General features: G+C 35.4%; 8 protein-coding genes, 1 non-coding gene and 1 pseudogene across 10 annotated transcripts; 3 read left to right on the plus strand and 7 right to left on the minus strand.

Annotated features, from left to right (window-relative positions):
- Window positions 1-221: 221 nt before the first annotated feature.
- Window positions 222-5,421, minus strand: LOC118040417 (serine/threonine-protein kinase STY46). 2 transcript variants are annotated; one of them, XM_035047342.2, is made up of 16 exons: window positions 4,792-5,421; window positions 4,476-4,590; window positions 3,863-3,945; window positions 3,618-3,737; window positions 3,234-3,288; window positions 2,771-2,881; window positions 2,614-2,664; window positions 2,345-2,478; window positions 2,156-2,263; window positions 1,983-2,056; window positions 1,673-1,848; window positions 1,369-1,464; window positions 990-1,070; window positions 846-899; window positions 612-746; window positions 222-512 (listed from the first exon to the last, which is right to left on the minus strand). In XM_035047342.2, the coding sequence occupies exons 1-16, from the start codon at window positions 5,040-5,042 to the stop codon at window positions 438-440; spliced, it is 1,719 nt and encodes a 572-aa protein (XP_034903233.1). In that variant the 5' UTR covers window positions 5,043-5,421; the 3' UTR covers window positions 222-437. The 2 variants fall into 2 exon arrangements, with proteins under 2 accessions (XP_034903233.1, XP_034903234.1); XM_035047343.2 differs by having other exon boundaries at window positions 222-509; window positions 4,792-5,412.
- A 9,004-nt stretch (window positions 5,422-14,425) lies between these two features.
- Window positions 14,426-18,341, minus strand: LOC118040416 (F-box/LRR-repeat protein 10). Its single transcript, XM_035047341.2, has 4 exons — window positions 18,074-18,341; window positions 17,763-17,968; window positions 17,279-17,372; window positions 14,426-16,163 (listed from the first exon to the last, which is right to left on the minus strand). The coding sequence occupies exons 1-4, from the start codon at window positions 18,272-18,274 to the stop codon at window positions 14,727-14,729; spliced, it is 1,938 nt and encodes a 645-aa protein (XP_034903232.1). The 5' UTR covers window positions 18,275-18,341; the 3' UTR covers window positions 14,426-14,726.
- A 384-nt stretch (window positions 18,342-18,725) lies between these two features.
- LOC118040500 (heterodimeric geranylgeranyl pyrophosphate synthase small subunit, chloroplastic) lies at window positions 18,726-20,989 on the minus strand. The gene is made up of 2 exons (XM_035047470.2): window positions 20,471-20,989; window positions 18,726-19,719 (listed from the first exon to the last, which is right to left on the minus strand). The coding sequence occupies exons 1-2, from the start codon at window positions 20,843-20,845 to the stop codon at window positions 19,051-19,053; spliced, it is 1,044 nt and encodes a 347-aa protein (XP_034903361.1). The 5' UTR covers window positions 20,846-20,989; the 3' UTR covers window positions 18,726-19,050.
- A 1,463-nt stretch (window positions 20,990-22,452) lies between these two features.
- LOC118040541 (U4 spliceosomal RNA) lies at window positions 22,453-22,598 on the minus strand. Its single transcript, XR_004686075.2, has one exon. It is a non-coding gene; the product is annotated as a U4 spliceosomal RNA (small nuclear RNA).
- Window positions 22,599-27,447: 4,849 nt separating this feature from the next.
- On the plus strand, window positions 27,448-29,321 carry LOC118040525 (F-box protein SKIP23). The gene is made up of 2 exons (XM_035047490.2): window positions 27,448-27,992; window positions 29,069-29,321. The coding sequence occupies exons 1-2, from the start codon at window positions 27,450-27,452 to the stop codon at window positions 29,111-29,113; spliced, it is 588 nt and encodes a 195-aa protein (XP_034903381.2). The 5' UTR covers window positions 27,448-27,449; the 3' UTR covers window positions 29,114-29,321.
- Window positions 29,322-30,035: 714 nt separating this feature from the next.
- Window positions 30,036-33,449, minus strand: LOC118040523 (rop guanine nucleotide exchange factor 1-like; annotated as a pseudogene).
- Window positions 33,450-48,649: 15,200 nt separating this feature from the next.
- Window positions 48,650-49,588, minus strand: LOC118040527 (germin-like protein subfamily 1 member 16). The gene is made up of 2 exons (XM_035047492.1): window positions 49,380-49,588; window positions 48,650-49,282 (listed from the first exon to the last, which is right to left on the minus strand). The coding sequence occupies exons 1-2, from the start codon at window positions 49,504-49,506 to the stop codon at window positions 48,729-48,731; spliced, it is 681 nt and encodes a 226-aa protein (XP_034903383.1). The 5' UTR covers window positions 49,507-49,588; the 3' UTR covers window positions 48,650-48,728.
- A 3,115-nt stretch (window positions 49,589-52,703) lies between these two features.
- LOC118040501 (germin-like protein subfamily 1 member 13) lies at window positions 52,704-53,844 on the plus strand. Its single transcript, XM_035047471.2, has 2 exons — window positions 52,704-52,854; window positions 53,126-53,844. The coding sequence occupies exons 1-2, from the start codon at window positions 52,731-52,733 to the stop codon at window positions 53,677-53,679; spliced, it is 678 nt and encodes a 225-aa protein (XP_034903362.1). The 5' UTR covers window positions 52,704-52,730; the 3' UTR covers window positions 53,680-53,844.
- A 2,386-nt stretch (window positions 53,845-56,230) lies between these two features.
- LOC118040499 (germin-like protein subfamily 1 member 16) lies at window positions 56,231-57,313 on the minus strand. Its single transcript, XM_035047469.2, has 2 exons — window positions 57,121-57,313; window positions 56,231-57,023 (listed from the first exon to the last, which is right to left on the minus strand). Exons 1-2 carry the CDS (start codon window positions 57,245-57,247, stop codon window positions 56,470-56,472), a joined length of 681 nt encoding a protein of 226 aa, XP_034903360.1. The 5' UTR covers window positions 57,248-57,313; the 3' UTR covers window positions 56,231-56,469.
- Window positions 57,314-59,928: 2,615 nt separating this feature from the next.
- On the plus strand, window positions 59,929-61,078 carry LOC118040502 (germin-like protein subfamily 1 member 13). Its single transcript, XM_035047472.2, has 2 exons — window positions 59,929-60,077; window positions 60,356-61,078. Exons 1-2 carry the CDS (start codon window positions 59,954-59,956, stop codon window positions 60,907-60,909), a joined length of 678 nt encoding a protein of 225 aa, XP_034903363.1. The 5' UTR covers window positions 59,929-59,953; the 3' UTR covers window positions 60,910-61,078.
- Window positions 61,079-70,696: the final 9,618 nt, after the last annotated feature.

Here is a 70,696-nt window from a genome sequence, read left to right on the forward strand (position 1 = left end):
CTTCCACTTCTATTTCTCCTTCAAACACTGAGAGGCGATGGTGGACTCACGCACCTGATCATGTACTTTTATTCTATGCTAAGGGGCTGCACTGTGGTTTGAATTTGGAAGCATTTATCTAGAAATATTGGAAGTAGATATGGGGCTATCTAAAAATCAATCATTGAATGATGTATTTCTAGGACATTAACACGATAAAAAAAAAACAAAAACAAAATCGGTTAGAACCAATAAAGTATGGCTCAAATCATATAAATTACATGATTGTCGCGCAGACATTGATATCTCATTTGAAAGGCGCGCCAAAAGATTGCAACTCTCTACAGCTTACGTATATAGGTAAGATAATAGTGTATAGTAATGGTAATGAGAAGGATGGAAAATGGCTGGTTTGATTAGCTTGTTGTTCAGGTTACGAGCATCTGCAAGACTTCCCTTTACTTCCTCCTGAGCACAGATAGAAATCGGCCAGACGATTTCTCCTTGCGCCATTCACCACAATCCCCAACCTGCTATAAAAACTTGCAAGTCTTATTGCTTGTGATGAACATGTACAGAAACATATAGGATATATAAAGCCATTTGTGGCAGAAACCAGAATTGCTAACTACCTCTTTTGCTATTTGTTGCAGGATCTCAATAATCTCCGAGAAGTCAGGCCTTAGAGCTGGATCCTGTTGCCAGCATTTTTCTAGCAGTTCGGCAAGCTTTGGTTGAGTATTCTTGGGTATGGTAGGCCGTAGACCCTGAAACCACGTGAATGAAAACCACCACACAAATTCTTATAATCATGGACTCATCATATGAAATAGGGCAAAAAAATGCTTGTTGAAAAGGATTTTTACCTTTTGAACCACTCCAACAGCTGCTTGTAAAGGGGTTAAGTATTCATATGGAATCTGGGAAACAAAATATGCAAAAATGATCAATTTGCAAGATCAGAAACTTACTGAAAAGAGGGGATATTATACCAAAATGAACAGCAGTACCTTTCCAGTTAACAACTCCCATAACACGATCCCAAAACTAAATACGTCAGCCTTGTGGTCATACGGCTTGTGCTCAATGACCTTCAATGCAAGATAAAAGTTGTAAGAAAATGGCGAGATGAACCATTTAGAAGATTCATGGTGGTTCCCACCAGCACAACTAATGATGCATCCAAGTGTCAACAAGAATCATGGGGGAGGGGAGGGTAAAGCTATGGATTATTTAACAATGGTAAACAAGTGATCTCTCTCAGTGACAGCAAGAAGCAAATTAAACACTAAGATTAATGTCAAGATAGTTTGCACACTAGTACTGGGGAGGATATTGGTAAAGCTGGGAACACTTTCAGAATAAGGTGCAATGAAAACAAAGGCGCACCTCAGGAGCCATCCATCTATAGGTCCCAGTTTCCGCAGTCATAATTCCAGTCTGAGCTTTCACTCTGGCAACACCAAAATCAGCAACCTTGACTACCTGAAATGAAATGAACAGGTGTTTCTTATAGATACACATACGGTACAAAGCTTCAGTTGAATTTGATTTATCTTCCTCAGTGATGATGATGAGAGTAGAAGATGTGGAGGAGGATGAAAAAGACTAGGTAAAAAACATCACTGAAGCTAATCGAATAGTAAACAAAGCACTTGCTGAAAAAATTAAATATGGTAAAGAAGAATCTTACTTCATTTTCATCCATGAGAAGATTTGCAGCCTTCAAATCCCTATGGATTATATTATTTTGGTGCAAGTAATCCATTCCTTTAGAAACATCTATCGCTACTTTAAGTAAATTTGGCAGCTTAAAAACACCCCTATGCTTGTGTAGGTAGTCATACACACTTCCTCCGTACATGAATTCTATTTACCAAGAAAAGAAAAATTAAGATACAAAATGTTGAGTGGGAGATGAAAAATTAAAGGGAAAAAAAGAAAGATATTCATACGAGGAATAAATAAACATAACAAATGTTTCAAAACTCTGTGGCATTTACCTGTTACCATGCACAAACTTGGAGGCTTGGTGCATGCACCGATAAATTGTACGACATTTTTATGCCGAACTTTCCTGCAAGTTCAAAGAATATGTAAAAACAAGGAAAAAACCAAACCCAAGAAACAGCCTAGAGTTGTATAAAAACTATGTATCTGAAGACGTTGTGCAGACCTCATAATGTAAACTTCTTGGGCGAATTCTTTCTGCAAGTCTGAATTTACTCGCTCAGGCTTGAGAATTTTGATAGCCACTTCCTGACTACAGTATGTACCTTTGTACCTAAGCAAATAGGATGAAACAGTTGAATAAGAAACCAAACATCAACAGAAGTTGTATATATCTAAAAGACAGTTAACTTACAGATCACCATATGATCCAGAGGCAACTTTGTTCTCAAACTTCAAATATTTAGGATCAATTTCCCACACATCAGTCCCGTCATTGGGTATTGCAACATGATTAGTATCGTAATTGATCCTAAATTGCTCTTGATCCTGCAAACACATTCAAAGTAAATTGGAATGCATATCGAAACAAAGACGTAATGAATGAACCCGCACAAGGAAAAACATGAATAGGTTCTAGTCAATTGATGCGGTGAAGAGATTATGGCATAATCAGGGAATTACCTCAATCTTGGACACTTCCTTTACCAACGCTTCTCTGAGCTGCTCCGTTTCCTGAAAATTATGAACAGTCTGTTAATCGATCATGTTCGTTGTGTATTTCAAATATGTTCCTGATTAATGGAAGCCTTATGTAATAAAAGGTGTGTTTGGCAAGTACCTCATATGGCCAACCATCAACAACAAATACATCTAAGGAGTAGCCATCAACTGTCGAAAATGCGTGCGCTTCTTGGATGTTCAACCCAATGTCGGCAAGTAAGGAAGTCAGCTGTAAATTCGCGAAACACCAATGACCTCATAAATAACTAGAAGCACAATAAACTAAAAATACATTAAACCAATGGTTAAATGTTTATTTTAGCAGTATCAGACACTATCACAGACTTCCTGCTAACATAAAATGTCAGTTATTCATGCAACTTGACTAGCCAGTAAAATGCATGCTGCCAGCTGGTGGAATAAAGCTCAAAACGAATCCTAAAATTTGTTTGCACTTCTTCCGAATTGAATACCAAAACAGCCTCCAAATTGAAAGAAGCAGCAGAATAAACGAAGATTTTCCCCATCAAATTGAAACAATGATTGATAAATAAATACTTCAACAAGCACGCTTATCTTACCTGACTCAGGAGTTTTGGCTTGTCATCAGTTGAAAAAGTAATTTCATGCATGGGCCTACATCATTGCCAACAAGAAAAGTAGTGTAAACTTCACCATCCAAATCTAGTAAATCATGTATATGAATTTGCATGCATGTATATATGTTTAGAAAAGTGCATAATCAATGGCATGCTCAATCAGATTGATCGCCATTTCAAATATACGATCTCATATACAAAGAGAGCCCTACCATATTCAAGGATTAAAAACTCATCTGAATTCTGATTTTTACTCAAGTCTGTCGATTAAAGACAATGAACTAACAAAAGGGAAAAAACCCCAGATAGATCCTTATTGGAATCAAGTTAACTCTACCACAATAGCATTTTGAATGAGAGAATTACCTGAAGAACTTTGAATCAGCACACACAGAATTATCACCATCTTGATCATCAAATTTATTTGCTTCAAGTGCCAGTGCTTCAAGATTAGGTGATGAACCGAAGGCTGGCGGTGGATGCATGCTGACAATTGAAAACAAGATAACAAAGCCAGCAATATTAATGAAACTTATTGATTGGAGTCGTCAAAATAACAATATGCATGGATTAAGAGGATTCTAGGACAGATAATGATCTTAACAGCATACTTCTTTCTTTGAGCTGCTTCTTTACTAGGAGAGTCTTGATCAAGGCTAGAGTCAGCAGAATTGTCATCAGAAGTAGGATGAACCTGCATGTGGGAGATGCAGTTGATTGCACTTGATAAATTAAAAAGTTTACAAGACTCAATGCAAGAAAAGAAGATAGCAAATGCAAACGAGGTTTGTAATCTGCATTTGACAGAAATTCAGCTGCGTTTATTGAACTCAAACAGATCAAATTAACCAGCCTCACAGTGAGAAATGCAGCACTCATTCGAAGACATGTTTACAGAAGATTCCTCTCGTAGCTAGTAACTAAACCAGTATTATACTCGTATATTTATAGTTATATCACATTTACTTCTACATCAACAATGTGGAACAAAAAACCAATTTTGATGAACACAAAACTTCGAACTCCAAATTCTCCACAAAAGATAGGGTCCTTCAAAACCTAAAAACACCTGCCGAAAACTTGTATGATGAACAAATCCTCGCGTAGTCTTAAAATCCACAGCCTAATCAATCGCTAATTCTATTCATAATCAAATCTTCACAAATTAATATCAAGAAGCATCGGTAATATAAAAAACATAACAAATCAGTTAATATACGTTACCTGAACAAGGCGAATTTCAATCGCCGGTCGATTAGCAGGATCATGAGCCAAACGCAGCAATCTCTTATGCGTTAACACATCTTCTGCTCTCTCCACATTCACATCTAACGCATATCTACACCACAAAAGGTACCAAAATCAGAATTATCCTCCAGACGATAAAAATAAAAATACAAAAAATAATAATTCAAATTGAAAAAAAAAACTCAAAATTTTCATTTCCGTAACGAAGAGGCAACACCAAATCACATACATACACATATATCGTATAGATGCACGTACATGTGCGGAATCTAATACACACACACACACGTACCTGGTAGGGAGGCGATTGAAGTGAGTCCAGAGTTGATCATCAAAACCAGGTAGATTAGCTTCTTCGTGATTAGATTCTTTAAGACGACGAAGAATCTCATTGTAAACCTCAAGTTTCCGCTGCATCCTTTGCTGTTGTTGCCTTCCTTGTAACACCGAATCAGACAATGTCGTGTTCGTGTTCGTGTTCTCGTTCACTCTGCTGCCGCAGCTCTCATCACTACCACCGTCCTCCATCGCCATAACCACCATTTTAACAAAAAAAAAAGAAAAAGAAACAATAAATAAAGCAATATGCAGAGAGAGAAGTTGTGAATTTTTTTATTTATTTCGCTTATTACGTTAAAGAAAAAGGGAGGTAGGTTTAGAGGAGATTAAGGGGAGGGTTAAGAGAGGATTAAGGTTTACTTAATCTAATATTATGGATTCATAGTGGGTGCTGAAGAGAGAGAGGCTGCGCTGTGAGTTTTTTTGAATGGGTTTTTGGCTTTCCTTCCGCTGCTCTCTAGATATGTATGTTGTTTAGAGGCGTAGTGCGCACCCATAAGAATCAAGACGGTGTAAATTCATACCCTCGCTCGTTATCCTCGCCTAAATAAAATATTAGCGGGGAGAGTTATATGCTGTGTGTACATTACACGAACTTCCATGCATCTTTACAACGTTTTTTTTGTTTTGTTTTTTCAATCCATCTTTGACTTGGAACCATTCCGTTGATGCTATTTAAATCAGAATGTTTTGGGACTGAATGCAGTGCATGAGTTTTAAAAATGGTTTGAATTTTAGAAAAACAATATTTTTTATGAATTATTTCATTTTATTATATGAGTTTTAATCTTAATGCATGAATACGACCAACTAAAAGATATTGTTTGGATATTTAAAAAAATAAAAGAAGATGCCATGTTGGTTTCATATGAAGACAAACCCAAGTTACTTTAATTGAATAATATCTTAAACATAAGAAATGGGCACTCAAGGTTGGATGATAAGGATAATATTGGCTTGTTTATGACAAAAAATGGCATCATCATGTCGCGAGGAAGAGAGTCTCTTGTTACCGATTGCTGGCATCATCATCAGAAGCTCATCGAGACGATTGATGAGGATGATAGGGTGGGGTGGGAGTGCCATTTAAGATGGTGGAAGAGCGTTAATTTCTTACATTGCTAAATTATTATTATTATTATTATTATTATTATCAAGAAAGATTTCCATTTTCAATTAATCCCTATGAATCCGTGGTGCCAACTTCTCACCTCCCATTTTAAGCATTGAAACTTTCCCCATTTCCTCCCCTATTAAGCTATAAAGGTTCAAAAAAGGCAAATCCAATGGCTCCCGCTTATTATGGATAAGCTCGCCTTGGAAATACCGTAATGTCCATAAATGTTTGGTCTTTGTTTCCATATTTGATTTTTATAAGATAGGGAATGGATGGGATGGGATGGTTTGTAGAGATAGTTTTTTATTTTTAAATGTATTAAAATAATATTTTTTTAATTTTTTTTAATATTGGTGTATCAAAATGATTTAAAAAATTTTAAAATAAAAAATGTAAATTTAACAAAAAAAAAAAAATCAACTTCAATACTACCAATCAGTGCTGAACTACTCCTTGAAGTTGCGGAACCCACTTCAGTTTGTCTAGGAATGTCGAAGAAAAAGCTAAAATCCAAAGGCTCCCACTGATTCTGGATAAGCTCACCTTGGAAATAGCATAATGTCCGTACGTGAATGATTGGTTTATGTTTTTCATTTTTTATATATATAAAAAAAAAGTTTGGAAATATTGTAGTAATTATTTTTAAAATATAATTTTTACTGTGAAATTTATTAAAATAATATTTTTTATTTTTAATATCAATATATTAAAATAATTTTAAAATACTGAAAAAATAAATTTTAACAAAATAAAAAACATGTTCAACCTCAATCCGAAAATACTTCTAGACGAGGTGTGTGAGATGCGGCGCCACCCACTTCAGTTTGTCTAAGAATGTCGAAGATAAAGCCAAAATAAAACCAAGAGGTGGCACTCCTCAATGCTTGGAGCAAGGGCTTGTCAAGGGGGTTAAGAGTAATTGCATGTTGATGGTTTTCTTAATCTTTTTTCTGATCAAGAAACATAATCTCCCTCGAAGCATTATGCATGAAACACGAGGAACATGGACCAAGGAGAAAGCTAAGAAGGTGCTGCTAAGTAATGATCAGATTCATGGGAGAGGTGTGGATTTTGGACCAGCAGTTAGATGAAGTTACTTAAAAGCACTTTTCTTTCCTCTGTTGATGCTAGCTTGTAATGCTAAAAAAAAATTAAAAAAAAATGGGGAATTAACATAATAATTAAACAAATAAAGTTTCCTTTGCTGTAATTTTAAGAAATACTATGTCTTGCTCTTCGAACATGATGCACGCTATCATCACACGGTGCCCATGTTAACGGTATCAGATGTGGAAAATCAACCAGAGTCACGAATTGCAAGATACACATGCAAATCGTGGGTGTGTTGCTGCTATAAATAAATGTTCTTGAGAGTTAAAATCACTAATAAATCTTACAGATGGTGTGATTAATAATTAATATAGACATAATTCAAGAGCTCGAAATGAAGCTTTAAAACACAACTCGCCTAATCAAGATTACAAAGATTTATATTTGATATAAATATAATTTAAGAAGCCGTGCCCAGATAGATTTGGTATTAATAAAATAAACCATGACCAGGACAATCTTTTAGAAAGAAATCTAGGGACACGTGTCAACCCATGATTGCGAGATAGAGTGGTTGACCTGAGCTAGCAGACACGCGATTCGCATTAGCAGAGGAATAAACGGGTAAAATAAAGTGACATGACATGGTAGATAAACACGAAGAAATGACTTGGACGGCACGTGGAAAGTGGGAGCAGATGAAGTGGTAAAGTGGCCTTTGGGTTTCACCAAAGGTCTCGTGAGACTAGCAAAGGAGATTTGACATCGAAGCGGCAACCTGTCGCCGCTAGACTTGCAAGAATATGCGATTTCGAGTCCCAGAATCCATGTTTCTAGTGGAGTTTAAATAAATTAATATTTAATCTTATCCGAAACCGCAACGAAGGCATTCAGTTTCGGTTAGTTATTAATATATGCAGGAGAACGGAAACATTTTAAGTCAAATTTTTCTTGTTTTTAAGAAAAAAAATATCAAAATGAATTTTTTAGATGATTTTTGATAATATAATATAATATATATATATATATATATATTAAAAAAAAAAAACAACCTCATACGATACGTTAGATAAACATGAGATGTCGGTAATGAGTTGGGGGCAATTCTGACTAGGACAGTGCAGCTTTAACAAGACGATGTTGGAAAGTTTCTCATAGAATTTCCTTCCTTTTTTGGACTAGAAAACACCTCCCTGAGTACATGGAATCACTTTTTTTGATGGGCCAGCTTTGATTCAGATAAAGCTTGCCTGTTCGAATATTTATGTAGATTAGATTAGATGGCTATACCATCGTCCTGGCAGCTCTATAGTTTTATATTTTTTTATACAAATATAACTTAGTCAACAATATATTGCCTTTGCAAACTACCGTCAAAAGAGATATATTGAAAATTTATTTAATTAATATAATTCAAATAAATTATAAATTAATAAGAAATTAATCTTAAAACTACCGCTAAAATGTCTTTTCTTGCTCTGAAATGTTATTTATACACTTTTTTGTCAAACAACCAAAAGCAAGACAAAGTGTGTGTGTTGTCTAACGTCTCTTTGCTTCTCTCTTTAAAAAATAGAACAAAAAAAAGAAAATAAACCTACAAATCTCAAAACCTTGTGCCTCAGCTTTTCTATGGTTTGGAAAATCAAGAAGCAATTGTCCTCTAATTAATTAATAACATCAAATTTGCCTCTATTATGTTAATTAGCTGAAATCAAAAGGTATACTTACTTAACATTTTTTCTATTTTCATTTTTATCTCTTGATTTTATAAATTACTCATATTACTCATATAATTAATAACATCATGATTATATTATATAAAAAATAACTAAATTAGTTATATAATTATATTAAAATTAGTTTAATATAAAATATATTAAAATATAATTGATTTTTCTAAATGGCTTTTTATTATTGGAATGCTCATAAACAAAAAGGTTATATTTACACCACTCAAAAGGTTATTTTATCAATTTGACTCTTTAATATAGCATCTCTCATTAGAGGTGCTCTTAGGCCGCGTTTGTTTTTCACTTGCTTTTGCGTTTGCAATGAAATAAATGCAACAAGGTGTTTAATAACAAATCAAACTGCATTTTGTACTCCGAGATCCATTAAAAAATTGAGTTTGAAACATAGTTTTTATGTAGCAGTTTTTAAAGATGTGGAGAATAATTTGCTTGATTGATTTGTTTCAGCGTCAATGTTTTCTTTTAAAATACATCTTAAGCTCTACAAATATACATGATCATCTAAGGATAAGTGATAAGTTACAAATTTGAATTGCAGCTAAGGATAAAGGATAGGAAGCTGAGTTTGAATTTGTTGCTGCCGGATTACAAGCTGAACCAATCAACCTGTTTTGAGCTGAGTTTGGATATCCTTTACACGCCCCCGCAAGATGGTGCTCCCATCGGAGATACCAATCTTGGATAATAGAAAAGATAGACGTTGGCGAGATAACGGCTTTGTGAGAGCATCTGCAAGCTGATCTGTTGTAGATACATGGGAGACACGCAAGGAGCCGTGGGTGACTTTGTCACGTACAAAGTGAAAATCAATGGCGATATGTTTCATGCGGGAGTGAAACACTGGATTTGCACAAACATAATTGGCACCAATATTGTCGCAGTAGATGACTGGCGTGCTTGGCAGAGAGATTTTAAGTTCTGTTAGAAGAGATTGAACCCATGCAAGCTCTGCAGCAGTGGTGGCAATGGCCCGATACTCAGCTTCTGTGGAGGATCGGGCTACTGACCTTTGTTTTATGGAACTCCAAGAGATAGGATTCCCACCAAGGAAAATGACATATGCAGATGTTGAGGTTCGATCATCTAGATCGCCAGCCCAATCAGCGTCTGAGAACCCATGCAATGTAGGATTATGATGCCTGCGGAGATGTAAACCATGGAAGATGGTGCCTTTAAGATAACGTAGCAATCTTTTAGTAGCATTCCAGTGTGTTTGTGTAGGGCAGTGCATGAACTGTGAGAGCTTGTTAACGGCGAATGAAATGTCTGGGCGAGTAAGGTTAAGATATTGCAGTGCCCCGATGATACTTCTGTATTCTGTTGAGTTTGCAAGGGGTGAACCATCTTTTAAAATTAGTGAGCTGGTGGTTGCTAGAGGCGTGCTCACTGTTTTAGCACCGTCCATGCATGTGCGAAGCAAGAGGTCACGAATGTATTTGTGCTAGGAGAGAAACAGACCCGAGGTGGTACGCAGGACTTATATACCAAGGAAATAATGCAGAGAACCGAGATCCTTGACTGAGAATTTGGCTGAGATAGCTGTGATGAATTGATTGATGGAAGAAGTATGGCTGCCAGTTACTACCAAGTCGTCAACATATACCAGAAAATATATTAGTTGTGCATTGCAATTGTAAATAAACAGTGAAGGGTCAGAAGCTGCATTTGTAAAGCCATAGGAGAGTAGAAAAGAGCGAAGCTCATGATACCAAGCCCGTGGGCTTGCCGGAGACCGTAAAGAGCTTTATGAAGCTGGCAGACATATGTGGGATGCTGAGAATCAGTAAAGCCTGGGGGCTGTGACATATACACTGCTTCAGACAGTGTTCCATGGAGAAACGCATTGTTGATGTCCAGTTGACGCAGCGACCAGCCATTGGTAACAGCAAGGCTGAGAACAATTCTGATAGTTGTGGGCTTGATGACAGGGCTGAAGGTCTCCGTATAATCAATACCTGGCCGCTGATGAAAACCCTTTGTAACTAAACGTGCCTTGTAATGATTTACTGTGCCATCTGAGTTGTGCTTAATTCTGAAGACCCACTTACAGCCGACCAGGTTTGTAGAAGAAGAAGGAGGTACAAGAGTCCACGTTCCATTGCGTAGTAATGCATCGAATTCATCTGACATAGCATTTCTCCATCGTGGATTTTGAAAGAGCTTGTGAAGCACAAGATGGTTCTTCTGTTTCAGGGAGGGCATGTTTAGTGGTAGCATGGAGTTGGCGATTTGGTCTGATAATGCCATTTTGTGATCGTGTAATCATACTGTGTGTTCGGTTGAGATGGGAAGAGATGGGATTTGATGTATTTGGAGGTTGTGGAGATGGGATGTTGTGAGGAGCAGTAACAGGGGCAGGAACTTCAGTGCCCGAAGAAGATGATGGTGACCTTGGAGCTGTGCATGAATCTGTTGGGAGCAGCCGTGATTGTTGGTGTTGCCTGAAATTGGTGATTAACGGGACAGTAATGGGAGATAAGTCTTCGTATGGCTATGGGGAATTGCTAATGGTAGAAGAGATTGGGGTTGACGAAAAGGAAGGGAAGATGGTTTCATCAAAAACAACATGCCGGGATAAAAAGACACGATTGGTTGTGGGATCAAAACATTTATATGCACTTTGGGTGAGGGAATAGCCTAGAAAAATGCATGGACGGGAACGAGGTTCAAGTTTGTGATTGTTGTACGGACGTAACCAAGGAAAGCATAGACAACCAAAAACGCGAAGTTTTGAGTAGTTTGGAACGCAATCAAAGAGAGCGTGAAATGGAGAGCGATTATCTAGAATAGGGGTGATGAGGCGGTTTATGAGGTAGGTGGCTGTTTGGAATGCATGAGACCAAAATTTAAGGGGAAGACCAGATTGATGTAGAAGAGTGAGACCGGTTTCAACGATATGGCGATGACGACGTTCGGCAATGCCATTATGTTGAGGTGTATGAGGTGGGGTCATGAGATGAGAAATGCCAAAGTTTGCGAAAAAAGATTTAAGTTTTTGAAACTCACCCCCACCATCAGAGTAAAGGGAAATTATTTTGGTTTTGAAGTAATTTTCCACAAGATTTTTGAAGGTTGGAAAAATTTTGAAGACATCCGATTTGTATTTCATCGGATAAAACCAGATATATTTAGTAAAATGATCCATAAAAATTACAAAATATTTGTTTTGATCAATAGATTCAACAGAGGCAGGACCCCATACATCAGTGTAAATGATTTCAAGAGGGCAATGACTTTTAAGAGATGACACTGAAAAAGGAAGCTTATGACTTTTATTGCATTGGCAAGAGGAACATAATGATGAACATATTGTTGTTTTGGACGAAACAGGTAATGAAAATTTCTTAATTAGGGATTGAAGGGTGCGTGACGAGGGATGACCGAGTCTTTTATGCCAATCAGGGATAGAAGTTTTAACACCAACCATAGCAGATGGTAGCACATGCACAGCTTGAGGCCATTCGTAAATATCATTCTTATTCGGGCCTTGAAGAAGAGGCTGCCCCGTGTGGAGATCCTTCACAGAAAAATGAGAGGGAAAAATTCAATGGAGGTTAAGTGTTGTTTGCAGAATTGAGACACAGATATTAAATTTTTTTGAATCGAAGGAACACACAGGACATTAGAGAGAGTAAAAGGAGAAAGGGTTGTGGAACCAGAATGAGAGATACGCAAACCTGTACCATCACCAATGAGAATGGAATCAGGACCATCATATGTGGAGTGAAGAGAAAGATTGTGAAGATCGGATGTGACATGATTTGTGGCAGCCGAATCTAGGAGCCAAGGTTGTTTAAGATCTTTGGTGGATGTGGCACAGTGAGCAGCTGGTGATGAGCCAAGAAGTCCTTTGGTTCGGGGACATTGCTTAGCACTATGACCTTGTTGGTCACAAAATTGACAAATACCCCGGTAGCCACGCCGCTGATATGTGTTACGATTAGAGTGCCATGAAGAAGGCTACTGAGAAGAGTAGACTGGACGAGAAGATGTCCATGCAGGTGGTGAAGTAAAATGATTTGATGAAGCAGGTTTGCGATTGGCTAACCAGGGAGATTGATGGCCACGATGCGTGTTATACCGCTGAGTTGTATTTGCAGATAAAACTGACGGGTTGGAACGTGAATCCTCTCTTTTAAGAAAAGCTTCATAGTCAATCAATTTATCATGAAGTTCTTCATAGGATATAGGGTGATCCCGAGCACGAATACCGGCTGTAAATGCTTTAAAATCATGACCAACTCCATTAAGAACGGCTATGGTGATATCATCATCAGAAACAGGAGTATCAATAAGGGCCAATTCATCAGCAATGGTTTTAATAGAACGAAGATAGTCAGTGAGTGAGCTGGAATCTCGTGGTTGAACAAGACGTTCTTTGAGGCTCATGACCCGAGACCGAGAGTGGCTGGCATAGAGACGAGTGAGTTTGTCCCATGCCTCTTTTGAGGTTGTAGCAGAAGCAATAAGAGGAGCTATTGAGTCAGAGACAGAGATACGAACTGCATGGAGCAACAGTTGATCTTGGCGCATCCATGGGGTGAAATTGGCTGAAGTGCGATCAGGGCAGGGAAGAGTTCCATCAATGAAATTCTGTAGATCATAGCCAATGAGAAGAGAATTAAATTGAGCACGTCATGACGGGTAGTTTAGATGAGTGAGCTTCAGTGGAAGCTGGCCACTGGTGAGAGCAACAAGAGGAATGGGGGAATCAGTAGAGGAGGTGGTAATAGTAGGGGTTGCTGGAGTGGAGGTGGTAGAATCAGCCATTACGAAGAGAAGGAGGAGGAGAAAAAAAAAAGTAATCTCGTTAAAGTAGGAGCTCTGATACCATAAAGATGTGGAGAATAATTTGCTTGATTGATTTGTTTCAGCGTCAATGTTTTCTTTTAAAATACATCTTGAGCTCTACAGATATACATGATCATCTAAGGATAAGTGATAAGTTACAAATTTGAATTGCAGCTAAGGATAAAGGATAGGAAGCTGAGTTTGAATTTGTTGCTGCTGGATTGCAAGCTGAACCAGTCAACCTGTTTTGAGCTGAGTTTGGATATCCTTTACAGTTTTTACATGTTTTTTTAACTGAGTTTCATAAAATATTATATTTCCAAGTAAAAAACACTTTAAAAAACAACCACAACCACTTACATCAAAACATTTTATACATGTTTTTTGCTACACATAAATTTTAACCATAATTTTTACCAAACACGTATTTAAATCTAACTACCACAGCTAACTATATTTTATTAAAACTTATTTTTTGAAAACCACCTACAAAAAGTATTTTAAAAACAAACATACTCTAATATGATAAAGCCATCTCATTGGCTAGGTATTTTGATTTTGTACTCGAAATCCATTTAAAGCAATTTTTGGTTTACCTTGTTCTTGGATTGCCATTTGTTACTTGTACCAAGCAACTCCACAAACTATGACTACTTAGTTATTGATAGGATGGTGGGCACATTTGATAAAGAAGAAACAATTAAGGCATCATATGCATCAACCGCCGCAGCCAGTGGAAAACATGGCGCTTGACTTTATGAGCTGGGTATAGGACAGTTTCAGGGGCGGGGCACTAGAGAATTGAGGGCATCATATGCGAGCAAGCTTTATTAATGGTGCCAACACCACAAGAACGCCGCCATGCTATACATAAAGAAAAATAATGCACAAAAACTCTCTCATGCTATTTTATATAGTTCTTCAATCCATTGGCAAATCATAGGCAATCTATTCGCAATCAAGATCCACTTATCATACACTTTACATTATCAACAACGCATATTTAGCAAATTTTGTCTTGAAGTACGAAGATTCTGAGGTCAGTTACAAGATCAACAGACTGTCACATTACGAGAATGCTAACATACGGAGCATTTTACTTCAGAAAATACTCCAATGGTTCTGCATCATTACCAGCATCCATCTTCTCCCCGTCTATTTTCACAATGGCAAATACTACAGGAGTTCTGCATCGTTATCAACATCCATCATCTCCTCATCAATATACTCACCTTCTTCGAGAAGTTGTTCAAGTTCATCCACCTCATCGTAGTCATGCATGTAAAAACCATGTGAGTTATCCCACTGGTTGAACCCCAGCTCCTCAGCTTGGCATGCCACACGCAAGAATGGTCTATTCCTAGCTAAAGCATCTACAATATCCCGACTTACACTTCCTGTCACTCCCAACCATCTCAACCTTGGAAAATAGGGTTTCTTTAACCACCAGAATGAAAGTTGTGTTATACCGCCACAGTTGTATAGATCCAACAACCGCAGTCTACAACCATGCCACCTGTTCTCGTCAACCTGCATTGACGCTAGTGCCATGACTGATGCATCACCAATGAGTGGACACTGTCGCATTCTAAGTTCAGAAATTGGAACCCTACATTTTGCGAGTGTCAGAACTCCATTATCCGAGAGATTAGGAAGATTTGATAGGTCCAATTGTTGTAACTCTAGTTTAGAAGAGCCTTCAAATAAGGCAGAGATGCATTTATCTGTAAGTCTCTTACACCCTCTCACAGACAGAGAGACTAACGAATTTATAACTCCTCTTAAGTATGACAATCCAAAATCACTTATATCGGAGCCATCCAGTAGTAAAATCTTCAACTCCGGAAGAGTGCTGATAGATATTAGGGCTCCATCCCCAAGGTGTTTGCAGTCTCTCAAGTCAAGAATTTTAAGGCGCATGTTTGATACCAAATTCTTTATTGCATGGTTGGTTAAAAGGTTGCACCATCTCAAGCTCACATGAGTTAAAGACAAAGATGTCGCAGAAATGTCATGAAAGACCAGATCAGTTAAATGGGTTCCATAAGACACCCTGAGCTTGTAGAGACTAGAGCATGAATGCAAGATTGTTTTGAATCCTGTATCTGTAACTCGACAAAAGCCTCCAAGACAAATACTTTCCATGTTTGCACAGTTGTCAGCCATTAACAGCATTCCCAGATCATTAACACGTCTAAAATATGTGATGAGGAATTCTTGGCTTCGAACCAATGAGAGATGTTTCAATTTTCCATGCTGATTAATCTGCTGAAGACCAGAGTTGGTGAGATCATATGCACTTGTTGGTTCTATGAGAGGGGCATCTCGAAGGTCCAAATGTGTCAAGGACATGAGAACATTTGATATTGTGCTAACCATGGTGTCAGTGATATAGTCTACAGAAAGGCACAATTTCTGAATGCCAGGCAGAATGGGTGGTCGAACATGATTTGGTGATCGATGATGTCCCAAACTTGGGCTAAGCAGTTCAGTCACCATCACTGAAGAAACACACCCAATTTCAAGAGAAGTGAGTTTTTCTGATGCCAAAGCCCATACTTGAGCAAATTTATGACGAAGAAATAATGGGACATCAAACATCAAAATCAGTTCCTACAAAAGAATAAACACACATTAGACAGAATATAATTGTTCCAAAGGACATTGAATGTCATGCTTGATTGTGAATATACGTAACATTGACAAAGTATCTTGAACAAAGATGCATCGCATAGATGCAAAAGAATTCAGGTACATGTTATTGCAAGAGCTAAATGATGTGCATGAACAAAGAGCCTATCATTCAATTATTAGACCAGATTCATGTCAACCAATATAGTCTCACTGCCAGCACAACTAAATTCCAAGACCAGGACAGTGCATTCACCAATAAATTAACAAGATGATTAATTTGACAAATTCTTAACTACAAGACAAGAGGCCCATAGCAGAATGACTTGACAAAATCTACCAATGAGCAACATTTCAAAAATTTAATCTATATTCTTCATTTTTTAAAATTCTTGTCCTCAATTTGACAAAAAAGAACCACTCACTTATCCTCGCCTTTTTAATCATATGCCCAAGTATGCTTGCAACTTCAAGCACAGTGCATGTAAAACTAATAAAGAATAGATATTCAAGATTATGAGAAAGCTTTTGGATAGGCAAAAGAGTAATCCAAAAATATTCCTATAGCAAAATTAAGCCCATCATCGTACTAAATAGAAGGAAAATTTTATGCTCCAAAGCCGGCTATTTAGGTGGCTGTTTGGATGTTGAAAATGAATACTACAGTTGGAGTACAAAAGTGAACTTTTTTGAAATCAACAAGGATTTCTTCACCATGGTTGATCATCTAAGTTTTATGATTTTGATTATCAAGCAAACATTCACCAACCTAATACTTCTTGCAGAAGCCAACAAAAAATAAAGAGAAGCTGATTTTACATTTATTTGCATCCATATTAAAAACTAGCTGAGGAAATCAGCAATTACATTTTATCACAATGATTTCTGAAATAAGTAAATATTTTCTTTCTTGCAAGAGAGATAAAATGCAGCAATGGAATGGCGAACACCAATCTATTCGATTACTAAACTCCAATAGCAATAAATGTGTTAAAGATTAACCCAGTGTAAAATCTCACCAAACATTTCTTTGTCATTCAATTACTACTTTACATTTTAATCTTCATTAATTACTTGAATTTGCACTTGAACCTTACTTCTAATTGTGTGCAACCTCTGAGTAACTCCTCCAGATCAGATATATGAATAGGGCGCCCTCTTTTTTCAGCCACTGATCCCAAGTACAGATACCTGAACCAAAATTCAAAAACATACAAAACCAATAACAACACAATAAATCTAACGCGTCCAGATAATCACATATCACCATCCCACACATTACTCAGCTACCCCACAACAACAACAACACAAAAAACACAAAAAAAAAAAAAAAAAACCCATGTTTTTCTTGCATTTCATTATCATCTGATCACTACTAGCATCTAGTGTCAGCCACGACTGCCTGCATTTCACTCCCAAACACACACACACATTTACATAAAACCTCATTTTCTATTGCATTTCAATTAACATTTTACCATATTGTCTGCATTACACGCACGAATAAAGATACAGTTCCTATCAGGCAAGCAATGCACGCACAGTCGGGAAAAAAAAGGAACTTTTCTAGCATCTTTTTACCTTAAATCCGCGCACTTTCCTCCAATCTCAGAAAGCAATTTCCCACTAAAATTTGCGCAATTATGGAAATAAAGTTCATGCAAGGAATCCCGAACGAAAACATTAGTAGCAGAATCATCAAGTCGGGCGCAGTCAAGCTTCAGGCTTTTAAGGTAAGGATTGGGAGGCATTAAAGGCTTTAATAAATCAATTGAAGGCGCAATATCCTATAACAAGAAATAAAAATAAAAATAATTGAAAACCCATCAATCAAATGATCATAAAAAGATGAGATCTTTTGTGGGTTTTTCGTGTCTTAAAGACTGGCTTACAAGGAGGTGAAAACTGGGGATGAAAGTGAGGATATGAGAAGCACAAGCGTTGAAGGTCTTGCAGGTGGAAGCAACGGAGCAGATTGATGCCATGTCGAGTTTTGAAATTATTGTTGCAAGCACTGTTCCTGGTAGCTGATCCAAGCTCTCCTCCTCCTCCTCCTCCTCCTGCTCCTCCTCTTCTTCTTCAGGGCTAGCCATCTTTCTCAAAGGCTTTGCTTTGAATCGATATGGTGGAGGATTAGGGGATATGATGGAAACAGAACACTGTGAAGCCTCAATTATTCCTTCATTTTATTTGGGGTCAAGAGTAAATCGATCCTTCAATTCTGTTAAGTGTTTCAAATCAATCTCTAAGTTAAAATTATCACAATTCTTTTTTATTTTAATAATTGTTATCATCATTGACTTAAAACCTTAATTCTCATGATTTTTTTAGGCAGCCTGTGGATTTTTGTTAATTTTTTATTTTTTATATATATTACTATTATTTACTCTCAATTGGGGTTGGAACATATTTAGATGTTAGGAACAAGCCCAGCCCCTTCCATGGAAAAAATGAAATATTTTTGCATGAAAAACTCTATAGGAAAGAAAGACTACAAAATCATTTTATCTTTTTACAAATTCTTAAGAGACATTAGAGAAAAAAGAAAGTAAAAGGTCCCTTTCTTGATTTTTCAACCCTAAGCATAAAAATTTGTTTGATGCCATGATTTCTCTCACATCTTGTGAACGTGTTTAGTATTTTAAGGACTGGAATTGAAATATTTGCAAAAGCGAAGAACTTATTTATAGCTAGACCTTCCCCTCTTCTGCAAGTTAAAATGCCTGTTTCCTGCTGTGTAACATGTTTGTCACTGACCAAGACACATGTTTTGCCATCAAACAAGCCATCCTCTTTTCATCAGTTCGGGCCATAAACAGTATCCTAATTCTAAGACTAGAGCGAAAACAATGGGGCCAGATCCCTATCATTAAATTGACTCGCCAAAACTGAAACCTCTATCAGCAGCGTAGTCCACGAAGCTGTAGAGTGGCACTACACTCTCGCCGTATTTCTCAAAGCCATCCAGTTCCTTTTTAGCCTTGGCTCTCAGCTCCTCCGCCACCTCTGTAGCCTTCTCAACCCCGTATACAGCAACATAGCTCTTCCCTTTCTTTCTCTTCTCCTCCTCATCTAACTTGCTCTTCATCGTTTTTGCTTCCAAGATGTCATCAACGACTTGATATAATACACCGACAGCTCTTCCATATCTCCTCAATCTCCGTATCTCATCATCCGTAGCACCAGCTAGCAATCCTCCACACACTGCAGAGCACTCACCCATTTCACCATATTTCTTCTCTTGAACAAATTCAACAGCATTAGGGCCGCCCTCAAGGTCTAGGAACTGCCCGGCAGCCATGCCTGTGGACCCCACAGCACGAGCAATCTCAGCAATCACGCGGAGAAGTCGTGGCTCTGGTACAAGGTCAGAAGGCGTCTGGGAGACAATATGGCTAAAGCCAAGAGGGAAGAGCGCATCCCCAGCAAGGATTGCCATATCAACACCATAAATTGTGTGGTTTGAAGGTTGACCTCGTCGTGATGGGTCATCATCCATGCAGGGAAGGTCGTCATGGATCAACGAAGCTGCATGAACCTGTCAAAACAAGACCATAACGGATACAATTACTGTTAGGAAGGTGACTTCATATCAGCAAAGTTGTTCTTTCCCTTTTCCTCCAAAATAATGAAAGTACTTCAAGTGCCTTAAAAAGCATTAGCATTCTCCTTTCTATAAATATAATTATTCCTCAGTACTGGAACCATCAGTCGAAAGCAAAATTCAAAATTTACTCTGATTCTGCTATGCAGGACAAACTGGAATAAAAATATTTCTACCTTAAAAGCACCACCCTGAATCTTCTTTAAATGAAACGATTCGACAAACCGAATGATATCTGTATCAAACACCAAATATTCAACACCTAAAAACTTGAAGTTGCTCAAGATAATGGGACATCATAACATCATCAGTCCTGCTAACTAAAGATTGGAGTTCTTAGTACGATTCCTCTAATAGCTTGTAAAAGACCATCTAGAAAACAAAACTAACACCAAACTTAACTTCACTCTTGCTATATCACATCAAAAGCAGAATAGTCATCACGAAAACTAAATATAACAAAATCAAATCAATGATCGCAATCAAAGGAACTACATATTATACCAATCAGTCATCATCAAGAAACTAACAGTAGCAAATCCAATCCTTTTCTTGATTATTTTCCTAAAACAAATATTATACTTAACTAAACAGCATCGGACCTCAAGAACCAAACCAGATTTAAAACTATACTAGAAAAGGAGTCAAAATACAAAGATTGGGGGGGGGTCTTTAATTTTGTTACCATTTCAAGAGCACAAGCAGTAGGGAAGGCGGCGAGGCGATTACCACCAAAGAGTTCACAAGCAGCAACACACATAACTGGAGGGGCTCTTTTAGCACCTTTTGCAAGAACAGAATACCTCATGGCCTCATAAATCTTATCTGGATACTGGATAGGAACAGCTCGGTCTAGTTCCTGATTGATTTCTCCAATCAAGGTTGTCCAATAAGTCTTTAAATCAAACTGGGCTGTCTTTGATTGGCTTGAAACCGATAAAGAACATTGAATTTTTGACATTTTGCCAAGTTTTTTAGTGTAAAGATTTGGGCTTTTTACAGGGAGGTAGATAGAAGTAGTAAGTGGTGATGGTATTGCTATAAGAGAAGATACCCCCATTTTTACAGAGTTCTTTGTTTATCTGACCACTGATTATGTGTCTCTTTGGTCTTTAGAAAGATTGCGCTTTTCTATGTGGGAATAGGAAATGAGAAATGTGGAAAGTTTGTCTCTGAATGGAGAATTTGGTGCCGTTATGATGGCTTTCATTGACTAGGCGTGTGATGGATTGGAGATTTGGAGTGTAGCGAACTTGAGAAGATGCGGCTGTTAACGAAAATAAAGTTTTGTTTTTTTTTTTCTCGAGTTAATAAAAACTCGGTGGTGTCAAAGATTTATCTAATTCAAATAAAAACGTAACATATATTAAGATTTATTTTTTAAATGGATATTACATTAACAAATCTCTTAAAAATATGTTATTACAACTGTGGCGAGAAATCCAACATGATCGTTTCAAGAAGCTTTTCAGAGGAAGATCTTGGAAAGTTACGCGGCGGAGAAACCTGATGGACGATACATAACATAACATAACTGAAGAGTAACAGGAGAGTAGAGAGGCTGGCATCATCAACGGACTGGTCCTAAATCATGTCCGTAGATATCCTTGGTCTTCTGCCGCCATTTGGGACGGAAGCACCAGACAATTCGACAATCCAATTCATGAGGTACGGTTGTGTGCAGTGCATGTTGTCTCATATGACTGTGATGATTGGTTTTAATTAATTTCCTATGCACCCACCCCCACCAGGACTGCAAATATCTGCCAAATACAGGGTAATTAAGGATTAATATAGGTTGTAATTAAAAAAATTAACCACATGCACGGTTAATTAAGGATCAATATTCTCAATTCACATTTTTTTCCAATTTTTATAGGGTAAGAAAACTGGAGATTGGTAATTTTTAATCAGTGAACGACGAGCTGTTCTTGAATATTGGGATTCTCGTCCATTCAAGATTGAGATGAATAATTTTGCTTCCTCCGTTGATTGGGGAGGAGAAGCTTATGGTCCTGCCAAGTGGCACCAATGGGAGTTGATGTTGCAGTTTCCAGCAACCCATACCGGCACACAAATTATGAAAAAAGTTCATTTACAGCCACGGCTGAAGAAATCCACCACGTCTAGATACCATCAACGAAGCACTGACGAACAACCATAGAACCCAGAACAGAGTCACATTCACATCCACCACGTCTACCTGACCACCACAAACCCAATCCATCCCCACCACCACAGACGCCTCAGTCACTGCCTAGAAAAAAACCCAACCCTTCTCCAGCCCTAGAAACCCTTCTCCAGCCCTAGAAACAAAACCTATTGTGATTTTTGGGGAAATAAAAAGCAGTTTTTTTTTTTGTTGTCGCCACGTTGATTAAAAAAAATAAGATAAGATGCGATTCTAAAAAAAAAATAGTTTTATTTTTAAAAATTATTTTTAAGAACAAATCAAAACAATTCCCAAACAGATATTTGTAACCATTAATGTTTAAATAAAGTAGCGATTATAAATATTAATAAATCTTTTTCCTATCATAAACCACCATAAATAATTGAGGTGCTCGATGGAGACCCCTAAACCGGGTTTAATTGACGGAGAGCAAATAGATAACCTCTTTTGCTAAGAATGAATAGCTACATTTGGACTAGAATTGTAGGGCTTTACCCCTAAGGGAGCCCTTCCAGAAATTCTCGAAGGCACTGGGCCAAACCCAGTGCCTAAGAGGGGGTTTGGAAATAGTTTTCAACCAGCAATTGACGCGCCTCGGTTAGAACCTCACTAGCTGCGTCATTGCCCCAAGCGCAAAGATGAATTTATCTACCAATCGGCTCTCATTTTATAGGCACCATTTGTTTCTCTACTTTGTGTCTTCTCGATGTGGGATTTGAACTCTGAGACGGATGACCCTCTGAACTTGCATTATATGGCTTTACCCAGGAGGACACTTGCTGAAATCCCTTCCTGAGGAGGGCCAACGACAATCGTGTCTCAAACGGCAACAGATGCGCCTTGCCGGAACTCCCCCGGCGGCTTCACTGCCCCAACTATCAAGATATTTTCAGCACTGCAACTTTGGCTCTTCTTTTCGCAGCACAGGTAATGATCATGAGCAAACACGGGGACTTCACCAAAATAATTCAAAAAACACCAAGATAAATAGAATAATAATTCAAAGAATATAAGAATTAATTAGAATATAAAAATAAATATAAATATAAGAATTAATTGATCAAAATTTGAAAGACTAGGATAGAAGCAATTATGAAGCTCGTAACACATTTATTGCGTCAAGGGTCTGGATATAGCTGCTCGAGACATCATCTTATAGTATTTCCATATTTAAAATTACAAATGAACAGAAATCGTAGCTATTGTAACTTTTACCATAGCGTTCTTTCTTATGATTGAAAATAAAAGGAAGAGATGCTTCTCTCAAGAACCCCTAAATCAAAAACCATGGTTTCAGAATCAATGGGAGCCAAATTTGTGCTTTATCCAACAAATTGAAACCAGAGAGGAGAAAAAGCATCCATTCATTACCCATGGTGGATTCTGACTTGTGTGCAGAGAAGAAGAAACCCTAACTACTCTCAAGGTAGCTATGGAGGACTGATTGTGATGGCTTAAAAAACCCACGAATGCCCCACTGCTTACATGTACAAGTTTTATATATTTTGAGGAGAAGGAAGAATACGATTGACCTAAAAAAGTTCAGAATTTTTTAAAATCTAAGATGTGATTTCTCTGTACATTGAAATCTTTAATTTTATATGGCATGAAATAAGTTCAAACCCAATTAATCCAGGGACGATAAAATATAAAAGCGGCCAGTTCAATTCATTGATGTTCGCCAAAACCCTTGCTTTCCTAAGAACCCCAATCTCAGTTTATGCAGTGACAGCTACTTTATTGTGTGCAGGAAGGGAAAAAAGCGTATCCATAGCAGCAAATTCCTCGACACTCTCCAAGTTGCTGTAGGCATGGTTTTTAGACCCGGTTCAGTTCAAGGTCCGGCTTTCCAGTTTTGACCGGGTCACCGGGTTTTGACCATATTACTAGATTATCCAGGTCAATTTTTTTTTAAATCAAAACGATATCATTTTAGTAAAAATAAAAAAGTCAACAAGTTGCAACCGGTTTTTTAACCGGGTCACTGGATCATCCAGATCGCACCGAATTTTTTCTTCCCCTATTTTTTCTTCAACCAGACCCAGTTCCAACCTCGGTCAACCGAGTCCCGGATAGACCCGCTAGGTCAGGCCAGGTTTCAAAACTATGAATGTAGTAGTGGGAGAGGGGATTGCAAGAATATCATGCTCCGAGACATAATCTTTAATTTTTATCTAGAAAAAAAACAAAGAAAGAAAAGAGCGGCTTCATGGGCCATGTATTTGGTATTGTGGTAGCTTTTTATAGTTGTGGCTTAAAAAAAGTTATTTTATAAAAAGTATTTTTTGATGATGTTGGTTAGGTATTTATATATGTTTGGTTAAAATTGTGGTTGAAATTGAGATTGAATAAAAAATAATTTAATGTGTTTGGTTAAACATGCTTTTCAAATTGAGGTTATAAAATAACTAAAAAAGATATGTATTAATATTGATGGTTTTTAATTTAAATATTATAGATTTAACTATCACTGTTATATCATTAAATAAATCATACTTATATCAAATATTTTTTTATTGTTCAATTAATTTATCTACAATTTCATCACGTATAAAATTCATCCGATAAGGACTATAGTTTTCATGGTTTTTTTAAACGTGCAACAAAATCAGGTAAAATATCATCACAAACAAAATTAAAAATTTTGATCTCCTTCTAATTTATATAGAGTCAGTGAATAATATTAAATACTAGTTTTTTAAGTAAAAAACAATTAAAAAAAAATAAGATTTCTTTTACCTGGTTGGGCACGGTCCAATGAACAATGAAGACACGGTTCACGTGAACAAGGCCAAGTGAATTAATTCACCTAACATTGTTTGTGTAAACAGTGTTAGGTGAATTAATTCACCTGGTGTTGTTAATTTCTTGAAGTGAACAATGCTAAGTAAATTAATTCACGTGACACTGTTCACCTCTAAAAGTGAACAACATAGTAAATTAATTCATGGCAAGAAAGAAGAAGTGAATTAATATTGCTTTCTGCTGACCAGCATTTGAAATGTGAATTATGATAAGTCCCACATACAATAAATAATATTTTATATTTTACTAAATATTTTGCTTCTATATTTTGTTTCAAACGCAGAAGCAACCATCAAATATAAAACCAAATCCAATGTTTTTTTATGGAGTGGTGAAGATAAATCTGATATAGGAGCAACACATTCAATTGTCCAAATTAAAATTACTTGTGAAATATTAATACGTCTTTAATGTGTTTATATTTATCTTCCATAAAATATCTGTTTATATTGTCTTATGTTTGATCGGATTTATAATTAGAGGCATGATTATCTGGTAGACCCAATATAAATTAGATATATGGTTTTTTTTACACTACAGCTAAGAACTTTCAGACGACTCATAATGTTCCAACCATTGGATGCTTGTAATAAATTTAGAACAATCAAGCTCTAGAGTTCAAGGTAATTTTAGACCAATAAGTTCAAGTTTGGATGACCCATTTTTGCTACTAATTATGAATGATTTAGTGCTGAGACAACCAAACTCCACCCATTATTATTATTATTATTATTATTATTATATAACCTTAAAAAATATTTGCCATCAGTACAACACCACTAAAATAAAAAAAAATTAAAGAAAATTTCAGCATCGTTTGATATTGTGGTTGCTAATGAGGTTCACTCACAACCACAGTTTTTCTTGTTTGGTTAAGTAAGAAACATAATTTTTTTTTTATAGGACCCACCATTTATTAAGGTTGTGTCGCAGGTTTTATCAAAAGCTATATTTTGCTGCTTCTCCACACAGTGGAGAGTTTCACTCTCGACTGTTCACTTAAGTGAACAATTGAGTCACTTTCTATTGTTCCAGCTAGACTGGATTCGCTCCAACGCTAAAGGCATTGAGCCGGTAATTTAAAAAAAATTCAATTTTTATTTTTTTAATTGTGTTTTATTTGAAAAAATTAGAAGGAGATCGCTTGATGACGTAACATTTATAGAATTTGATTGCAATCTCAATTTTATTCTTGCCAAGTCCGACCCAGTTAAAAAAAAAGGTCAGTTTTTATTTTTAATTGTGTTTTATTCGAAAAATTAGAAGGAGATCGTTTGATGACGTAATATTTGCATAATTTAATTGCAATCCCAATTTCATTCTTGACAATATTTTTACTTGATGTTGTTGCACGCTTAAGAAACCATGGAAAATATAGTTCTTGTTGGATAGATTTCGTACGTGATGAAATTGCACATAGTATAATGGAATAATAAAAAATATTTGATATCAATATTATTATTTTATAATGTAATAACAGTAGTTAAATCTATAATATTTAAATTAAAAAACCATCAATGTGTGTGTATATATATATATTAATTATTTTATAACCTTAATTTGAAAAAGCATTGTTTTAACCAAACACATTAAACTATTTTTTGTTCAATTTTAATTTCAACCACAATTTTAACCAAACATATATTTTCCAAACTAATCTCAACTAAAAATATTTTTTTTATAAAACAATTTTTTTCAAATTACAATCAAAACAACTAACACAATACCAAATATTTCTACAGTAAAATATCTTTCCTTTTAGTATATGTATAATGAATTGAGATGTTTTTCTTTTCTTTTATCAAATAATAATAAAAGGCAAAAATGAAATGCAAATATATTTATATATATAATTTCATGACAAATCCAACAGATTTGTTTTTTAAATCTCCATATATTAAACACACTCAATTTATATGGCTATCAGGCACAAAATTGTCATGATGGGCTTTATATAAGCAAAACACACGTCCTTCAAAAGGCATCCACCCCACTTTCTCCCCAATTTTCTCTTACTTTCTCGCTCGAGAAAAATCCCACCATGGCAGAATGGACCCATCTACCAAAAGACCTCATGGAACTAATCTCCAAACGCCTAGACACCTCCACTGACCTCCTCCGTTTCCGTTCCGTCTGCAATTCATGGCGATCCTCAATCCCCCCTGAACCTCCCTGTTTATCTTTAAACTCCTTCAAGATCCTCCCTAACGACGGTATCTCCCACACCTCTTTTGGGTTTTCTCTGTTCAAGCGAACTGTGTTCCTTGTTGGGTTACGAATTCCCATAACCAAACAGACACACAAGGTTGGCTTGTCAAAATCGAAGAAGATGTGCCTGGTAAAAAACACTTGTTTGATCCTTTATCGCGGTGCAGGTCAACTTCTTTGCCTACTAATCTTCCTCGTGTTCTAGATTTAATGAATCTAAGAATTCGTGAATTGGGTCATGAATATGTTTTGCATCATGTTAATTATAAGCCGAATTCATCTAGTTTTACTGATGCTGGTAATTTATATATGGAGAAAGTTTGTGATGATTTTGTTAAATTCCAAAACCGAGTTTGTATTGTTAACTATTCATGTTTCTGGAAAATTGGCCATCTTTAAGAGTGGGATAAGAGATGGACTATTATTAATGAAATGCCATCGCCTTTTGATGATGTTATTGTTTATAAAGGGAGGTTTTATGCTGTGGATAATACGGGGGAGGACTGTGGTAGTTGCAATGGATGCGAATTTGGGTTTAGTTGGGAATCCGGTTTTTGGTGGGGATAAGAAGTATTTGGTTGAGTCGAAGGGGGATTTGTTGCTGGTTGATATGTATTTGAGTATTGATTCTGATGAAGGGTTGAGTATCGGTTATGATGTTGTGCAGGATCTTGTTCAGTGTATGAGTGAGAGGACGGTTTGGTTTAAGGTTTTTAAGTTGAATGAAGAAGGGAAATGTTGGACTGAGGTGAAGGATTTGGAAGATCGCGTGTTGTTTTTAGGTGATGATTTGACGTTTTCTGCATCGGCTTCTGAGCTTTCTGGGTGTAAAGGGAATTGTATCTTTTTCAATGATGATTTCTTTTATTCGAGGGGGGAAGGAGATGATGGATCATTGTTTGGTCGTGATATAGGTGTGTTTGAATTGGAGAGTGGTTGTATAGGACCTTTAAGAAATTTTCCTGATTATTCCAAGATGTTCTGGCCACCTCCTGATTGGGTTGCTTCAACGTCATTGGAAGTAAGTCTTCATTTCCCCCCAGCATTACTGTTTACATGAAGTTTCAATTTTATCTTCGCATGCTAGCTTTATCCTACTTGGATTTTGCTATTTACTTCCATACGTCTCTCAATTTGTTCGGTAAGCAGTTTGGATATGTTTTAAATGTCTTGATAGTTGCAGTTGCACTGAACTCATAGTTGTTTATTAAATATATCCAAATGGCCCTTGGCATGTCAAAGGCCATAGCTGATGCTTGATGAGCAAACTAGAACAGGGTATTGAACATAGGTATCAATCCATGGGGTGGGGGGCCCATTCTAGGTGAGGCATTTAGGAATGCCTATTCTGAGACCATCAATCTCTACAAGGATTAATTCTGGCGAGAGCACTTAATGTGTTTGCAATGAAGAATGACAACTATGCCCCGACATGCTTTCTTATACATTTGCGCCATCATCAATCTACATCCCTCCATTGTGTAGGCTCGGGACAGGTCCTTCTGGTTCTCTTTATCAAACTTAAATGTGATAAATGACAAACTAGGACTGCCGATTATATGCTCTTTTTGAGTGGGATAGCATGGGTCACCAATCAACTTCCATAATTGAGACTTTTTGAAGAGAGCTGTTTGAATTATTTAATCTCAAGGCAACACCATGTACTAATTTTGAATTTTTATATGAAAATTCTTTAATTTCAAATTCTACTTGCATGGAAGTCCTTTTACTTTTTTCCAGTTTATTGGCTTCTTTGTGAATGCTTAAACTCTGTTGCCAAAATACAGAATTTCTGTTGCTTTGGTAGTTTGGTAGCAAGAAATCCTTGTTTCACTGTTTCCTTGATCTAAACTGTTAATTAATTGTTGATTGTAATTTGAAGTGGCAAATATTTCCTGCTGGACTGTACTGACACATGCCTTGCAATTTTGATCATCAATAGTTGCATACAATCGCGTTGCTTTAGGACAATCATCATGCATTAGCACGCCTGCCTGTGTATCCAATATCACTTGCACATTCAATTTATAAACATTCCTTAGCTTTATTTTTATCCATGTAATGGCATGTTTGTTTCTGATTTTGTGAATGCAACAGGTGCAGAATCAAAATCAAGTGGAAGAGCTGTCTATAGCGAAGTGAAGAGTAGGTTGCCTATTTCATGACTGCCCTGGTAAATATTTGCAGAGCTGGCTGCTCGTAGACTGTCCATTGATGTAGTTACTGATTACTTGTTAAGGCTGTCTTGATCTCATGCGGTGATGAATCAAGTGCTGTAGTGATCAGCTGAAATTTCCTGTGATTTTGTTAGGAGTTTAATCAATGAACGACTTTTCATTTTATCTGTAAATTTAAAAAATGTTCAAGAGGCATGAGCCTTCCATATCATATTGGTCGAGCGCTTGGCAGCAGTTGTGTTCGGTCGAGTAAGCGGGTGAAATCTCTAAACCAGCCTCTGTGGAAACTTATTGCTTTGATAGCAAGAATCAAATGACTCTGGATTCAGAAATAAACTTAATTCCTTGCTAATCAGCTGTATTGACTTCACTTTTTTGGTTCTTTTTTTAACCGATACCAAACAAGTTAGATCCACTGAGTTGGATTTTGTACATACACGGATTCAAGTATTGCCTTGTTACACCATGAAATATGTTCAGACATTTCCATTAATATAAGCTGCTGAATGCGGTAGCTAATTAACTGTATGGCTGCAAGGACCCGCCATTAACAAAAGACAGTATCTCGAGCACACCTTGAAATGTCGATTGAAGTTCCTCTCCTCAAGTTTTGAGTTTTGCCAGTTCTGGTTAATGATAAAATCAGCGCTGCTAACCCAACAGCACAATTTTTGCATAAAATACTTGGATAACGTTCAGGTGAAGCCTAGATTGGGACAAGCTAAAACCAAAGCTCCAATCCATTTTAGCTGAAATTTCAAATCTCTCCAAATCTGTATGCTATCATTATTCGTTGCGTTGTGGCTGACCATTTCTGTTTTTAGTCGCTGTGATCTTTTCCAGTGTGCATGATTGGCTGATTCAAGATAAAAAAGAAAAGAAAAAGAGAGCATAATTTTTTTTTCCTGACATAGATAAAAGTAATATTCCCTCAATTACAGCTTAATTCAAAAGGGCGTGATAGAAGATTTGGAGCATGATCTTTCTATTGCTAAACAATATACAAGGCTAGAAATGAATCCTACAAACTCCTATGCAAGGAGGCTTCCAGATCACGATAATGCACTTCTTTGATAGCATTAACACAACAGCAGGTAATCTCACCCAGGGTGGGGTGGTGAGTGCTTCGAAGTCAATCTCGTTCAGGAGCATCCCCAGAAACTCTTCTTGAACTGATGTTGCCAGCATATGACCAAACCCTCTCGAAGTCAGGTGACAACGGTTTTTCTAACTTTTGATCGGATGCTTCCTTAGGATTGCCCCTCTTTTGAGAAGGTGGCACCCTTTCTGGGCTTCCAGAAACTGGAGTAGAAGCAAAATAAGTTGGGGTTCCATACGGAGAGGCAAAAGGGCTTTGTTTGATTGAGAAGGGGCTAGGAGACATTCGCTTTCTGGATAGGGTGGCCTCCTAATCCTCCTCTGTTGAAGAGGGATATGGATTCCTGCTGCAGCACATTGCTTGGTGGCATCATCAACAAAAAGAACATCGTCTATCCTTGCCATAATGTTGAAGGCCAAGCTCTCCGTAACTCTAGAGTAGCTTTCAAGAATTGACTGCCCAACATCCTGCAAGAAAATAAACCTTTCATCGTCTGAAAAGCATTTCCAGCATGTGCAAAACTGTTGCTGGATGGTCTAAAACAGTGTATGTGAGTGAACTTAAAGGTCCCCTTTTGTATATTTTCCAAGTGACATGCACTGAGATTAGCTATTCAACTGCCAATATATCCTGTTTACATGGCACTGAGATTAGCTATTCAACTGCCAATATATCCTGTTTACATGCATATGATAAATCAAAATGAATGAAACAACAGAATTAGTCTCTTGAAATATATATTTGTTACTGCAGTACTTTTGGATTGAGGGATTCACCACACATTATGATGCATCATTATTTGATGATGTTGGTTAGGAGTTTCAAGTTCGAATTCTAGATCCCAACTAATAATTGAAGCAACTACCTTGTTATATTGAATCTTGTTCATATCCAAAGCTGTCTGTGGGAGGCCAGGGTAACGAAGCCTTAAGCTCTGCAGGAGAGTTTCAGCTCGTTGGGCCAAAATCTGATTCTTGTGTGTATCTGCAACGAAGCCCTTGACCCTTGCCACTCCATGACGAGTGCTTAATATTTTTGTTATGGATATGTTTTCTATGATCTTTCTGCTTCCAGATATGCACTGCTGCCTCAACTCTGTTTGCTATTTCCAGAGTATGATGCTCTGTTGAGAGGTCAAGGCAATCAAGGAGACATTCTGGTGAGAACTTCTCAGCAGTTATGTAGCGGTAGATGATATCACCAAGGCAAGCTTTTCCATTCTGATAGCACCACAAAAGAAAATACAGAATGCTACGAATTTAGCATCCAAAAACCACACTAGCAAAATAACAATAAGAAGAAAAAAAATCCAGGGTGTATGATTTAGATGAACCCTTTGGTTGCGTTGGTTAGAGAGATGCAAAGGAACATAAAAAAACCCTCCTCCAAATGTAGCTAATCATATTGACAAGAAAAAGACTGGTTGCAGACAAAAAATGAAACGAAGGCAAGCCATGCATGCTGCTGGGGATGTAGTTGTACTAGTCCTATGGACATATTATTTCAAAATACAGAAAGACAGACCTTGGGCAAGGTCTCCATATAAGCAGTGGGTATTTCCATCTCAACCAGCACGCTGCTATTAATAGCCATTGCTGCCTTCAATATCTGATTGGTGCAATCTCTGCACTGCTGCAACCTCTTCCTTGCATCTTCTGACAACCCATCTGGTGGCACTTTTGGACACGGCAACCACCATTTGTCTTCCTGCCTAATAGAAGGCCTCCCACCAGAAATACCCGATGGATATGTATCACAGTCACCACCATCACCCACAACTATCCCCCGATCAACATACCAAAACTCCGTTTCACTAAAACCATCAAGCATAGTAATCAACATAGCATCAAGCTTCTTGAGTGCAGGCAGATTCACATATAAATCCGAGCGTGGTCTAGTTGCCATAACCTCATAAGTTCCCCCACCAGGAAATTGTTGTATCGAAGGTACAAGCTCAACAATCGAATCACTAACACATAACAACCATTCCATTTCCCTTTTCCACATAGATTTCTTTTGCAGCGCCAATGGCTCCAACCTCCACAACTCGCCGAAAACAGTGGCTTCAATTACAACCCAAAATTGAGCTTAAATCCATATGGGCACCACACAAACTTAACATAAATACAGAAGAAGAAGAAATCCATACATACCAGATAGATTTGTGATGGCATTTGAGATGGCAAGTGCAGTACAGACTCCTTTACCACCACCAGACATGTCCTCTCCTAGAAGCAGCTTAGCAAATCTTTCTTTCATCATTTCAACCTCTGCAGTACACACATAAAAAAAATCCAAAATATTGAACTATCGAGAACTACATTGAATGGATTAAAAAAATCTTCAACTGGCACACAATTAGGCCTTCACTTGACAATTTGCATTATAATTCTTTATGAAGAAAATCAATAAAAATTATTTGTTTCGTTTTTTGACAATAATAAATGAGAGCTCTCTTTTGAGGGACCAGAATTATAAAATTAAAATCTCAAAATCCATCTCTTTATCTTCCATTTAAAAAAAAATTGAAAATAAAAAATATCTTCTCTAGCAAAAAAAATTAACAAAAAATGAAGTATAAAAAACCTACAAAAATAAGAAAAAAAATGTTACCAGACAAATCAGCGTCTCCTCGTTTCTCGTTCTTCGAGTCCCAAACCACCACATCCTTGCCGCCAATAACCGGAACCATAACCGGCGCCGGGAAACAGAAACCTCCAGGCATCGGACGCGGAGATGAGGTCATCGAACTCGACACAGCGCCGCCGCCGCCATCACGACCAAACCCTCGCCGACACGAGAAACTACTCGTACTGGTACAACTTTCCGACTCGCTGACGTCAGCACTCAAACTATAGCTCCCACACCTCTCACTACCACCTCCATCATCATCAGAAGACACGCTCCCCATATAGATAAAAATGAACAAGATCAGACGGTCATAAAACAAGATCTCTCTCAACTGCTGCTCATTGTACGATCAATGCAACTGATTAACTGAAAATGTGAGCAAACCAAGTGTCTCTCTGTCTCTCTCTAGAGATGTGTTTCGTTTGTCTCTATAGAAGAATGTGCTGATATTTGGTGGTGCTTCTTTTTGCTTTTCTTTTTTATTCAGTTAGGTGAGTGAATAGTGAGAGTAGTGTGATGTGATAAAGGCATGTGAGAGAGGGAGGGAGGGGGACAGAGACGGAGACGGACGTTTGCTAACTACAGTTTTGTTTTTTCTTCTTTCCGTAACAGGAGGGTTAAGCACCCGACACGCCTTCTTTTGTAGTGGGGACCATCATGTTTACTTTCTTCTTCTTCTCCTTCTTCTTCTTTAATTATGTGCTAAACCCGCAAACTTCATAAAATTTCCCACCACAGAGGAGCTCTAATTAGGTCCCTGTGTTTTTATTATTTTAATAAAAATTCATTGAGTTTTTAAGTATTTATATTTTTGCATTATAAAAATTCATTGGCTTTTTAATAAAAAAAGGAAATAACTTGAATTTAATTTGAATGCTTAATTATCTTCTTATTTAGAATTGAAATCATTTGGAATCACAATGAAAGCATTGAATTAATATTTTTATAGTTTATAAAAAAACAAACATGATTTTAATATGGATTGTTTCAATGATTAGGGATTCTTTTCTATAGGAAGTATTTTGATTTATTCTTCACAAATGCACTCTTAACATGATTTATTTGAAGGAATGATCTAAACTAAATATGGAAAAAAATTAATTATTATATAAAATATTATTAATAATTTTTTAAAAAATAAATTTAAAATCTCACCAATTTAAACGATAATTCTTAAGATTACGCTGCTTGTTTTCTAAACGGCTAGAATGTTTGCATGCATGGTCTGTGTTTGCCGTTACAAACATTTTGACATTGTTGCGATTCATGTTCATTGGCATCATAGCTCGCGTAATCACATCAATCAATGTACTAATTTCCTTATGAACAAACATGATCCTGCGTAATCACTCGAGCGGTTTAAAAGATATTTGATAGCAGGATACTAATTATTTTTAAAAATAATTTTTATTTAAAAATATATTAAAATAATATATTTTTTTATTTTAAAAAATTTATTTTAACATTAACATATCAAAATAATATAAAAACATAAAACAAACTAATTTAAAATTACAAAAATTACAAAAATCGGGCTAGGCATTTTCTTAATGCTGATGGTATTTTCAAGATAACTCTCCAAATTCAAACCTTCCTCTCTCGTTTTATTCAAACGAATCTCTTCCAGATCAACACCTAATCAAGAACAATCTCTTTATATATTGTAGATACTCGTATTTTGTCCATGCCCATTATTACATCTTGATCTTTCTCTTTCAAAAAAACTACATTAACTCTTTAATTCAAATTTTATTTCAGATAAAATCCCATGGACGCCTAATCATATGGATTAAATCAAATAGGATGTTTTGAGTGCAATATACAGAGTTCGGTCAAAATTTAATTTTTTTTTATTTTAAAATTATTTTAATGTGTAAATTTTAAAAATAAAAAAATATTATTTTAATATATATTTTAAATAAAAATACTTTAAGAAATAACTGAATCCACGAATCATGAACGACGCTCATGGATGCTGTCCCTTTGTATGGTAACCTGGTTGACAAACTAGGTTAGTTTAGTAGCCATGGTGGATTTTGCAGCGATGTGACAAGGGAAGGGCGATGTGGAGGTAGGAGGAGATAACGAAGAAATGTGGAACCTAGGCAATGATTTGGTTGGCAATGGAGGGAAATAGCCACAGCGTACAAATGAAACGTTACGGGCGGTTTTTTTTGGCGGGACAGGGATACAAAGCAGGCGTCCTCAGTTAATGAGCCATGGGCGTGTGTTTCAAAGCGTCTGATTAGGATACCTGTGCGCTTAAAATTTTAGTTTCATCATTTTCAGTGCAGAAAGAAGTCAATTGATTTTAATTAATCTTGACCGGTAAATCACAGCTCGAACCTCCAGCTATTAAATATGTTTCGATTACATCCCTCGACAAAAATATTTACCGAATTTGATCGCATGGAATCTATTAAATCGACGGTCTTTGATCTCACAACGAGGCAAGAGTATCGGAGAGAATCTAAAAGCTGCTAAAAGCCTGGCGTGTGCGTGTGAAGGAGAAGTATTCGCTCTTGGATTTGATTGCGTGTAGTTTATATACAAATCAATCCCATGCTACGTATTTCCTTTTTTACGTTCGAGGCTGATGAGCGTCTTGTAGAATGATTGTAAATATTATTTTTTAAAGTATATTTTTAGATTTATATTAAATAAATAAATAAATATATATATATATATTATTTTTATATAAATATTTTCAAAATGATTAAAAAACATGAAAAAAAATTTAATTTTTAACTAAAAAATTTAAAAATATAATTTTAAACAGTGCCCGAGATTATCGACCAAAACAGCACGTGTTCACGTCCTGATTTTTTCGAAGCAATTGATTTTTTCGAAGCAATTTATTCTATGTCATTAAGATCACCAATCAGATGGTTATTATTTAATGACATTCATAAACTATTATCTCCTTTGACCAACGCTCATGCCATTTCTATCATTCTTGAAATTAAATCCCGGCCCTTGATATTAAATGATGGGCACATGTTTTTAAATTTGGGGTTAAATTGTTATTTTTTTATTGTTTCTACTATTCATCCAACCAAATTATCTCTTTCTTTAATGTAAATTTGAAGTAAAGATGACAATAAGATAAATTAAATTTAAAATGATAAGATCGAAAGTAAACTGATTTACTGTTCAGTAAAGATTGAAAGATGACCATGCACTTTTTTTTAAGTAATGGTGGCTCGTGTCCTTCCAAAGGTCATTGGAATTAAATCTGGGCCGTTGAAACAGTACCAAGAGTGATAGGCACCGGGTGTAGTAAAAGCAGTGGAGGATGTAAAGTTGATGCAGGCTTTTGATTTGTAGTGAGGACCAGCATAATACCATGGAGGTACGTGCACGTGACAATCTTTAAGCGGTGGAAACCAGAGGTGTTCTTAGATAAGATGGTGTTTGGGAGTATGATAATTATTATTTTTAAAAGTATTTTTTTATCTAGAAATATATTAAAATAAATTATTTTTATTTTTTAAAAAATATTTTTGATATCAACATATCAAAACGATCTAAAAACATCAAAAAAAATTAAATTTAAGCCAATTTGTTTTTGAAATTTCATAAAACACAGTTTACACTGTGTTCCTAAACAATACTAAGGTTGAGTTTTTAATAATTATATTTAATCTAACTTTTAATATTTTATAAAATATAAACTTGATTTATTATTTTTTTTATTTATCAAAATAGATTAAATATATCACGTTGGGCTAAAATTTTTATTAGTATTACAGATATCTACATGTTGAGCATATTCTATAACAATCCTAAAAAAATATCGGTTTGCAAAAAAGCATCAATTATATCGATAAGTGACAAAAAAATAATAAGGACTTAAATACAGGAAGTTTGAAGGAGAGAATAGAGGAAAAGAGATTAAGAGAAGATAGGTGATAGCAAGGAGGAAAACAATTCAAAAAGAAAAAAAAATATTTATATCAGGGACTAGAGTTACTTATATATTGGATTATATGGGTTCAATTTATTACTATTGCATTACAAATTACAAAATAAACTAATTTGGTTGGGTGATGTGAAGATGAAGGAGGAAAAAAATTCAGAGGGAGAAGAAAAATATTTATATCAAGAACTAGAATTCCTTATATTGAGTTATATCAGTTCAACTATTAATGTTACATTACAATTAAAAAATAAACTAATTCTGGTGGTGGTTTATTGTAAGCCTTTTGCATGATGCATACACTCATAAAACATCATAGATTTTAATAGTGGCTTTTTTATCTTTATTTTTTTTATTGCATCATTGCATGTATTGTTTGTGATATTTCATGAGTTGATTATTTTATTTTATTTGCATATCCTACAAATTAAAGGTTTTGATCATGTTTTTAAAATTTAACCAGAGATAAATTTAATAGGATATAGTTTAAATTTGAATATAGACACAAGATTTAAAGAAAAATGATTATACAAGATAAAACAAAAAAAAACAATAAGGCTTTTCTTAAATTCCCTTTAAAAAGTATGTTTTTATCAACGTATCGACTTTTTTTTGGCTCCCTTTCATTTTAAGATTTTAAATTTTGATTAAAAACTTTATTTTATTTATATTTCTATCCTTTAGTTCGAGAGAGTGTACTAGAAGTCGTAAAAAATTATGAGAGGAGAGAGCAAGTTGTCGGTTAGATATATCCCAAAAACAAAATGATATTAATATCAATATGTTTCATTTGATGAAAGAAATATCACCAAGGTCATGAAAGCCCGTAAAAAAAATAGATATTTTATAAGTAAAACAAGGGGTTATAATAATATGGTACTAGTGATGTGTGATTTTTTAAAGAATTTCAGGGTTATTTAAGCTAGTGATATATTTAAGCTTTGATTAAATTAGAAATTAGAAACAATCTAACGTATTGCATTGGATACTAGTGAGTATATAATTCATAGTGATTGATAGTGTTAGTGTTACGTTGGTACGAGTGCTTGATTGTCTCTAAGGCTAATCCTGAATTTACAGATTAGATAAGCAATTATTCATATTTTTGGTTAGTTATTTTGAATTAAAAATATATATATTTATGTACTAAATGAATTTTTCTTATTAAAGCATTTATTGTTTTGTAAAATTAGATGGATCTAGCATGATAAATGATTGTAAATAATATTAAGTGTTTTGTGAAAGTATATTTATGATTACAAAAATGTTTGAATATGTTTTTGTTTTTGTGAACTTATTTATGGATTAAATATAAATATGAATTTTATGTACATTGCTCTAGACCCGGTCTTTGGTATGCATTGACATTTTTAAAACATATTTTATTTAGAATTTGATATGGCCCATTATTATCGTGGTTAGATTAACCATACGTTTTAGACCTGATTTTTAAGAGTTATTCATTGACATCTATAAACATTTTTATTTAGAATTTAATACCTTATCACATGGAAAAATATGACCTATTGTTATTTTGGTTATAGTAACCGCAGTTTTTTAATTCTGAATATGACTTTAAATATAAGTGCGTAATCTATATTTGTATTTAAAATGATTGATTTAAATTATTGAAGTTTGTGAATGATTTATAAATGTGCTTTTAAATTAGCTTATTTGATATTAGATTATTTTATATTGGATTTATTTAATTTATTATTCAAAGTGATTTCTATTAATGAATTGTTATGTGAGTATAATATTTTAATTGAAGTTAAGATATTTGCATGTCCATAAAAGTGTGTCGACAACGCTACAACAACACCTTAACATTCTGGTTTTTTTCTATTAAAATATATATAATAAAAAAGTTATATTTATATTATTTAAAATATTATTGTATCAATATCGCTTTTTTTAAAGTAGCATCTCCCGAGGCTCAAGCTTAACAAGCTCAAGGCAGGCAAATAACATCGGAAATGTATTCGGCTGATGAAAACCTGCACGGTGCTGAGCTATTTCAAGCTCAGGCCCATGTTTGGAATCACATTTTCATATTCATGATCACAATATCAAAATTAATTTAATTCAATAATTTAAATTATTAAGTAAAATTTTAAATTTAATTTATATTATTTTTTAACACATCTTCTTAAGTAAAAAAATTTTAAGCTTGAAACTTGCACATGCCCACATTACCTTATGCTTAATTTTTATCAAATAAATAAGAGTGGTGATATTCAACAAAGTTCTGATACAATATCAAAAAACCATCTCAACTCAATAGCTTAAATTATTAAATAAGATTTCAGAATTTAATTTATATTATTCTCTAACACCTGAATTGTGCTATTCAACTAGGCATACCCGATGTAATCCACTACCATGGAAAACCCATGAAACCTTTCTGAACTGGTCGCTGTCTATCGCCTGAGCATGCGCTTAATGGTCCGTTCTGGTTTCATTGCGCCGCAAGCTGTTAATTAGTGGAGAGACTGGAGGAGAAGGCTATGTTCTCACCAATGCTTCTCAACTTCTTATTATATAAGGACAGCCCTTTAAGTCTAACACCATTAATTCCTGCTAGCCATGCTTGATCCGAAGGGTTAGGTTCGCTGGTTGATGTTGGGGGCCGAGCTGGAACTGTGGCCAAGGCAATAGCTAAAGCATCCCAACAGTAGGACTGCACCGTCTTTGATCTCCCAGGTGTGGTTAACTGATCTGGAAGGCAGCGAAAACCTGAAATATCTTGGTGGAGACATGCTCAAGGAAATTTTCCTCAAGAAGACATAGATATAAAAATAGTATGAAAACACCCAAAACGTGTTTGCACCACAAAAATAAACGGTACCAAAATCCTTGCAAAGGCAACGCTTGTGCAGTCTCCACGCAAAGGAGAGTTTCAAATAACCTTTCGCACCTGACTTCGAGCTACCATCCTGGCAAGGTAGTTAACATATCTATTATATTCTCTTTGAGTAAAGATGATGATAATTTAATGTGAACTCATTGATAATGATTTGAATTGACTGTTAGATATAATTTTTTTTAAGTAGTCTTTAAGTCAGAGAAGAAGTCCTAGTCTTTAGGAAGAGCTGGTCTTCAGGGAGAATAAAGTTTGGTTTTTATTTTCTATTCGAGTTGCCACGTTATAGGCTTGTAAAGCGTGGGTCTGTTATTTTCCTTCCATTTTGTAAAGGCTATAAAATAGCCCAATTTGCTGCAATCAAATAATAAATTCTTCTCTGCAAATTCAAGGATTCTGAAACCAACAATTGGTATCAGAGCCCAACATTGTGTGTGCGAGTGAATCACAGAGAGTGCGTGTGTGAGTGATCTGTATGAGTGATTGTGAGAGTGTGTGCGAGCAATTGTGAGAGATTTGAGTGAAACACAGAGCGATCAAAATTGTGAAAGAATTGAGTGAGAGTGAAACACAGAGAGATCAAAATGACAACCCCAGACAAGTTTTTCCCTTTCTTCGATGGCCACTATGATTGGTGGTCAATGACGATGGAGAATTTTTTGAGAAGCAAAGAGCTGTGGAGTTTGGTGGAGGAAGGGATCCCGCACCAACAATAGGGACATCACCTGCAAGTGAAGCACAGAGAAAGACCGTGGAGGAGGCCAAGCTCAAAGATATGAAAGCCAAGAACTACCTGTTTCATGCAATTGGAAGAGAAATCCTGGAAACAATTCTTGACAAGGGGACGTCAAAGGCCATTTGGTGCTCCATGAAACAGAAATTTCAAGGGTCTACGAAGGTGAAAAGAGCACAACTTCAAGCTTTGAGAAGGGAGTTTGAGTTACTTGCCATGAAAGAAGGAGAAAAGGTAGACAGTTTTGTGGGACGCACCTTAACTGTGGTGAACAAGATGAAGTCCAATGATGAGAAAATTGAGCAGAGCATAGTGGTCAGTAAGATACTTAGATCTTTGACCCCCAAATTCAATTATGTCGTCTGTTCAATAGAGGAGTCAAATGACTTGAGTAATTTGAGCATTGATGAATTGCATGGGAGTCTGCTTGTCCATGAACAAAGAATGCAGGGACAACAATAGGAGGAGCATGTTCTGAAAGTGGCTCAGGAAGATAGATATGGCAGAGGAAGAGGTCGAGGTGTGTTTAGAGGAGGACGTGGTAGAGGTAGAGGGAGACAACCTCTAAACAAAGCACTCATCGAATGTTTCAAATGCCATAAGTTGGGACACTTTCAAGATGAGTGTCCAAACTGGGAAAAGAAAGCATACTATGCTGAGCTGGAAGAAGAAGATGAGCTACTGTTGATGTCCTACACCGAGCTTCATCAAACAAAGAAAGAAGAGGTATGGTTTCTTGACTCGGGGTGCAGTAATCATATGACTGGAAACAAGAAATGGTTCTCAGATTTAGAAGAAGTTGTTAATCGGACAGTGAAACTTGGGAATGACATGAGAATGGCAGTGATAGCAAAAGGAAGCATAAGGGTGAAATTGAATGGCATGACTCAGGTAATATCTGATGTTTATTACATTCCTGAGCTTAAAAATAATTTATTAAGCATAGGACAACTTCAAGAGAAGGGGCTAGCCATTTTAATTAAAGATGGAACTTGTAAAGTATTTCATCCTAAGAGAGGACTGATTATGCAAATTGATATGAGCAGTAATATAATGTTTTATCTGTCAGTTTCCATAATACCAGGAAACTCTCTATGCTTACAAGTTAAAGATGTATCAGAGAAAGAAGCTTATATGTGGCATTGTCGTTTTGGGCACTTGAATCACAAGGGACTGCAAACACTCTTTTTTAATAAAATGGTGATTGGCTTGCCCTCTTTAAAATCTTCACAGAAGATATGCACGGTATGCTTAACAGGCAAGCAACATAGAATGTCTGTACCGAAGAGGAGTTTGTGGAGGGCATCAAAGCAACTTCAGCTTGTGCATTCAGATTTATGTGGTCCTATTAAGCCAGTTTCAAATAATGGAAAAAGGTACATCTTAAGCTTTATCGATGATCTCACTCGTAAAGCCTGGGTTTATTTCTTACATGAAAAGTCTGAAACTTTTGCTATATTCAAAAGCTTTAAAGCCTGTGTTGAGAAAGAATTAGGTGCATACATAACTTGTTTAAGGACAGATAGAGGTGGTGAGTTCTGTTCAAAGGAGTTTAAAGAGTTTTGTGAATCACAAGGCATCAGAAGGCAGTTGACAGCAGCCTTTACTCCTCAGCAAAACGGAGTTGCCGAGAGAAAAAACAGGACGATTATGAATGCTGTTCGGTCCATGTTAATTGAGAAGAAAGTTCCTAAAGCTTTCTGGGCTGAGGCAGTAAGATGGTGTGTGCATATTCAAAATCGATGCCCAACAGCTGCCGTTCCAAACAAGACCCCAGAAGAAGCATGGAATGGTGAAAAACCAGTGGTGGATTATTTTTGGATTTTCGGATGCATAGCACACGTTCATATACCAGATCAAAGGAGGAGCAAGCTGGATGATAAGAGCAGAAAATGTGTCTTCCTAGGTGTTAGTGATGAGTCCAAGGCGTGGAGATTATATGATCCAGTCTCAAAGAAGATCCTCATCAGCAAAGATGTTGTGTTTGAAGAAGAAGAAGAATGAGATTGGGGCAGAACAGAGGAAGAGATCAAGCAAGACACATTAGAATGGGAAGATGAAGATGAAAGTGATGGAGAGGATGACCAGAATAATGAAGAAAATTGTGGAACTTCTTCAGACAACTCTGACAGCAACTTACATGATGGAATGTATGTAGACAATTCCGAGAGCAACACAAACAGCTTGGGTAGCAGTCTGACAGAATCACCTCCAAATGAGCCAAATCCTGATACACATGGAGAATTGACTGAAGGAAGGAGTGTACGAGGAAGAAGAGCACCAAGTTGGATGGCAGACTATGAAACAGGAGAGGGATTATTTGAAGATGACAACTTGAATGCAATGATGGTGACTGAAAATGATCCAGTTTTGTTTGAAGAGGCAGTTCGAAGCAAAAAATGGAGAGAAGCAATGTCAGCCGAAATTGAAGCCATAGAAAGGAACCAGACTTGGGAACTCACTGTGTTGCCTAAAGGAGTTAAACCTATTGGAGTTAAGTGGGTGTTCAAAACCAAGCTTAACGAAAATGGGGATGTGGAAAAATTTAAAGCAAGGCTGGTGGCAAAAGGCTATGCACAACGACATGGAGTAGATTACACTGAAGTTTTTGCTCCAGTGGCAAAATTTGATACCATCCGTATGATACTTGCAATGGCTGCTCAATCCAGCTGGGAAGTTTTTCAACTTGATGTGAAGAGTGCTTTTCTTCACGGGGAGCTTAAAAAAGAGGTGTTTGTACAGCAACCTGAAGGATTCACAAAGAAAGGAGAGGAAGAGAAAGTCTACAGGCTGAGGAAAGCATTATATGGCCTTAAACAGGCACCTCGAGCTTGGTACAACAGAATTGAAGCATATTTCACACGTGAAGGGTTTGAAAAGTGTCCTAGTGAGCACACATTGTTCACAAAGTCGAAAGAAGGTAAAATATTGCTAGTAAGTCTTTATGTTGACGATTTGATCTTTACTGGTAATGATAAGAGCATGTTTGATGAATTCAAAAAATCAATGATGCTAGAATTTGATATGTCTGACTTGGGGAAGATGAAACATTTTTTTGGAGTAGAAGTTAAACAATGTGCAGATGGCATTTTCATATGTCAGAAAAAATATGCTCGAGAAGTGTTAGCAAGGTTTGATATGGAGAGTGCTAATGCAATGAAAAATCCCATAGTACCAGGTACAAGGTTATCCAAGAATGAGGGAGGAGTTCGGGTTGATGAAACTCTATTCAAGCAGGTGGTTGGAAGCCTCATGTATTTGACTGTAACTAGACCTGACTTGATGTATGGTGTTAGTTTAATAAGCAGGTTTATGTCCAGTCCCATTATGTCATATTGGCTTACGGCAAAAAGAATTTTGAGGTACTTAAAAGGTACAACTGATTTTGGAATTCTTTATAAAAAGGGAGAAAGCAGGTTGAGCCTCATGGCTTTTATAGATAGTGATTATGCCGGCGATTTAGATGATCGGAGAAGTACATCAGGGTTTGTGTTTATGATGGGGTCAGGGGCTGTTTCTTGGTCCTCAAAGAAACAAACAGTAGTCGCTCTCTCTACCACGGAAGCAGAATATATAGCAGCAGCATTGTGTGCATGTCAGTGTGTTTGGCTCAGAAGGGTGACAGAAAAGCTTGGAATTGAAGAGAAATCAGGTACTGTGATTATGTGTGATAACAGCTCCACTATACAGTTGTCTAAAAATCCAGTGTTTCATGGGAAGAGCAAGCATATTGATGTAAAATTCCATTTCTTAAGAGACCTGGTGAATGAAGGAATTGTTGAGCTAAGGTACTGCAACTCTCAAAATCAAATTGCAGACATTATGACAAAACCTATAAAGCTGGTTGAGAAGCTTCGTGGAATGCTTGGAGTAACTGAAGTAAGCTAAGTGCAGACGCATTAGCTTAAGAGAGGGAATGTTAGATATAATTGTTTTTAAGTAGTCTTTAAGTCAGAGAAGAAGTCCTAGTCTTTAGGAAGAGCTGGTCTTCAGGGAGAATAAAGTTTGTTTTTATTTTCTATTCGAGTTGCCATGTTATAGGCTTGTAAAGCGCGGGTCTGTTATTTTCCTTCCATTTTGTAAAGGCTATAAAATAGCCCAATTTGCTGCAATCAAATAATAAATTCTTCTCTGCAAATTCAAGGATTCTGAAACCAACATTGACTTGAGTGTTTGAGGATTTATTTGGATAGTTGTTTATTTTATTCAAAAGATAATATATTATATATATATATATATATATATATATATATATAATATGAATATTGTTAAACTCGATTCAAACTTAATTTCATGCTGAGCTCAAGTACACATGTGTTTGGTGAGATGTCAGATTAACATTTTTGGGTTCAGCTAAAAGCTGAGCCCAAGTACACGTGAGTTTGACGAGATGATAGACCCATCATTTTTGGACATGTGATCATTCCAGGTCAAAATGTATATGGAAGTGGCATCATTATATGTTTTATGTTGGACCACGGGGCTTTGTTTGCTTATTCTTATGGCTTTTAACATAAAATGATAAAAGTCAAGAATAATAATTTTTTTACACCTCTAGGTGTATAAATATCTCCTAAGGACCTATCATATTTCTATCAACATTAATATTGTGTATGTATATCTATCCCTCATTAATGTTGTGTAAATAATGCTTATTTCTCATTAATGCTATTAGGAAGAAATGAAAATCCAACCCCCTCATTTAAACAACATAACAAGGTTTAAAGACTATATGTACCATCTTATAGGTAAATGATTCATATTTTTCTATTTTGTAAGTATTCATACTCTTATTTTTAGAGCACTTATCATACAAAAATAATAAAAAAACACTTTTGTTCTTAGAATTTAAATTTCATTCTTTTATTTATTGTAATCCCTTAATTAAAAGTCATTGACTTTATCATCAGAGGGTCCCCAAACCTCAATAAAAAGGACTATTTTATAAGTATTATGTCTTTTTACATCAACTTTAAAAACAAAGAAGAGAATATTAACATGAATGTGTGCTTATCCATTGTTCATGCACTAAAAAACCTCATTCATAAGCATATTGGATTTTGGAACATCATTAATTGATGTCGTTGGTAAGAATTTGATAAAAAACCATCATATGTTCTCATTAAATTGATTGTTTACATCCCTAATCATCATCAATTCTAGATAATCAAGATACTCCTAGAGTAAGACATATGGTAGACCTCTTTGCCACAATACAAACTTTTACCTAACCAAACCTTCAACAACTTATTAACTATGTACAACTTTTTATCCAAGTTATGTTGGCAGCTCAAGGGCCAAATCTAACTTTGTCACCTTAACCAGCTTTGACACTCGTAGTAACACCTAACACCTATATAAAATTGCATTATTCAGAGGAGTTTGGGCAGATTCAAATGCTAGGGGGATTTTTAGCCTCAACAGTCACCAAGTCCTTCTCGAGGGTGTTCATGTCATCATAATGCTCATGAATGTAGTGAGAATTATAGATGCCTATCTAGCCATTGCAGGATGGAGGTTATCAATCAATCTTGTCATTTCACGCTAAAAACCTGAAGCTCCCTAGAACTCTATAAATATAGGAGTATAAAGCAGCCTGTAGGGGAGTATATGCATGGAGATGTCAACACCCCTCATGAAATTCAAGATTTCTTATTATCAAGACAATGTTGCATTCTTGTATACTCAATGATTATATTTCTACAAAGATGAACTTGAATAACTATGATGGTTTTGCTTACCCAAAAGAACACATACAAAACAGCCTGGAATTGGTTATCCAAGATAGCTATTATAAGCTTTAGCAACCTTTGTTTCAAAGTCGCGACACAATTTAACACGAGCAATCCAGCTAAAAGAAGCTTTACAAAACTTTTTGGGGTTACTTAGGCAGATGATGAGTCCGCACGAGCATAGCTGAAGAAGTTTAATGAGAAAATGCTTAAGGTTAAAGAATTGATTGAGCTAATGGCTTTTGAGACCTTGATAAGTGGAGTAAAAGGAAATGTTTTGTGAAAGGAGTTGTATACTTTACTAAACAAAAACCTATTAAAAATAAAGTAGGCCATGAAGAATCATATACGAGTATAAAAGACAAATATGTTATGCCATAGAACTCCTCATTTCTCTAAGGAAAATATAGTAAAAGGTCTTCTAAGTAGGATCGTTTTTCTAGGTAAGATAATAACCCTAGAACTTTTTTTTAAAAAAGGCCATTTAAAGATCATATAGGCTACCCTAAAATACACATTATTCCATTGAATGCCATCCCCACACAAGTCTTTACGAACATCAAAAGTAAAGAATTTATTAAATACCTTTCACTCATGAGATCGCCACATAGTACTTATTCTTTAAATAAGTATTGTATGTTTTACAGGGACTAAGAACATGACATAGAAGAGTGTTATGTTTTGAAAAAAAAAATTAAAAAATTAATAGTTAAATGCTAAATCTACCCGCTCTTAAAAAGGAATTCCCATTTTTAAAAAAGCATGTATATATAAAAAGAAATTAGACACCAAAATGTCTCTCTTCACCAATGAGCTTTGGAAGTCAAAATCATTATCACGTTCGCATTTCCCCTTTGGTTGCTCTCGCATGGACGGACGTGATAGTCTAGAAAATGATGGGTCAAGGCTCAAACCATGGGACATAATAGATGGTCGACCAGGTCATCTTAAATTCTGATTTACAAGGTCGTGCAAATTGAAATACTGCTGGGCATATTGCTTATTAATTTGTATAAAAATGCCATTGGATTGGTGCCGTTTTATCCCACATCGAGAACGAGGAATAAAAGAATGCAAGCACATCTATAAGAAAGAGGCACTGTACCTGTGTTGGTATCGTGAACGGTCGGTTGTCTAAACATGCCTCTGTCGCCCTCTGTGGCTGGGGTGTAATTAGGTCATTATTCCATGAATGCTAGCATGTCATTCACTACGCACCAGAATCATTCAGAAGTGTTTTTTTATCCCATTTTCCTTCTGTGGCTGGGGTGTAATTGAGAGAAGCATAATGAAGTTAAAGTAAAGTGGATCGGATGGATTGAATCATCGTCTGCCTTCCTTTTCTGGTTGGATGTGTAAATGCCAGAAAATGCGATTTTTGTCCTTGGGGAAGTTGAAGAACATGAAAAAAGTTTACTCTGTTCAATAAATTATTGATTGCTGGTTCGTGGGGTAGGCAGCCTTGAAGTGAGCTGAATGACTGAATCTTTGTTTGTGTAACTAATATCCTCTTGTATTATCAATAAATAGAAAGTTTATAGAGAGTGGGCAGGCAGCTTATATCATTGTGAAGTTATTCCGCGGGAAATCTTTACCATTCTGCAAATCCATTCAGAGATTTCTCTGTTATTAGACAGAATTAAGGTAGATTTCCTAGTTAAAGTTTGCTCTGGGGACAGTTACATTTCAGAACTACGCCATCAAGCACGCGTCAACCATGCGACAATCCTTGCAGTTGGATGCAGCCTTTCAGGGTATTCAAGCTGACATTCCAAATTGTGTCTCTCTTCACCCTTGTCTCACTCCTATAGTTTTTGTATTGCAGGCTCAAACAAACAGTACCTAAAATGAATTCAGGACCAGAATGAAGACTAAGCTGTTTTGTCTCCTTGACTTGCAGGCAAGGTCTTTACTTAGCTCCGGCCAATGGGAAAGTCTCATTGATCCCCACTTGAATGGAGACTACATGAAAGAAGAGATGGAAATCATGATTTCTGTAGCACGTCTTTGCCTTGCACACTCATCTTCTAGGAGGCCAACGATGAAAACGGTGAACTTTCTTATTTCTCTCCATATAAATAAATTACATTTAGATTTTGAAGCTCAACTTTATGTCCTAAACTCTACCTTCATCATTCTTTGTTCGAGATCGAGGCTGGATTTCTTTTTAATTGGTGATGGTATAGATTTTGACTCTTGATTACTCGGGAAAAAAACTTGTGATACCTTTCTTCTTTTTCTTTGGGAAACCAAGGTACGTACGTAGATTAAAAAGCTCCAAGAGGAAAGAACCTCGGGAGAAGGAAAGAAAGTGACAACATACAATCAAAAAAGACAAACTTGGTACATGATGCAAAGAAGAAGTTGGCAGCTTTCCATCTTAAGTTAATCAAAATACAGAGCGGACGTGGATAATCCAAAAGGGAAACCTCAACTGAAGAGCATAAACCCTTCAGCAACACGACACTTGACAGAGAAATTATTGGCTTAACAAAACAGGTGGAGAACGTTCCAAAAAAACAGAGACTCTAAAAGGGGAAGGCGTAGAGCACTTCTTTATTATCGCATATCAACTATGCGAATATGGGAAATTTAAATAGTATTTATGTAGGGTTCACCCATTCTTGACTCTGGAGATCCTCCACAAGTTTTTTATCCAAATGGAATGCTGTGGTGAGAACTTCAGGATAAAGAGGCCAATTGGCTCCAAAGATTGCATTTGCTACCGTGTTTACTCCTGGATTTTGGCTTGTTAATGCAGCAATAGCAACGGCAGGGGTCTTTCCAATATTCAATTGAAAGTGAATGAGGCCGAATGGGAATACGAAGAGATCTCCTGGTTTTAGGATTTTGGTAAAGAGACGATGATCAGGATTTGAGGTGACAAAGCCAGCGTAAAGAGTGCCTTCCAAAACCAGCAGAACCTCCGATCCTCTGGGGTGATAATGTGGAGGGTTTAGGCCACCGTTTGGCGCCAAGTCTATCCTTGCTAAAGACACGCCAAGAGTGTTAAGCCCCGGCATTAGATCGGCTGAAATGATATTAACACGTGCTCCAAGTTGATTTGATGTGTTTCCAGGAACATCAAGCCCCGAGTACGAGAAATCATCAGGAGTGGCGAGGCTTGGATTCTTACACAATTTTCCATTAACAAGAACTGCAGACACAAGCAAAATGTAATTAGTTGGAATGCGAATTCAAAATGAAATCATATAGTAGTTCGTTATTGGGAAATATCACAGTCTTGAAAGTACCAGCAGAATTAGCATCATCTATTGCCACGCAGAAGTCTTGGAGGGGGCTGGGGTCATAGGCAGTGACAGATGAGGAAGCCAGAGCCAAGAGAATAAAAGCTGCTATCAAATTAGCAACTTTCACCATGGTTTTCCTTTGGCTTACTACGTACGTACCTTGAATTCTCTTCTTTTCTTCTTTTTTCTTTCTTGGGTATTGTTTGTTGGGAAAGGCGTGAGAGCTTGCATGCAGAGCATGGGTATTTATAGGTTATGAAACTCTATGAGGTTGTTTAATTTCTTTTTTCAACAACAAGTAATTATTATTTTTTTAATCAAGCGAAAATTGGACTTTGACGATTGTATTTATGATTAGTTAATTAATGAACCAAGCAGAGACTAACAACAGTGACGATGACTAAATGGAGGCAAGATACTTTACGCCTCTTAATTGGCAAAAAGAATGGTGTTTAATCACGAGGATTAAGAAGGAATGTGATCTTAATTAGTTACTCAATCATCAAGAACTTCTAGATTTTTTCAACTCTTCTACTCTTGGGCAGAACCTCTTCATTCTTTTTTGCAGGTTAATGGACTTCAATTGTTTTTTTCTTTTTCGTTTTTTCCAACTCAATGTCAAATTAACTTTTACCACTGCAAGCATAAATATATATATATATATATATTTTTTTTTCTGACGAGAATGTTGAAAGATAGTTTTAATTATTGGCACAGTGATTGGAGGCCGGGTCTTCTCATTGGTGCGGCTTCAGCAATCACAAGTTCATGCTTCTCTAGAAACTTCAACACATCTAATTTTTTGAACTAAATTACACAAATTTATATTACATTTTATTTAATTTTTATTAAATAAATGAGGATGATGAGATTTGAACTCGTGATTATTTTGTTATTAAAGTTTTAATACCGTGTCAATAAACCAATTCAATCTAAAAACTTAAGTTATTAAACAAGATTTTAAGATATGATTTACATTTTTCTTTAATATAATTTTTGTATTTTTTATATTATTTCTTAATTAATGTACTTCAATTGTTTTTTTCTCTTTCATTTTTTTGACTCAATATCAGGAATATATTGAAATTAACTCGAGCATCAGCGATGACTAAACCTCCCTTTTTTTAATACCAAAAGTTCTATTTCATAAAATAATAATTTTCTAAGATGACTGTCACGAAGTTCAATTTTTTTAAGATTTCCTCTTTTTTTTTCATTAGTATTATATCATATATTTTTTTTTAATGATAATCAAGGAATATATTGAAATAGCTATTTAATGACCAAAACAACGAGAAGTTAATTATTTGTTATGTTTAAGATTAGTATATATCTTTTTTTTCATAAGTATTTATCATTTAATGCAGCTAATCAATATATATATATATATATATATATGTTCAGGATTTATCATAAACAATAAAAAAACATTACTGTATGAAATAATTAAAAACTATTGAATGTATTTAATTATCACTTAATATATTTAATTAATATAATGAATTTATATTTAAACACTTGATTTTTATTACTTCTCTTAATACAATTCAACGAAAGTTTAATAAAACATGCTTAACGTTATTATCACAATGATTGGAGGCTTCAGCATGAATTCATTTAATTGTTACTTAACTCTCCTGTCGTTTTCATGGGCACTCACGTTGACTAAATTTGAAGGACACGTTTCATATCACGGGGATCGTCAACATTGATCAACTCGTGCCAATTACCAAGTGTTCCACCATGGTTTTTAAATATTCTTAAATTTTTTATCTGAAATATATTTTTTAAAATATTTTTAGATGATCTTGTTATAAAAAGATATAAAAAAATATTCAAATAAAATTTTAATTAAAAAAATCATGCACCACAATAATAAATAATAAAATAAATAGATATAATTCTCAATTTATTTGATTCAAGATTTGCATTAAATTAATTCATTGATAGTGCTATACCTTTTAATTATTGAGATAGTCTCATGATCGTTCATTGTTGAGGAGTCTAAAAGCTCATCCACATATATATAACAAAACAAAACGTTTATTTTCCATAATCTCTTCTTGGATTCAAACTCTAATTCAAACTAAGAAAGGGGTGAACGATTTCAACTGTTTGGAATGGCCTCGATCGATAGATGGTTTTTGTATTTTTTCCCCTAACCTCATATATACTCTTTTTTTATAAAAAAAATTCTAAAACTAAACTCAACCAATAAGGGACAGATATCAATGACTAATGCATGACTATGTAATGCAGAGATTTTAAGAAAAATAGCCAAAATCATCCTACCAAACTATTTATGATTGAACACTGTGACTTTTATTTTCAAGCCAAAAAAATAGAGATGGGTTTCATGATGAAAAGTTTGACTTTTTTGGAGTGCGAGGGATAGGATTAATCTTGCCTAATCAGCCTGCAGAACTTGATGTATTTTCAGATAATTGACCTATTTTTTCCTCATATTTAGTTTTTATTAAGCCAGGGCACCATAGCAAGCTAGGGGATAGGGATGAAACAAGTGCGAGTACAAGATAATGACCAAGAAATTGTGGGTATAAATTATTAAATAAAAATTAAAGCATCCCAGCTGCTTTTTTTTGATAATAAGCATCCCATCTGCTGTACGTATTTTCGAGTGGTGATAATTGGTATATATATTTATGTAAAATAGTTGAAAATATATCAAATCTGATATACCTAGAGGTTTCAACAAGATGAAGGCATGCATCAGGATTGAGAACTGAAAAATGCACTAGAAAACTTATTTTTCCCTTTCCATACCAAAAGTTTTCTTTCAATTTAAGTGATTTCGTTTAACTTGATCACTGCAGTGACCTAAGAATATATTCTTCTAGCTGAAATCTTAATAAGCAACATTCGATATAGCCATTTATGCATACTGTGTTCGCGGATGAATTACATCATGGAGTTGAAGAATGAAGAGTACAAGATGAAGACGCGATGGAATTGAAAACTCTAGAAGTTCTCATAGTTAAGCAATTATGATTATACGCTTCTTCTTTATCCACCTCTGGCCAATAGAGAGACATTACAGTAGTTGTTGAACTCTTTTTTGCCTCAACTTAGTCATCATCAGGCTCCTGGGTTCTCACCATTGCTTATAATGAGTGTGTGCTCTGTTTGGGCCAAAATGTATATTTAACTAGTGAAGGTCTATTAGGGTTTCTGCATACAATTGTCAAATGCCAGTGTTTGACTGGTCCAGGATCAAAGATAAGTTGTTGAAAAACAAAACTTAAACGACGTATAACTCATCTATAAATACCCATGCTCTGCATGCAAGTTCTCACTCCACACCCAAAAGACAATCCTAGAAAAAGAGAGATCGATATGAAAGTTGCTAATTTGCTAGGAGCTCTTGCTCTCTTGGCTCTGGCTTCCTCATTTGCCACTGCCTATGACCCCAGCCCCCTTCAAGACATATGTGTAGCCATAAATGATACTGATTCTGCTGGTATACATACTGATTTTTCTCTTTCTTTTGTCATTTTCACTGTTTCATTTAAATTTCACGATCCCGATTCAACATGAGTCTGCATGTATTCACTGTATCGATCGAATTCTATGATCACAATATATAATATATAGCTGAGCACAAATATGTGACATGGCGGTACCATGCAGTCAAATTAATTATATATGATATTTCCAAGTGATGAACTTTTATATATATCATTCATTTTGAATTTACATGACAACTAATACGGCTTTGTTTGTGTGTGCAGTGCTTGTCAATGGGAAATTTTGCAAGAATCCAAGCCTTTACACTCCAGATGATTTCTCGTTTTCAGGGTTTGATGTTCCTGGAGACACATCAAATCAACTTGGAGTGCATGTTAATATAGTGACGGCCGATCTAATGCCAGGACTCAACACTCTTGGTGTATCTATGGCACGTATAGATTTTGCTCCAAATGGTGGCCTGAACCCTCCACACTATCACCCTAGAGCGTCAGAGGTTCTATTGGTTTTAAAGGGCACTCTTTATGCTGGTTTTGTCACGTCAAACCCTGATCATCGTCTCTTTGCAAAGATTCTAAAACCAGGAGATCTCATTGTGTTTCCATTTGGCCTCGTTCACTTCCAGTTGAACATTGGAAAAACTCCAGCAGTTGCTATCGCTGCGTTAACAAGTCAAAATCCAGGAGTAAATACAGTAGCAAATGCAATCTTTGGAGCCAGTCCCTCTATTAATCCTTCTGTCATCACCACAGCATTCCATTTGGATAAAGAACTTGTGGAGGATCTCCAGACTCAAGAATGGGTGAACCCTACATAAATACCTTGTGAATTTCCCTTATTTGATAAGAAGGCAGTGCTCAAAGCCTTGGTCTCTGCAGATATAGCTCTATGCCATTACCATGCTGTGATGTAATAAGGAAGTGGTTGTATACCTCTTTGTGTGTGTATTTGTGTATGTTATAATCCTAAAGGTTTTGTTAAGTTAACCAGCTCCTTGTCCCTGTCATGTGTGATGTTTAGAGATGGGATTAAGTTCTTCAGCCAAGTTTTGAGTACACATCTTAGAGGAAGAAGATAACTAATAGATGGACTCCGAAATATAATACTAACTTAAAAAATCAATAATTTCGGGTACGTGTTCATTCTACGAATGACATGGATTAAATAGGCAAAACTTCTAGCTTCTGAAATTCCTGATTTTCAAAATAGGTGGCAATATTAAAGGACAATACAGATTTGTTGAAATGCAGCTTTGATTAAATATTAGATTTTAATCTGTGAAAGGACTTGGGGACTCTAAAAGAGAAGAGGGAAAGATAGGTAATGATATCATTTGAATGAGGGGCTGAAAACACATTTGAAAAACCTCGTTTTGGTTTGAGACTGAGAGGTTGATTTTAAAAAATATATGATTGCAAACTTAAGTCAGGATGTTTTAAATTGAATGGAAAAATATATTAATTGGATTAATTTGATTAAATTTAATTGAATTTATAATACTTAAAAGGTTTTTATTTTTTAAATAAAATTATTTTAATAAAATAATTGATTTGAGTTAACTCGATAACCTGTAAATTCATCTAATAACCCAATAACTTAACTCGGTATGGTCTTAAGTCAAATTGAAATATTAATGAAAGGAAACGATCATTGAAGACTTGAATTCCATCAGAAAGCCATATCAAAAAATTAAATAAATGAACACAACAAGCAATCTAATCTGTGAAACAAAGAAAGAGAGAGGGCCTATGGTTTTGGGTATTTTTTTTTTCATGGATGAAAATCATGTATTCCTTGAAGAATGCAAGAGGACGAAGATTACAAGATGAAGACGTTCTCTCCAAGATTATAAAAATTGAAGAATCTAGAAATTCTTGATCGGTAGATAATTAAGATTAGGTTTCTTCTTAATCCACGCAATTAAAAAGCAATTATTTTGACCAATAAGGGGTTAAAGTGTTTGTACAAGTCCCCCCCCCCCTGTAGTTAGTCATAAGTAATTAAGCTCCCAGGTCATCGTCGTCATCCTTATTATTAATATTGTTGTTTATATGTCACAAGTTTCCTTGTTTATTAAATATATTATATGTATTAGTGTTTATGCAAACAATTGTCAAATTTGAATGTTTTGATTATTGTATTGTTAATAAGAACTTAAGCAAAGGATAAATGCTCAATAAATACACATGCTTCGCATGCAAGCTCTCACTCCTAGCAACAAAACCACAATATAGCACTATGAAAGCTATGATATAATGCCTAGACTCAACACTCTTGGTAGAATCCACCATTATCAGAAATTTAACTAAAACAAACAGAATTATTGACAGAATTTGCAGTAATAATTACTGATGGATGTCAATCAGCTGGTAAAATCATCGGTATATCTATTTGTATATACTGATAAAATTAAAGGTAAAATATATAAAATTTTGAAAAAAAACAGGTCGTTGATGGGGAAGATTTTGCAGGTAATTTTACCAATAGAATTACCGAGTGATTCAAATTGGGATTTTCATATAATGATGTGACCCCTTTACCGTTATAATCGCTGATGGGATATGACTGTGCTACTGCTTATGTCATAGAAGTTTTATTCACTCTTTACTAGTGAATTTCTCCTAGTAAAGAGTGCTTCGGCCGATTGCCGCAGTTCTTATTCCAGAAAAGGTAAACCAATCTGAGGCTATAAGTTGAACTGTGCTACTGCTTATGTCATAGAAGAGAGAAAAACTTAATGTCATCGAATACCAGCCCGGTCTATATCAATTTCGGTACAATTTAGCCCGACCGCGCAGCTTCTCTTTCATTCAGATCCTTGCATTGACACAAGGGGTGCGGTTGTTTAGTGAGTTGGCTCTGCCAGTGAGCTTCATCAAAATGAATACTATCCTATTTGCATACAGGAAATCAGATTTTTTTTTTTTTTTACCATTAACAAATAAATTACATTTAGATTTTGAAGGTCACCTTTATGTCCTAAATGCATCTTTGTTCGAATTCGAGGCTGAGTTTCTTTTTAATTGGTGATGGTCTAGATTTTGACTCTTGATTACTTGTGAAAAAAACTTTTGATACCTTTTTCCTTTTTTGGTATGCCAAGGTATGTACGTAGATTAAAGCTTGTTTGGTAATATGATTGCGGTTACTTTTCAAATAACATCTCGTGCCAAGATGTATGCCAATAATTTTTTTTATTTTTTAAAAATTATTTTTGACATCAGCACATCAAAATGATTTGAAAACACTTAAAATATATTAATTTTTAAGTTAATAAAAAAATAAAAAAATTTAAATTTTTTCAAAAATATTTTTAAAATTCAGAAACAAACAGGCCTAAAAAGCTACAAGAGAAAAGAACCTCAGGAGAAGGAAAGAAAGTGACAACATGCAATAAAAAAAGACAAACTTGGTACATGATGAAAAGAAGTTGGCAGCTCGCCATCTTAAGTTAATCAAAATACAGAGCGGACGTGGATAATCCAAAAGGGAAACCTCAACTGAAGAGCATAAACCCTTCAGCAACATGACTCTAAAAGGGGAAGGCATAGAGCACTTCTTTATTATCGCATATCAACTATGCGAATATGGGAAATTTAAATAGTATTTATGTAGGGTTCACCCATTCTTGACTCTGGAGATCCTCCACAAGTTTTTTATCCAAATGGAATGCTGTGGTGAGAACTTCAGGATAAAGAGGCCAACTGGCTCCAAAGATTGCATTTGCTACGGTGTTTACTCCTGGATTTTGGCTTGTTAATGCAGCAATAGCAACGGCAGGGGTCTTTCCAATATTCAATTGAAAGTGAATGAGGCCGAATGGGAATACGAAGAGATCTCCTGGTTTTAGGATTTTGGTAAAGAGACGATGATCAGGATTTGAGGTGACAAAGCCAGCGTAAAGAGTGCCTTCCAAAACCAGCAGAACCTCCGATCCTCTGGGGTGATAATGTGGAGGGTTTAGGCCACCGTTTGGCGCCAAGTCTATCCTTGCTAAAGACACGCCAAGAGTGTTAAGCCCCGGCATTAGATCGGCTGTAATGATATTAACACGTGCTCCAAGTTGATTTGATGTGTTTCCAGGAACATCAAGCCCCGAGTACGAGAAATCATCAGGAGTGGCGAGGCTTGGATTCTTACACAATTTTCCATTAACAAGAACTGCAGACACAAGCAAAATGTAATTAGTTGGAATGCGAATTCAAAATGAAATCATATAGTAGTTCGTTATTCGGAAATATCACAGTCTTGAAAGTACCAGCAGAATTAGCATCATCTATTGCTACGCAGAAGTCTTGGAGGGGGCTGGGGTCATAGGCGGTGACAGATGAGGAAGCCAGAGCCAAGAGAATAAAAGCTGCTATCAAATTAGCAACTTTCACCATGGTTTTCCTTTGGCTTGCTACCTTGAATTCTCTTCTTCTCTTCTTTTTTCCTTTTTGGGTGTTGTTTGTTGGGTAAGGCGTGAGAGCTTGCATGCAGAGCATGGGTATTTATAGGTTATGAAACTCTATGAGGTTGTTTAATTTCTTTTTTCAACAACAAGTAATTATTATTTTTCAATCAAGCGAACATTGGACTTTGACGATTGTATATACGATGAAACTCTTACGCACCTTCACTAGTTAAATCTACATTTTTGGAGCAATATAATTAATTAATTAAATAACCAAGCAGAGACTAACAACAGTGACGATGACTAAATGGAGGCAAGATACTTTACGCCTCTTAATTGGCCAGTAAAATGGTGTTGAATCACGAGGATTAAGAAGGAATGTGATCTCAATTAGTTACTCAATCATCAAGAACTTCTAGATTTTTCAACTCTTCTACTCTTGGGCAGAACCTCTTCATTCTTTTTTGCAGGTTAATGGACTTCAATTGTTTTTTCTTTTTCATTTTTTCCAACTCAATGTCAAATTAACTTTTACCACTGCAAGCATAATTTTTTTTTTTTTTTTCTGACGAGAATGTTGAAAGATAGTTTTAATTATTGGCACAGTGATTGGAGGCCGGGTCTTCTCATTGGTGCGGCTTCAGCATGACTTCATTTAATTTCAAATTTCTATTTTTAATTATAAAGCGTTTGTTTCTCATAATCTCTTCAGCATGGCTTTAGAAGATCATCCACGTATAACAAAGCGTTTATTTCTCCTAATCGTCTTGGATTCAAACTCTAGTTCAAACTAAGAAAGGGGTTATTATGGAAAGAGGCTAGACTCCTTTACACACACACACATTCATGTGTAGTATATTTCATTCTTGTATTGTACACAACCTTAAAAGTATAAATACAAAAAATGGTTGCAGCCTTTAACAATCATTGCAATTCATATATAATCAATCTTTTAACTTAACTTGGTATTAGAGCAGGAAAATCACAACTTCATTTTTCTCTAGAAACTTCAACACGTCCAATCCTTTTTCTCCCTTTTTTTTATATTGTTCTTCCTCCGGAAAATTCTGCTCTCCTTCTCATCTATCAATGAATAATCAGGAACTTCAACGGGTTGCTGCTGTTACACCAATCACTCACTCTTCTTCCTCTCTTGCGCCGCCACCAATGTCAGCTGCTACATTTGGTGCTTCCATTGTTGCCGTGACAAGTCAAGTGCCTCTGAATCTTGCCTTAGATGTCATGACTGCTATTAAAAAAGTTCCCTGACCCAATTATCAAGCGAACATTGGACTCTGATGATTGTATATGTCATAACCTAATTTTAGGTTATTCTTTAAAATTCATTTTTTTTCAAAATAAAAATAAAAAATAAAATAAATGTTGACGACATGAAGCAAGCAAACATGGAAGCATTCCAAAAAATATATATACATAAAAAACCAAGCTGTAATTTTGGAGGAAATTCAAGGTTTAACTGTACCCCATTATATCCAAAAATGAACAAGTACAAATTCAATGTCAAATTAAATTATTATTGGACGAATTTGCATAAAAATTAAATCCAAGGATATAATTAAATTTTTAATAGGCCAATTTGATTTAATCATGAGCCAAATTAAATTTTGTTGGAGCTTAATTGGTGAAAATTAAGTTCGGGAGCCTAATTTGGGCTTAATTGGAAAGATTTGAATTTTAAGAGACCAAATTTAATTTTTTACCAAGTCAATTGATTGAAATCAGGGGTTAAATTGCAAGAAAATTGAAGTTTTTTTGGTCAATTAGGGGATAAATTGATAAAATTAGTAGCCAAGGACCAATATGCAAAAGGTGCCAAACTATAGGGGTATAATTGACAAAAAATCAGGAGTGAAATTGAAGAATTTGAAAGTTTAATGGTCAACTAGGGGTGAAATTGCATAAATCCGAGACTAAGGACTACACTGCAAAAGGCACGTAAACTTAGGGTTCCAATTGAAGTTTCGGTAGGGGATAAATTGCATTAAATCAAAGGTTTAGGGTTAATTAGGGGTACAATTGAATGGATGCGAAAGGACTCAATTGACGTTTGACAAAACTCCATTATCTAACCCAAAACGGCATCGTTTTTGCATTAAAAAGAAAAAAAAACAGAGACCCAGTGACACGTCGCCTTGTCACGGTTCATCATCTTCTCCATGAACATTGCCCAAGTAGCAATTTTGCAGGTACATTTAATGTCTCGTATGTCCCCTAAAATTGACAACGCATGCACCAAAATGGTCACTTGAAATCCCTCTATCCCCGAGTATGGTCCATTCAGGCCTATTAGCATCAAACCTAGTCAACTTAGTTAAGCAATTATGATTATACGTTTCTTCTTTATCCACCTCTGGCCAATAGAGAGACATTACAGTAGTTGTTGAACTCTTTTTTGCCTTAACTTAGTCATCATCAGGCTCCTGGCCGGGTTCTCACCATTGCTTATAATGAGTGTGTGCTCTGTTTGGGCCAAAATGTATATTTAACTAGTGAAGGTCTATTAGGGTTTCTGCATACAATTGTCAAATGCCAGTGTTTGACTGGTCAAAGATCAAAGATAAGTTGTTGAAAAACAAAACTTAAACGACGTATAACTCATCTATAAATACCCATGCTCTGCATGCAAGTTCTCACTCCACACCCAAAAGACAATCCTAGAAAAAGAGAGAACGATATGAAAGTTGCTAATTTGCTAGGAGCTCTTGCTCTCTTGGCTCTGTCTTCCTCATTTGCCACTGCCTATGACCCCAGCCCCCTTCAAGACATATGTGTAGCCATAAATAATACTGATTCTGCTGGTTACATACTGATTTTTCTCTTTCTTTTGTCATTTTTCACTGTTTCATTTAAATTTCACGATCCCGATTCAACATGAGTCTACATATATTCACTGTATCGGTCGAATTCTATGATCACAATATATAATATATAGCTGAGCACATAAAATATGCATGTGACATGGCGGTACCATGCAGTCAAATTAATTATATATGATATTTTCAAGTGATGAACTTTTATATATATCATTCATTTTGAATTTACATGACAACTAATACGGCTTTGTTTGTGTGTGCAGTGCTTGTCAATGGGAAATTTTGCAAGAATCCAAGCCTTTACACTCCAGATGATTTCTCGTTTTCAGGGTTTGATGTTCCTGGAGACACATCAAATCAACTTGGAGTGCATGTTAATATAGTGACGGCCGATCTAATGCCAGGACTCAACACTCTTGGTGTATCTATGGCACGTATAGATTTTACTCCAAATGGTGGCCTGAACCCTCCACACTATCACCCTAGAGCGTCAGAGGTTCTATTGGTTTTAAAGGGCACTCTTTATGCTGGTTTTGTCACGTCAAACCCTGATCATCGTCTCTTTGCAAAGATTCTAAAACCAGGAGATCTCATTGTGTTTCCATTTGGCCTCGTTCACTTCCAGTTGAATATTGGAAAAACTCCAGCAGTTGCTATCGCTGCGTTAACAAGTCAAAATCCAGGAGTAAATACAGTAGCAAATGCAATCTTTGGAGCCAGTCCCTCTATTAATCCTGCTGTCATCACCACAGCATTCCATTTGGATAAAGAACTTGTGGAGGATCTCCAGACTCAAGAGTGGGTGAACCCTACATAAATACCTTGTGAATTTCCCTTATTTGATAATAAGGCAGTGCTCAAAGCCTTGGTCTCTGCATATATAGCTCCATGCCATTACCATGCTGTGATGTAATAAGGAAGTGGTTGTATACCTCTTTGTGTGTGTATTTGTGTACGTTATAATCCTAAAGGTTTTGTTAAGTTAACCAGCTCCTTGTCCCTGTCATGTGTGATGTTTAGAGATGGGATTAAGTTCTTCAGCCAAGTTTTGAGTACACATCTTAGAGGAAGAAGATAACTAATAGATGGACTCCGAAATATATAGCTAACTTAAAAAATCAATAATTTCGGGTACGTGTTCATCTCTACGAATGACATGGATTAAATAGGCAAAACTTCTAGCTTCTGAAATTCCTGATTTTCAAAATAGGTGGCAACATTAAAGGAAAATACAGATTTGTTGAAATGCAGCTTTGTTAAATATTAGATTTTAATCTGTGAAAGGACTTTAGGGACTCTTAAAGTGAAGAGGGAAAGATGGATAATGATATCATTTGAATGAGGGGCTGAAAACACATTTGATAAACCCTGTTTTGGTTTGAGATTGAGAGGTTGATTTTAAAAAATATATGATTCCAAACTTAAGTCAGGATGTTCTAAAGTTGAATTGAAAAATATATTGATTCGATTAATTTGATTAAATTTAATTGAATTTAAAAAGTTTTTTTTTTAAATAAAATTATTTTAATAAAATAATTAATTTGAATTAACTCGATAACCTTTGAATTCATCTAATAACCCAATAACTTAACTCGGTATGGTCTTAAGTTGAATTGAAATATTAATGAAAGGAAACGATCATTGAAGACTTGAATTCCATCAGAAAGCCATATATCAAAAAATTAAATTAATGAACACAACAAGCAATCTAATCCGTGAAACAAAGAAAGAGAGAGGGCCTATGGTTTTGGGTATTTGTTTTTTTCATGGATGAAAATCATGAATTCCTTGAAGAATACAAGAGGACGAAGATTACAAGATGAAGACGTTCTCTCCAAGATTATAAAAATTGAAGAATCTAGAAATTCTTGATCGGTAGATAATTAAGATTAGGTTTCTTCTTAATCCACGCAATTAAAAAGCAATTATTTTGACCAATAAGGGGTTTAAAGTGTTTGTACAAGCACACAAACCCCCCCCCCCCAGAAGTTAGTCATAAGTAATTAAGCTCCCAGGTCATCGTCGTCATCCTTATTATTAATATTGTTGTTTATATATCACAAGTTTCCTTGTTTATTAAATATATTAATTACATGTATTAGTGTTTATGCATACAATTGTCAAATTTGAATGTTTGAGTATTATATTGTTGATAAGAACTTAAGCAAAGGATAAATGCTCTATAAATACCCATGCTTTGCATGCAAGCTCGCACTCCTTACTCAAGGTAGCAACAAAACCACAATATAGCACGATGAAAGCTATGATATAATGCCTCGACTCAACACTTTTTGTATAATTCACCACAATAAGAAATTTGACTAAACCAACACAATTTGGGGTGATAATTATTGATGGATGTAAATCAGCTGGTAAAATCATTGGTATATATTGATGGAATACGTCTGTCGGTATATACCGACAAAATTATAGATGAAATATATAGAATTTTTTTTTTAAAAAAATCAGGTCGTTGACGTGGAAGATTTTACCGGTGATTTTACCGATAGAATTACCGAGGGATTCAAGCCGGGATCTCCGTACAATGACGTGACCCCTTCACCGTCATAATCGCTGATGGAATATTTTCGTTGGTGATTCCATCGGTAAAGGTTAATATATCACCATGCTGCTTCCCCTCCCCTATTTCTCCTTCTTCTTCCCCCACCCCCCAACTGCAAACATAAGTCATCCTTTTTTAACTTTTATAGTCACAACATCTGTGTTCTGATTTATTGTGAATTTTGTCATCTTTGTAATCAAATATATATATATTTTTTAATTTTAACATTAAAATGCCAATTTTATTATTTAATGTTTTTTTTAGTATATGTATTTTGTTTGTGCATGTACATGTTTTATTTGTTATTTCTCAAACAAACTTGTAGTATGAATGCATAATTTTGTATTTGTTATGGTTTGTTTTAGTATTTATAAAATTTTATTTATTTTTAATTTGTTGAAACTCATGTCAAATTACCGAATTAGATGTATTGAGATGAAATAAATAATAGCTTGTTTAACAGGCCCGTTTTAATTTTTTATCAATGCTATTGATGATTTGTAATTTTCATAAATTTATGTGTATAAATTTGTATGGACGTTGATAATTGATAATGAATATTTTAAAGAAGTTTTAATTAGTTTGCTGGATAATCTCGAGTTAAACCACTATTTTTGCAAATTTATTTACTTAACGTAGTGAATTAATACATGTTTTTATTTTTATTTTATAGAGGTTCGATAGAAGTCATGGATGATCGTTCATGGATGTATCTAGATTCATCACAAGGATTGTGGAGGATGGATTCTTGTAAAGGGGTTGAAGGTTTTATTAATTTTACACATCTATTCCAAGAAATTTTAGTGGAGGCGATATTAGGTGTACATGCAGGAAGTGTAAAAATAAAAAGTATCTGCATTCAGATGTTATAACGATGTATCTTCTACACAGGGGGTTCATGAAGAATTATCTATGTTGGTATGCACACAGAGAACTATTTGTTTGTAATGAGAGCATGATAGAAAGAATGGTTGGATCAACTTCTAGTGTTAGAAACATGCATGGAGTTGTAAATGACAACATTAATCCTTACAAGAATATGGTTATGGATGCAATGAGAATGAATAAAGATAATGACAGTCAATGCCCAATTATAGAAGAACTTAATGCAGACACGACCGGTTTTTTTGATATGTTGAAAGATTTTGATGAACCATTACGAGATGGCTGCACGAATCATAGTAAATTATCGATCGTTACATAGGTGTTCACTATTAAGTTGGATTGTGAATTGAGTGAGGTCGATTATGATGGAATTATCAAATGGACGAGAAGTATTTTACCTTAAGAGAATAGGCTGAAAGAGAACTTCTATGCTGCTAAGTCCATAATGAAATCCATCAGTTTAGAATACCAGAAAATTAACATGTGCCCTAACTTCTGCATATTATACTACCTTGAAAATGCTGAGCTGACCGAGTGCATGACATGGGAGCATTCCCGTTACAAACCCAGAACTGGCACGGGAAAATACATGAATCGTATTGAGTTGATGATTTGAAATTGAAATTTATATGGAAGATAAGATTGATTCTTATGGAAAATAAACGGTTAGTGATTTGTTAGTTTTGGTGATACAAGTGAGGTTGTGGAGTTATTTTAGAAACAACAAAACACATCACGCACAAAGACATTACATAGGTGTTCAACACCTTGAAATAATCTAGCAGTCTATTTCAATAATTATTGGAATCAATTTCCTTTGAATGTAATTTTAGTGTAAAATTGTGAAATAAAAAAAATAGAATAATGCCTTGTCAAATGAGGGTATCAAAAGATTATTTACTAATTAATAGAAATAATTCCATATCGAATAGGCAGGTTGAGATATTATTTTCTGGTTAATGAAAATAATGTTCTGCCGAGTGGGAGAGTTGCAAGATTATTTCTTGATTAATGGAAATAATAACTTGTCGAATGGGCGAATAAAAATATTATTTTCGGATTGATGGAAATAATATCTTGTTAAATGGGTGGGCCAAAGATTAATACTTGGCCAAGGAAAATAATGCACTAACTAATAGACGAGTTAAGAAGATTATTTCCTGGTTAATGGAAATAATGCCTTAGTTAAGGATTGTCGAAAACGTTAACAAATTAGTGATAAGCTACGCCATTAAATAATGCGGTGAATGAATTATTAAGCATGAATTAAAAAGTCCTTGTTTTGTTTTTGTTTTTTTTGTTTTTTATTGTAAAGTGTAAATTTTAATCTTACATAGTATATATACATATGGATATTATTTTAAGTACCTCGTACCCTCGAGCTAGGAAGTAGACATATAGATATAAGTCTTTTGTTAAGTTAATTATGTATTTGGAAGAATTAATACTTTGTTGTTATGAACACTTCTATGTTTAAGAATTTAAATGTTTAAATTATCTTTTTTAGATGATGTAATTGAAAGAAGTTGTTCTTATTGTGTTAGTATATAGTTTTGTTGTATGCTTAATTAAACATATTTATTTTTAAAAAAAATTGATGCTTGTTGTGAACCGATTAGTTTTAAAATTTTATTATATGCTAATTCTACACACACAAAAAAAGAAGAAGAAGGGAAGTTGAGACTATGGTTGAGTTATGAAGTCCTATGTGATGAGATGAGCATTGCGATTGTTGATTGCAGTTTGAGAAATTCTTTGAGTCAATAACTTGGTATTAAAAATACAAAAGAGATTTCACTGAAATTTTGATTTTTTTTTATTAAAACTTTTACACCATTTAAAATCAACACACACACACACATAGATTGGGGTTGTTACAAGCTATGCCATATGGAAGATCCTCCCACAACCTTTAGAGGGTCAATACATGCATGATATAGTAATTTGGATCTAGACTCTATTATAAGCTTTGGCAACCTTTGTTCCAAGCTGGTGGCACAATTCGCATGAGCATTCTAGCTGAAAGAAGCTCCATAAAATTTTTTAGGGTTACTCAAGCAGATGACTAGTTCATACAAACATAACTGAAGAGGTTTAAAGAGAAAATACTCAAGGTCAAGGAGATAATTAAGTTAATGGCTTCTAAGACCTTGATAAGTGAAGTATAAAGGAAAGCTTTGTGGAAGGAGTTTTACACTTTACCAAATAAAAGCATGTTAACAGTAAAGCAGGCCATAAAGAACCATATAAAAATGGAAGAGGCAAATGTATTGCACCATGGGCCTCCTTGTTTCTCTAAGGAAAATTATGCAGAAAGGTCTTTTGAGTGGGATTGATTTTCTGGGAGAGATAATAACCCTAGAAAAAACAAGAAAAGATCGATCATGAAACACACGAGCTACTTTAAAATACATATTATTTCATTGAATGGCACCCTCATATAAGTCTTCACGACCATCAAGGGTAAAGAATTTTTTCAGTACCTTCCATGTATGAGATCACCACCCAGTACTTGCTTTTTCAAAAAGTATTGTATGTTCCACATGGATAAAGGACATGACACGAAATAGTGTTATGTTTTGAAAAAAAAATCAAGAGATTGATAGTTAAAGGATAATTCACCATCTCTTGAAGAGGGATTCCTATCTTGGCCAAAACAAGGACGAGCTCAACCAATATATGTAATTAAGTAATTGAAATCAATGTGATCTTAGATTACACCTTAACAAGGAGTGATTCAATACGAGAAAGAGAAAACTATAGAAAATAGGTCTTTATAACTGCACGTATTCTGAACCAGTGGCATGAGCCCATCATCTTCACTTTAGAATATGGAGAGGGAGTAACCTTCTCACATTAGGATACCCTAGTCATCTGAACAATCCTTTCTAACTATCAAGTCCATCGAGTGTTGGTGGATGATGGTAGTGCCATTAATATCCTTTCCAGTGATGTGATTGCATAAATGGGAATACTGACACGACCAAAAGCTTGATGTCTCTTCCCAAGTGCAGGAGTGTCGAAGTAATAAATAACCCGGCAAGACCGGGGTCGAACCACAGAGAGGTTAATTGTATAAATTATAAATAACAAAACAACAACAACAACAATAATAATAACAATAATAATTACAATACTCAGTACGTGGCGTTGTTACACCTGAGAATGATCCAAAAGACCGGGTCACAGGTTTCCAGCCTATATACTGAGTTTATGAAAAGATCAAAGGGATATATTACAGAATGTAAATAACAACAATAACAATAATAATAATAACAATAGTAGTAGTAGTAGTAATAGAAGAAGATGAAGAAATTAATGAGAACTTTGAGTTGGAAGATTAATGTAAGGATTAAACAATGATGAAAACGAATGTCAAGGTTAGAGGATCCACTAATGGTACTTCAAACAAGTATAATATAAACTCTTATTACTCAATTGGAAACCACACATAAAGGAGGTTCCAATCAGATTATAAATTGTTAACATGATTACATTAGTTATCTTATTCGAATAAAGCTAATACTTGTAAATGTTGGCAGGCGTTCATGATTATAACTTATGTTAACAACAAATCAAGTCCCTTTCATAGCTCAGGTGTCGGTTATACCATACAGTATGAGCTATGAAAGTACCAAGTATTTGTTGTACCAAGTGTTATACAACATAAATCTAGATTAACCATTTAACAAGCAAAGTATTAAAAGTGAACAAGATAACAAATATAAAACATGTTAGTATCCATCGTTAAGGTCCATGTTAAGTTTATATTATACTTATTCTTACACCATTAGTGTGCCCTTTTCACCTTGACATAATTAACTTAGCTAAACATAATGAAAGAAAGAAACATAAATAAACAAGATAAGAACATAAATGAGAAAGAAGTTAACTAAGTAAAAGAAAGGAAATGAAGTGCTTAAACTTGATATTAATGAAAGCAAAACATAAGCAATACAAAGAGAGAAAGCAATAACATGATCTTGATCTGGAAACCAAGATGCCTCAATACATGGTAAGTGCCTCCTTTTATAGGCCAAAATTTGGAACTATTGATTTGTTGACTAATTGATGAGTGGGTGGCCACATCTTGACTAGATAACAATCCTTATCTTCTTGTCTGATCAAGACGTCATTGCTAACATCATAATTTGCCCAGAATCCTCAAGAATGTTCTAGGAAATTGTCTCAGCTTTCCAACAAAAAAAAGATGAGGTCATTTGGACTTCTAGAACTCAAGATATGGGCTGAACACTAAATAGTGTTTGGGCTGCAGGACAGCTTCGGACTTCTTCGTTGTTCCTTCAATTTGGACTTCAAAACGACCTTTTCAAATCTTGGGCTCCTCATGAAAGTTGTAGGCTTTTTGTCTTACCTTTCCATCCATATAAAGTGGACCTAAATCCGAAATCTAGAGCTCCAGATATGATCCAATTACCGAGCAATGTTCCGGTTTGGACTGCACCGACATCTCTTTTCTAAGTTTGGCCATCTCTTTGTCCCTTAAACTTTCAATGCTTAAACTCATCAATCAATCCTTTTATTTATGTGATAGTCCTGCATTTAAAATGAGCATTTACCATAAATTAAGGTATCTTATAATATCAAACTTGTTATTATAAAACATGCTTTAGTTAAGGAGTTATTGATACTTCAAGTGCAAAATGATGATATAAAACCTTGATAAACATGCACTTTTAAGTACTAATCACACCCCCCAACCAGCTTATTACTAGTCCCTAGTAATCTAAAGCGTTAAAATAGAGAAACAATTTGCAAGTTCCACAAAGCAAGGCATTCATCATTCAACTTCCATTAATCTATCCAGATAAACAAACTCTCATTAAATTTATATTCCTGCTTCATACTTCGTAAACAAGATATTAATAAACCTTCTTTTTGTGTGCTCAATGAAAACATAGATGATGGGGCTTTTGTTGGAAGAAAACAATATTATGTTCAAATGTTTAAGGTGAACTTCCTTGGGTTGGGATTTTTTTTCTTCTTTTTTTTTTTTTTTTCTCTTTTTTTTTTTCTTTTTATTTTCTTTTTTATTTTATATACACATACAACTTAAAACACAATGTATCTTTAACCCATGTAACGAGTTTTAGGCTAATGACTCCCAGACCAGTTGGTCTTAGGGCATTAGGTGTTGAGACACCCCTACGAGCTTAACAACTCGGGTTGCAGATACTGATACGTAGATAGTGCAATGTTTGATTCCCTTAAGCTTTTCTCCTTAACCCATGTAACAAGCTTTGGGCCAATAGCTCCCAAGTCAGTTGACTTTAGGGTATTAGGTGTTAAAAACACCCCTTCGGGCTTAATTGCTTAGGTTAGGGAGGCTACGAAACCAAACTTATCCACGTTTTATTATCATCAATACCATCTTTTTTTTTTTTTTTTTTTTTCTTTTCAAATTATATACTATCCTTTTCCCTTAGTTGTTACCTTCAACAAAAGAACATAATTAATGTAATAATCCAATGTGCAACCCACAATCATATGTTAAAGTGTGTGTGTGAAAATGAAGGTTTAATAATACTTGTTAAATGAGTATAGGAGCAGAATCAAGTGATAACAATGTGAGAGTTTGAAAACCTGAATATTTCAAGAAGTATTATGATAGACCTTGGTAATGAAACTTACTAAGATGCGTCTCTAGAGTCAATAAAATTGATTCCATACTCTGCCATCCTAATAACAATTTTGTCAAATGGTTTTTAATAATAGCAAAAACAGTTAGCAAGTTAGTATTTTTTTTTTTTTTTAAACTACTACCCTCTCCCCCCAACCAAAACGAGACATTGTCCTCAATGTTCGAAGGTAGAAAGATAGAGTATAGAAGACATCACCTGAAACAGCGAACAATGACAAACCTGAAACACACTTAAGCAAACATAAGAAGTAACAAAACAAAATAATATGCTATTAATAAAACCAAAAGACACAAGGTTTCACAGATGAAGGCTCAAATCTAATCTAAGCTTTTTACTTTATTTTGACAAAGCATGTATGTACAGGTAGTTGTGATTGTGGCTCACATTTTCCCTTGGTTTTACGTCCAAGAACGGCTTAAACGCCCTCTATGGGTCGGGGATAGGCTTCCCATCCAGTTTTCTTAAAAACTGGCAAACAGGGTCTTTTTTAGTCAGATTCCCAAGACTAAGTCGATCATGTTCTTTATGGAATTGTGGCCATAAATCATGAATTACACGATGCACATCTCCACTAGGATGCGTCTCAAGGGTCAACAAAAGATTATCTAAAGACCCCTTACTCAGGCCATCCTTAATGAATTGTATTTTATCTTCACGGTTTACAGATACCATTCCTAAAGAACGACATGTCGCATTACAAGTCCATCTGGCACATCGATGACAGACTTTCAGTCGTTTTGCACGACGTTTCTTTGCAAAAGTGCTTTTACCTGTTCCAGGCATGTGTGAAATGAAAGAATTGGAGGACTCACCTGATAATCGGACCTTTGCTTCAATTAGCCAGCGAATATCTTCAGGAATTCCATGATTCATTAACAACCGTAATCTTTCACACCTAGCACGGTAAATTTTTGTAATCGCATTTTGAGGCAGAGCAGGAAAATACCTTTTCAACTTATCAAGAGTGCTGTCCATTTTTAAATGAGAATTGGATGGGAGATTCAAAGAAAGAAGAAAGAGCTAAGAATTATACAAACATATACAGATATCAGTTATTTGGGAAACTGAAAGAACCGACTTAAGAGTCACGGAGTACCGTTATCCGCCATTTGACCGGGGTGAGAGACTAGCAAAACAAAAGTCACACTAAAAAGCAACAAAAAAAAAAAGTGAGAAAAACAAATTAATCAACCTTTATCAATAAGATTATTCAAACCAATGGATTCATTTTCACTAGGAAACTCATCAAAGTAAGCTTTTAAACGATGTTCATTTACCTTCAAAACATTGTCATTCTTTGGATTCTCAATATCAAGGGCCCCATGAGGATACACATGTTTCAAAATAAATGGACCGCTCCATCTTGATCTTAGTTTTTCAGGAAATAAATGGAGTTGAGAATTATAAAGCAAAACTTTTTGACCAGTATCAACTTTTTGACAATTTTCACAAGTTTTGCAGAATGCATGTGTGTCCTTGAACATGGTGGGCCA

This window comes from Populus alba, chromosome 4, assembly GCF_005239225.2.
Source record: "Populus alba chromosome 4, ASM523922v2, whole genome shotgun sequence".
In the NCBI taxonomy this organism is placed as follows: Eukaryota; Viridiplantae; Streptophyta; class Magnoliopsida; order Malpighiales; family Salicaceae; genus Populus; species Populus alba.

Coding starts and splice junctions, on each gene's coding strand:
- LOC118040499 (XM_035047469.2), bottom strand. CDS start 57,247: ATGGTGAAAGTTGCTAATTTGATAGCAGCTTTTATTCTCTTGGCTCTG. Junction 57,024..57,120: donor AGATGATGCTAATTCTGCTG/GTACTTTCAAGA, acceptor TTGTGTCTGCAG/TTCTTGTTAATGGAAAATTG.
- LOC118040417 (XM_035047342.2), bottom strand. CDS start 5,042: ATGGTGGTTATGGCGATGGAGGACGGTGGTAGTGATGAGAGCTGCGGC. Junction 2,479..2,613: donor AGGAAGTGTCCAAGATTGAG/GTAATTCCCTGA, acceptor ATGTGTTTGCAG/GATCAAGAGCAATTTAGGAT. Junction 2,057..2,155: donor CAAGAAGTTTACATTATGAG/GTCTGCACAACG, acceptor TTGAACTTGCAG/GAAAGTTCGGCATAAAAATG.
- LOC118040525 (XM_035047490.2), top strand. CDS start 27,450: ATGCTGTGGATAATACGGGGGAGGACTGTGGTAGTTGCAATGGATGCG. Junction 27,993..29,068: donor TTGCTTCAACGTCATTGGAA/GTAAGTCTTCAT, acceptor TGAATGCAACAG/GTGCAGAATCAAAATCAAGT.
- LOC118040501 (XM_035047471.2), top strand. CDS start 52,731: ATGAAAGTTGCTAATTTGCTAGGAGCTCTTGCTCTCTTGGCTCTGGCT. Junction 52,855..53,125: donor AAATGATACTGATTCTGCTG/GTATACATACTG, acceptor TTGTGTGTGCAG/TGCTTGTCAATGGGAAATTT.
- LOC118040527 (XM_035047492.1), bottom strand. CDS start 49,506: ATGGTGAAAGTTGCTAATTTGATAGCAGCTTTTATTCTCTTGGCTCTG. Junction 49,283..49,379: donor AGATGATGCTAATTCTGCTG/GTACTTTCAAGA, acceptor TTGTGTCTGCAG/TTCTTGTTAATGGAAAATTG.
- LOC118040500 (XM_035047470.2), bottom strand. CDS start 20,845: ATGGGGGTATCTTCTCTTATAGCAATACCATCACCACTTACTACTTCT. Junction 19,720..20,470: donor CTGCTTGTGCTCTTGAAATG/GTAACAAAATTA, acceptor TTGTTTTGACAG/GTTCATGCAGCTTCGTTGAT.
- LOC118040502 (XM_035047472.2), top strand. CDS start 59,954: ATGAAAGTTGCTAATTTGCTAGGAGCTCTTGCTCTCTTGGCTCTGTCT. Junction 60,078..60,355: donor AAATAATACTGATTCTGCTG/GTTACATACTGA, acceptor TTGTGTGTGCAG/TGCTTGTCAATGGGAAATTT.
- LOC118040416 (XM_035047341.2), bottom strand. CDS start 18,274: ATGGCTAGCCCTGAAGAAGAAGAGGAGGAGCAGGAGGAGGAGGAGGAG. Junction 17,969..18,073: donor TCCCCAGTTTTCACCTCCTT/GTAAGCCAGTCT, acceptor TTCTTGTTATAG/GATATTGCGCCTTCAATTGA. Junction 16,164..17,278: donor GAGGTTGCACACAATTAGAA/GTAAGGTTCAAG, acceptor ATTCTTTTGTAG/GAACTGATTTTGATGTTTGA.